Source organism: Gossypium hirsutum, chromosome A08 (genome assembly GCF_007990345.1).
Source record: "Gossypium hirsutum isolate 1008001.06 chromosome A08, Gossypium_hirsutum_v2.1, whole genome shotgun sequence".
Taxonomy (NCBI): Eukaryota; Viridiplantae; Streptophyta; class Magnoliopsida; order Malvales; family Malvaceae; genus Gossypium; species Gossypium hirsutum.
Window position 1 is genome coordinate 122826249 of NC_053431.1, and position 69879 is coordinate 122896127.

The 69879-nt window shown below is 33.5% G+C and overlaps 8 protein-coding genes across 19 annotated transcripts in view; all 8 read right to left on the reverse strand.

Moving 5' to 3' along the window:
- Positions 1-7782: 7782 nt before the first annotated feature.
- LOC107894650 (probable nucleolar protein 5-2) lies at positions 7783-11099 on the reverse strand. The gene is made up of 9 exons (XM_016819915.2): positions 10878-11099; positions 10501-10602; positions 10326-10367; positions 10063-10242; positions 9801-9965; positions 9238-9438; positions 8603-9100; positions 8397-8528; positions 7783-8316 (listed from the first exon to the last, which is right to left on the reverse strand). The coding sequence occupies exons 2-9, from the start codon at positions 10576-10578 to the stop codon at positions 7963-7965; spliced, it is 1650 nt and encodes a 549-aa protein (XP_016675404.1). The 5' UTR covers positions 10579-10602; positions 10878-11099; the 3' UTR covers positions 7783-7962.
- Positions 11100-13922: 2823 nt separating this feature from the next.
- On the reverse strand, positions 13923-19923 carry LOC107894667 (acyltransferase-like protein At1g54570, chloroplastic). The gene is made up of 13 exons (XM_016819922.2): positions 19357-19923; positions 18745-18796; positions 18338-18393; positions 17914-18072; positions 17670-17777; positions 17034-17140; positions 16828-16949; positions 16285-16393; positions 15584-15717; positions 14957-15326; positions 14689-14802; positions 14501-14589; positions 13923-14308 (listed from the first exon to the last, which is right to left on the reverse strand). The coding sequence occupies exons 1-13, from the start codon at positions 19748-19750 to the stop codon at positions 14008-14010; spliced, it is 2115 nt and encodes a 704-aa protein (XP_016675411.1). The 5' UTR covers positions 19751-19923; the 3' UTR covers positions 13923-14007.
- A 2813-nt stretch (positions 19924-22736) lies between these two features.
- On the reverse strand, positions 22737-37947 carry LOC107894674 (WD repeat-containing protein 48). Of its 9 annotated transcripts, none has more exons than XM_016819933.2 (20): positions 37718-37922; positions 37258-37316; positions 36976-37085; positions 36159-36320; positions 35790-35855; positions 35605-35694; positions 35126-35431; positions 34921-35018; positions 34376-34411; positions 34155-34275; positions 32988-33224; positions 32545-32640; positions 32410-32475; positions 32211-32249; positions 31982-32116; positions 31522-31883; positions 24697-24790; positions 24258-24446; positions 23956-24046; positions 22737-23552 (listed from the first exon to the last, which is right to left on the reverse strand). In XM_016819933.2, the coding sequence occupies exons 3-20, from the start codon at positions 37072-37074 to the stop codon at positions 23503-23505; spliced, it is 2337 nt and encodes a 778-aa protein (XP_016675422.2). In that variant the 5' UTR covers positions 37075-37085; positions 37258-37316; positions 37718-37922; the 3' UTR covers positions 22737-23502. The 9 variants fall into 9 exon arrangements, with proteins under 9 accessions (XP_016675422.2, XP_016675429.2, XP_016675424.2 ...); XM_016819940.2 differs by having other exon boundaries at positions 36159-36317; positions 37718-37921; XM_016819935.2 differs by lacking the exon at positions 37258-37316 and having other exon boundaries at positions 36159-36317; positions 37718-37947.
- A 3369-nt stretch (positions 37948-41316) lies between these two features.
- On the reverse strand, positions 41317-48100 carry LOC107894708 (serine/threonine-protein kinase EDR1). Of its 2 annotated transcripts, XM_016819959.2 has the most exons (13): positions 47565-48100; positions 46063-46485; positions 45568-45671; positions 44242-45491; positions 43896-43936; positions 43560-43628; positions 43290-43390; positions 43075-43153; positions 42894-42992; positions 42685-42753; positions 42514-42563; positions 41744-41920; positions 41317-41650 (listed from the first exon to the last, which is right to left on the reverse strand). In XM_016819959.2, exons 1-13 carry the CDS (start codon positions 48003-48005, stop codon positions 41515-41517), a joined length of 3039 nt encoding a protein of 1012 aa, XP_016675448.2. In that variant the 5' UTR covers positions 48006-48100; the 3' UTR covers positions 41317-41514. The 2 variants fall into 2 exon arrangements, with proteins under 2 accessions (XP_016675448.2, XP_040931067.1); XM_041075133.1 differs by lacking the exon at positions 46063-46485.
- Positions 48101-49255: 1155 nt separating this feature from the next.
- On the reverse strand, positions 49256-53094 carry LOC107894720 (cysteine synthase). Of its 3 annotated transcripts, none has more exons than XM_016819966.2 (11): positions 52915-53094; positions 52445-52498; positions 52225-52334; positions 52038-52095; positions 51412-51675; positions 51189-51326; positions 51037-51088; positions 50655-50734; positions 50236-50295; positions 50004-50084; positions 49256-49562 (listed from the first exon to the last, which is right to left on the reverse strand). In XM_016819966.2, exons 2-11 carry the CDS (start codon positions 52481-52483, stop codon positions 49470-49472), a joined length of 975 nt encoding a protein of 324 aa, XP_016675455.2. In that variant the 5' UTR covers positions 52484-52498; positions 52915-53094; the 3' UTR covers positions 49256-49469. The 3 variants fall into 3 exon arrangements, with proteins under 3 accessions (XP_016675455.2, XP_040931068.1, XP_016675460.2); XM_041075134.1 differs by lacking the exon at positions 52915-53094 and adding an exon at positions 52740-52874; XM_016819971.2 differs by lacking the exon at positions 52915-53094 and adding an exon at positions 52680-52865.
- Positions 53095-55489: 2395 nt separating this feature from the next.
- On the reverse strand, positions 55490-57451 carry LOC107894739 (40S ribosomal protein S24-1). Its single transcript, XM_016819979.2, has 5 exons — positions 57204-57451; positions 56820-56861; positions 56469-56639; positions 55868-55954; positions 55490-55757 (listed from the first exon to the last, which is right to left on the reverse strand). Exons 1-5 carry the CDS (start codon positions 57273-57275, stop codon positions 55725-55727), a joined length of 405 nt encoding a protein of 134 aa, XP_016675468.1. The 5' UTR covers positions 57276-57451; the 3' UTR covers positions 55490-55724.
- A 1004-nt stretch (positions 57452-58455) lies between these two features.
- LOC107894751 (uncharacterized) lies at positions 58456-64100 on the reverse strand. Its single transcript, XM_016819985.2, has 6 exons — positions 63728-64100; positions 63345-63446; positions 62990-63054; positions 58947-59002; positions 58822-58854; positions 58456-58742 (listed from the first exon to the last, which is right to left on the reverse strand). The coding sequence occupies exons 1-6, from the start codon at positions 63949-63951 to the stop codon at positions 58620-58622; spliced, it is 603 nt and encodes a 200-aa protein (XP_016675474.1). The 5' UTR covers positions 63952-64100; the 3' UTR covers positions 58456-58619.
- A 1841-nt stretch (positions 64101-65941) lies between these two features.
- The window catches only part of LOC107894762 (ER membrane protein complex subunit 2), a 4109-nt gene continuing 171 nt past the window's right edge, over positions 65942-69879 (reverse strand). Inside the window, exons 1-9 of the mRNA XM_016819987.2 lie at positions 69695-69879; positions 68885-68949; positions 68348-68396; positions 67902-67996; positions 67657-67742; positions 67478-67537; positions 67294-67375; positions 66453-66566; positions 65942-66302 (exon numbers count right to left, since the gene is read on the reverse strand). The exon at positions 69695-69879 is cut by the window's right edge and continues 171 nt beyond it. Of these exons, the coding sequence (XP_016675476.1) occupies positions 66138-66302; positions 66453-66566; positions 67294-67375; positions 67478-67537; positions 67657-67742; positions 67902-67996; positions 68348-68396; positions 68885-68949; positions 69695-69879 (901 nt within the window). The 3' untranslated portion in view covers positions 65942-66137. The remainder of the gene's footprint in view (positions 66303-66452; positions 66567-67293; positions 67376-67477; positions 67538-67656; positions 67743-67901; positions 67997-68347; positions 68397-68884; positions 68950-69694) is intronic.

A 69879-nucleotide genomic window follows, 5' to 3' on the forward strand; every position in this document is an offset into this window, starting at 1 on the left:
TCGAGTAGACCACCCATATACGTTTCTACTCATAAAGAGGTAAATTTTATATTAGATTTTACAAATTATTACGTAAATTTAGAATAAAATAGTATGCTAAAAATTTATTTAATTAGGTGGAACCATTTGGCGAGTTATGTCAGAATACCTACCTCTCTCGAAGATATACGGCTTGTATTAGACCAACGATCGGAAGCACAAGTAAGTATTAAATAAAATATATATACATAATAAAATAGTCATTTCGTATTTAGTATTTAATATTATGTATTATGTATATAAATAATATTTTTATCATGTTCATATAGTTTCAATGGACACCATATGAGGATTCGGCAATTCGGGCAGTAATTCCGAATGAATTTTTTCAAAATCCAAACGCTTCGTATGTGAAGGTCGCATTGGTGAACTATGCTAACCGTGGAGATGCACTAGTCAGATAGAGTATTGAGGCAATTTGGATTCAGACAACCGATTCCCGTGGCACTTGAGGTGTTTGATGATGAGCACAAAGTCGACTTACGGTAACTGCATACAGATTGCCCGAGATTCTGGTCACACTATATCGAAATGTTGGAAAATCAGTATGATTATATACCAACTCGGGAACCGATTATCGTTCTAGAGTTAGCGTGTGTACCGGAATACATGCCATGGTTTGGGATCCATGGCAAGCCATATTTATTGTCGGAAGAGGAGAGGCGACGATAAATTCGTGCCCAAAGAAAACGACGAGGGCCTTTAAATCCAAAAAGAATGGACGACGACGCAGGCCCATCAACAGCGCCCACACAATTACTAGGCCTAACAGTTCAACCGTCAACACCCACATCACAGCCTTTTCAAATTACGCGAGGTGCGTATCCTAGCCCTTATATGTATCCTAACCTTTATATGTTTCCTTTTTCTAGTCCTATGACAGGTTGGAATGTATGGCCCGGTTCATCTCCGTTCTCGATTACTCTGAGTCAACTATCGATCTATAGGCCGCCGTTGCATGAGGGATTGTATGAGGCGCCATTGGGGAGCTCTTCTTTCTACCAATCCCCATCATCTTACGGGATTCAAACACCTTCACCTTTTGTGATGCAAACACAGCTACAGTCATTATTCTATCAAGGTGGGTCACCCTCCCAACACCCACAACTAGATCCCCTACCGGAGGAACTACAACCCCCGCCGGAAGCTGGTCAAAGGAAGAATCCAGTACGGACCCGTCGATAACCCCCATGTGGTACGGATTCTGACCGCCACAGATATTTATTTTTTTAATATATTTGTACAAATTTTTTTATATTGTTTCATTTAATAAAATAAAAGTTCTTTTGAATAGAACAATTGTAATACAACATAGTTTCATTTAATAAAATATAAATAATACAAAATAGTTTTTTACGACAACTATCAACTATTTCGATTTGGACATGATCTACTTGTATGACCTGGGTTCCTACACCATTCGCACAACTTCTATTGATTGGTTGTTTCTCGGATATCCATATTGGTACATATTCTAGTCGAGCAAGGCCGACTCTTTGGTTTGCGACGCAATTCTCTATCCGTTAACAACTTAAAATGAGCAAACGATACATGTGGCCAGTTACGTTCATCTAGGACAGGTGGGAATACGTGTCTCCATACATTGTACATGGTTTCTAGTTTGTACACTTCGTCGACATAGCTCATGGAATCTAGACGGAGACTCTGACAAGCAGCAGTTACATGAGCGCATGAATAACGAAGTGCGTCAAACCTCCCACAGTCGTAAGTCCTATTTCTCAAGTGTCCACGATATTGCCCGCCAATAATACCTTCATGGGGTCTGTCAAACTCCGTCACACGAAACTATAGGTTGTCTCGATCATGACAGACTGTGTGCATGATGTTCGCCCACGCCTTCGCCTTGTTAATTTCTTGCAATACCTTTGCGCACCATATATGGCCTCTCTGCATTTGGCCTTGATAAGTTGCTGCTCGCTTTGGAAATAGTCCCACTAAACAAAAATATGTCTCTCACAGAACCGATGTTATCGGTAAATGACACGTTCCTTTTAGAACAGAATTTATGCATTCAGCCAAGTTCGAGGTCATTTGACCATATCGTAGGCCGCCGTCGTATGCTTGTGTCCACTGTTCGAAAGGTATGTTACAGAGGTAGTTTACGCCTTCTTCGTTAACTGAACGCAAAACCGTCAACATCTCATGAAAACGGTCCTTACTTATCTCATACCCTGCCAATATAAAATGATTGCGAAAATTACAAACCACTCTTCCATTCAGAATAAAAAGGAATTATATTAGTAGAGATTAAATACCCATGTTGGTCACTTGCCGTTGTTCACTTTTAGATCGATATTGCCTGTAATAGTTGGATGCAACATGCCTTAGGAAATACCGATGGTGTGTGTGATGCCACAGGCTTTCCTATCGCTTAACTGCGGATAGTATTCCGGTGCCCCGATCCGATATGATGCAGATATTAGGTTGGGGGCAGACATGCCTCCTTAACCTAGAAGGAAAGAATTCTCAATCATCAGTTGACTCCCCCGGTGTTATTGGAAACGTAATTGGAAGAATTATCCCACTGCCATCCTATGTCACAGCTAACAATAGCCGATGGGTATATCTACCATACATAAAGGTACTGTCAATTTGTACCAATGGCTTGTAATATAGAAATGCGTCTCGGCATTGGTTAAAGCTCCAGAACAGACGCTTAAATACTTGGCATCCATGGAGCAATCGGTCGTTGTAGTACGCAGGTTTCGTTTCAAAGTCTGTTACGCAACCTGAGACATATCTCTCCAACACCTCACACCACTGCCACACTTCATTATATGAAGCGTCCCATCCACCATGTATCTTTTCTAACGCCTTCTGCTTAGCTATCCAAGCCTTGCGATAAGAGGGCATGTACCTCAACTGGCTATGAAAATTGGCAATTAAGACTGGCACTGAAGTTCTGGGATCCGCCTTCATCGTCGGTAGTATTAAGGTAGCTAACATATCTGAATCCATCTTGGGATGATATTGTGAAATACCTGTCAATGAAGTACATTAAATAATGCAACATTACGTAATAACAATATTATTCAAAAACCCTAGAAGTTTATTGATACTGTATCGGCAACACATGTATGTGGACCTTTGTACTTTTTTATCTCCCACAAGCCTGTCTTTTTCCTCAATGAGGCCATGATTTTCCATGAACATGTTCTATCTTGCACTGCACACTTGGCCTCAAACTTATCGAATTTGGATTTAACTACTTTGTAGTTAACCCTGTTCATGATGCTATGTTGTTTTAATGCACCAAGAAAACTATCTTTATTGGAAAACTCCTTACCAACTTCCAATTCACCCAAATCTAATGAGGAACTTGTACGGTCACACCTTCTGTATGGTAGATCTTGAAACTCCAATGCATCATCTTGAGATAGATCAACATTATGCATGTGGGCTGGAGGTAAGTACACCCTGAATCGTGGATCTTCTTCTTCTTCATTTGAACCCCTTTCAACATCTTCAAGTATGATTGAAACAGGCTCCGGTTTAGAAAAGAATGTAACTTCTGCACCATCAGGCCCGGGCTCTCGAGGTGGATCCACATCGGACTCATCATCTGACCCACCATCATCTGCAACGAAAGATGTTCCCTCGCCGGTGGACGTCGTAGGGAGTACATCATCCATTCTTGTGGATGTTTCACAACATCTCCAATCAGATGTGGGTTGCCAGCCACTAGAAGTTGATATCATTTCCCATTACGTATTTCCAGAATCAAACATCGACCCACTGAGGTACATATCCCATCCACTAACGGAGTGTCGTGCAGGGGTTGGGTATTCCATACTCCTACTAAACACGGGCACTTCCGTGTTTTGCCATCCACTGACGGAGTGTCATGTAGGGGTTGGGTATTCCATAATGCTACTAAACATGGGAACTTTGGTGTTTTGCCATCCACTAACGGAGTGTCGGGCAGGGGTCGTGTACTCCTCTCGACCGCAGTAAATGTTGAAGCTGCAAATGCATCATTTGGCGATGAAAATTGTACATATAACTCAACATAGGGTGATCCACTAGTGAGATGAGTCTGCACCATTGCCTCCAAGCTACGAGCTCCTTTGATGTCGAATGAGTCATATGTCACAGTATCAACTGATACACAAAATCAATACTTAATAGACAAAACTTTCATTGGCGTCGTTCTAAAGATTTTACGCCCAATTCTTTTACGAAGTTCTGTCAAATCTATGTTCTGGTTAAAAACCAGTCTCGCTGTGTTTTCCGATAAAAAAATAACACCATTTTCGGTGTTACAGACCTCACCATCATAGTAATTAACAGCATTAATACGTTTACTCATCTTTAATTTCTTTTTTTCTTAGCCTCTCTAATTTTTTTTGCTGTAAGTTATGCAACCTAGGAATAAAATTTGGCTCATTTGTAGGCTCATTTTTCTGCGAACTACTGTAGCAAAAGAGCGTCCACGTGAGAGCTTTTTTCAGAACTTTTTGCTGACAGTGCATCTTGCTTGAAGCATTTTCGATACTATTTGTTCAGAAACGTCTACTCAGGCTCATTTTCCTGCAAATTACTGTAGCAAAAGAGCGTCCACGTGGAAGCTTTTTTCAGAACTTTTGTTGACAGTGCATCCTACTTGAAGCGTTTTCGACACTATTTGTTCAGAAACGTCTACTCAGATTTATTTTTCTACGAACTACTGTAGCAAAAGAGTGTCCACGTGGGAGTTTTTTCCAGAAATTTTCTGACACTGCATCTTGCTTGAAGTGTTTTCGACACTATTTGTTCAGAAATGTCTACTCAAAATTATTCTTGCAGAAACCCTAAACCTTAAACCCTAAGAAAAAAATTATATTGCTTATATGTTTTTTTTTCTAATACCCTAAACACAAATTTATTTAAAAATACTAAACCCTAATTTAATCAATTAACCCTAATATCCTAAATTCTAATTTAGTATTTAAAATTAATATTTAATTTAATGAATTAACCCTAAAACCCTAAACTTTAATTCAATTATTTTTTCTCGAAACCCTAAACTTAGCATAGCGTCAGTATGTATGTATGCTGCAATCATGTTATCTTTGAAAATTTATTTTTCACGTATGTATATTGGAAATTAATAATTAAAAAAATCAGAAATGAACTTGTTACAAGGTAAAAGAAACTTAGCCGATGGATCAAAAATAAAATGATCTAAGCTATTGATAAGGAAAAAAACCTAAACGATGAAGTAATCGAATTACCAAGTTGTTGTTTACACTTTAAGAGTTATTTAAGGGTTTTTTACAAAAAATATTATAAGAAATAAAATATTAAAATAGTATGTTTAAACGATTATGTATCAATTAACCCTAATTTAATCAATTAACCCTAATTTAATCAATTAACCCTAAACCCTTAAACTCTAATTTAGTATTTAGTATTTAAAATTACTAGTTAATTTAAACCCCAAATCAATTAATTTTTTTATAAACCCTAAAAACCTTTAAACCTTAAAACATAAAAAATCTTAACCTTAAAAACCATAAAAACCCTAACGTAAAAACGGGCAAAATGCTTCCCTTGGGGAGCGTTTTTGTCCACATCAGCAAAGCGCGCCCTCCAGGAAGCGTTTTCTGCTGATGTGGACAAAAGCGCTCCCCCAGGGAAGCGTTTTGCTGACACGTACTTTGAAAGCGCGCTGACGTGAACGCATTTTCGGGAAAAATGGCCTAATCCTGTAAATAACCAAAAAATTGACCCATTTCCGTAATTAACTTTAAAAAAAGGTATTTTTCAGTAAAACGCCCCAAAAATAATAACTTATTATTAGTTTTAAAACACTAAAAAATTTACAGTCAAGAATTTGATAAATACAATAATAATATTATATTAGCCAAAAAAATTAATAACAATTTTCATACTATTAATTCATTAATCATGGAAAATAAATACTTAAATGATTAATTGACAGGGTTTTTTTAAATGATTTAAAAAAAAAACTACAAAATTTATCATAAAGGGGAAAGGGATTGATCATTTTAAATTTATTTGAAGTCAATACTTATGAGAGTAGGCTTTCATAGCTTTCAAAATGCCTGAATCGTCAAGAGTTTAATATTTATAAATGTCGGTATCAAAATATTATCTTTTATTAATTATTAAATGATCAGACAATACATTTTATATTATGGGCATCGAATTTTATATTTTAAATAAACATATGTTAAAAAATAAAAAAATTACCAAAAATAAAAAGCAATTGGAGTATAAAAAATCAAGATTCAAGTCAATCTAGTACAAATTGTGCAAATTAGACTTGTTGGTCAATCAAATAACGCAATTTTCTTTAGTTATTGGTATTTATTTAGGATTAAAATAAGTTGAATAAATGTTGATTGAGTTTTAACTTGATTGGTATGTGTATTGTTACTAATGCAGAAGAATATGAGTTCAACTGCGCTGAAGTATATTATCTTCCTATTTATAAGTTGAAAAAATTCTAAAATTTAAATTTATTTTGAAGGGATTATTTTTTTTAAACAAAAAAAGATAGATTTAAATCGAGAAACAATTATGAATTTCGAGAAAAAAATATTTTTATTAATCATAAAATAGATATAACAAATACATTGATTTTGCTAAAGAATATAATATGTATAATTCATGTACTCAAAAGCTTGTATTATTTGTTTTTATTTGTTAATATTTAATTTTTTTTAATTATAACGTTACTTATTGTTAGTGCGGGAGAATATAAATTATTGAAAAATATTTATCTTTTTATTTAAAGGTTGAGAGGGATTATGGGTAATTTAGGGATTGTATAAAAAATTTTGACATCATTCTTTTTATTTGTATTTTGCATGACAAGATATATTTATAATTTATTTTAAAAAATTTCATATATTTATATTATCGTATTTTTATATTAACTAAATATTTCATTAAAGACATTATGTTGGGCATTCAAAATAAAAAAATTATAATTTAGACACTTATGTTACATAGTTTATTCTTTTTAGACACTCCCATTAAACATGCTAACAGAAATTTGCCATGACATTTTTTTTAACATGCGGACCAATCATTAAATGCTACGTAGCACAATTTATCATGTCATAAGTGTTGCGTATTATGTAAATGATTAAAATGTAATTTATCCAATAATAATTATTAACCAAAATAAAAGAAAATTAATAATTAAATAGTTGAAAAACCCAGAAAATCTAATCCTCATCTTCTTCCTCAAAATTTTTAGCTTAAAATTTGAAAAAAAAACATTTTTATTAACATTTAAATTTCTGGAGTTTTTTCAACTATTTAAATTTTCATTCTTTTGTTAATAATTAGTATTCGGCAAATTATATGTCAATAAGTGTATGGAAAATAGTTTTTAACGAGAGTAATCAAAATAAATGAACTCTATAACATAAGTACTTAAATTACATATTTTTTATTTTAAATACTTAAAATGAAAGTTTTTTATAGTTAATTGACTATATGTATAGTTTACCCTAATATTTATATTATTTCTTCTTCCCCACTTAAAGGAGAGCTTCCATTGTTGATTCCTTTTTTTGGGATTTTTCCATCAATGGAATATGTTGTTTTCGTATCAATACCCGAATATATCATGAATAGGAACATTTAAAAGAAATGAAAATGTAATGAATAATATAAGAACGGTTATATAAATCAATTAAACTATAACTAGTGGTTGAGTGAATATCTTTAATATGCACTAAAGAGGTAAGTTTCCTTAAATTCAGATGAAAAAATGTTCTAATATATCATTGCAATTGCACCCATAAGGAAGTTGATAATACATCAGAATTAGGGTTTAAAGAAACACTGGCACATAATTAACAACTCAGCAAAATACTACATTTTACAAGGATATTACTCAAAAAACTTGTTTACCTAACATTCAACAAAAATTTTCTTGTTTTCTCAATCACCACTTTTCTTCTTCTTCTTCTTCTTCTTCTCCTCCTCCTCTCCTTCAACATTCTCCCCACTGTCCTCGGCTTGACGTTTCTTCTTTTTCTTCTTTTCCTTTTCCTTTGGCACAGGCTCTTCATTTTCTGGTTCGTTTCCACTACTTGGCAAACTTGCTTCCTGATCAGCTTTCTTCTTTTTCTTCTTCTTCTCTTTTTTATCTTCAATAGCAGCCACTTCTGCTGCTTCCTCCTCCTGAGGTTCGACATCGACCTTTTTCTTCTTCCTTGGGGCTGTGTCTTGCTCATCAAGAGCACCCGAGTTTGTTGTTTGCCCGCGAACTGAATCTGCTGCAGGATTGTAACTCTACATACAACAAAAGAATAAAAATGAATACCTAAATGACAAATCATATAGTAAATGATGAAAATTTGAGATGCAAGGACCTTGGCAGGAGTTATCAACCCGGCCCCCTTCTTTCGATCCTTGTCATAGACTTCAATTTTAGGCTTGCCTTTAGCTGACCCAGCAGACCGTCCCAATTCTTTGCCTTCAAGAGCCCTTAATCTTGCTTCCAGCTACAAAGGGTAATGTGTAAGAAATACCTTACATTTCTCCGGAGAAATACACTAAACACAGAGTTATGATTTACCTTGGCTCGGTTCTCAAGTCCCATAGAGTTATCTTGGTCATCTCCAAGAGCATCGCATCGGATTGCCAATGCAGCCTTTGCAGCAAGTGACCTTGAAATCTTCCCCTTGTGCTTTGGTGCTGCCTGCCCAACCAAGGATGCATGGTAGATAAGCCCGTATTTGGGAGTTGAATGCTTTGTCTTAAGAGCTCGGAAGAGAGCCTTTTCAGCACCAAGAATCTGAACGGTACTTCCAGGCTGCTTTGCAAGATTCAACAAGCTGCCACCATGAGCGATGAGGCGAGCACCAACAAGTTCACCAACAAGAGCAGTCAAGTTCGGTGCAACAGTGTTCATCCGGCTCTTTAGATAATCATACAGTTGAGCCCTGTATTCAGAAAGTGACAGAACCTGATCACATAGTTCTTTGATATTCATAAGATCAAGGTCATTAACTTCGGTTCCCATGGATATCACCGCTGCCTCCTTCAATTCTGTCTCAACTTCTTCCGGTAATATCTGAGAAAGTTCAAGCAAGATAACTCTAAGAATATGGAAAGGTTTCCTTCAAGCACTTTATTTCACATCTTTATATCACACACTTGGTTGACAAGCTTAAGGTATTAATTTTCTGATTTGTTAATCAAGAATCATACCTCTGAGAAATCGAGCTTAGCAGCATTAGCTCGGTCACCCATTAGCTTCACTGTCTTGGCATAATGGATATTGTCCTGCACAATCCTAGTAAGCTCCGGAAAATGCCAACCATACCATTCACGAATCCTCATCGCATATGTGTTGAGCTCTTTATCAAGATCATCAAGCAAACCAATGGCTTGAACAATCATCGTATCCACCTAAAGCAATACACGGTATACTGTCACCATAGCTCCAGAGAATCATGTGCCAAGGAAGTTCTTTAAAACCAAGTAACTATTGGATAACAAGCAAATTGCACCATTTATTGGCACATCACCAACCCATATCAAAGCCTCTCCCCAATGATTTCGAACCCAGAAAAGACTACATGAACAGGAAATTCTGTATTAATGAGAATTCCCAATTAACCTCATACTATAACTCACTGAACTCTTCCATGCAATCTTGAATTTAATACTGATTTATTTACACATTTCTACAATTGGAAATTATTCAACAAAACCTTCCCAGTAAAACACCCCCCAATTCAAAAGGAAATAGATAATGCTCTTCTAAGTACCTTATCCGCACTGAACTTCAGCTTGTACCGAGACAAGCTATGGGACAAACCCAAACTCATGGGAGCCAGATCTTGCGCACCAAGGCCGGATATTAGTTCTGTCAACTGGGTTCTTACGCCTCTCAGCAATTCCATGACATAGGTATTGTGAACGCAATCAATTTTCTGCAGACCAAGTAGTTACTTCAATTTAAACACAATTCAACTAAACAAAACAGAAGAATATCACCATAGAATCTGCATATGAAGAATATTAACAGACCAGTTTTTCCTTAATTGCATTTCCAAGCTTTGAATCAGCCACTCCTAATGTTTCACCATCACAATGAGCACGCAAGAATTTGCGCAGACCCTTGCTTGGTGTGCTTTCAAGTAATTTCGTCGCGGCTTCCAGAGCCTCTGCAGTGTTTTCGAACTTGGAAAAGGCTTTCAACGACACAACCTTAAACAACATAGTAAAGAATAGATCAGATTCTTTACTCGAGGAACAACAAATGTGCTAAAAAAATTCTAAAATTTGATTACCTTTCTTGCTGAGTCAGCAGCCAAGAATTCCTTTGACAAGTCCTAAAAACAACAATACCCCAAATTTCAATCCAAACTTGGAACTAAAATATTTCATAAACTAGATCATAATGCCAATAAATTCATTAAAAAAATGACTTCCACTTGATCTAACAAGATTTGAAGATGAAAATACCACAACGTTATTTAGCTTCCCTTCATCCAATACTTTGAAAAGGGCAAAGCCCGCCGGAATCTCGAACAGTACAAGCATCTTTAAATCTTCCAACCAACAAACCTAAAAACACCATCACCATGAAATTACTGTTAACAATATAATCAAGCATCAAACTACTAAATTTAAACATGTCAAAAAGCACCCTTTTTTTTTTCTCAATTACCATTTCAATTCATAATCACAAACAAAACAGATAAAACTTAAAAGAACCAATAGTTAGGTGTTTCTTAAAGGAACCCATTAGTGTCGAAGTTACAGCAAACAAAACCAAGAATCCCAATTAAAAAAAAAAATCACACAGACAACATAATGAAAGGGTCAGGAAAAATGTAAACCTTTTGACGAAAAAACCCTTATTTTGTTTAACCTAAGCTCCGTGATGGGGTGCCGCGTTATTTGCAGAGAGAGAAATGGAGGGGTTTAGGGTTTTTGTAGTCACCGCTTATATTGCCGTATTGTTCATAAGGGGTATTTTAGATCATTATGTTCATTTTTAGTAGGGTTTCTTATATTTTTTTAGTTTATTATTATTTTTGCGTTTGATTGAGGTAAATAACTAAATTTTAGGGTTCACCGCATCTACATGCATATAAAAGATAGAGGAATGCACTAATCTCAAGATAATGCAATCTAACATGCTATTAAAAATTTCAATGTTTGCAAACTAATTTTTCAATATTTCTTAGCATTACAAGAATTTAGGGTGTAGTTAGGGGTTGAAAACGGCCTCGTTCTTCTCTAAAATAAATTTTTTTATTTAAGGTATTTTTTAAATTATTAAAAGTAAAATTACACTTTATCTCTCATAGAATGATAAAAATTAATTTAATCTTTTAAAAAATAATAAAATTATATTTTTATTATTATAAAAATTATAATTTAATTTCAACCCTAAAAAAAAATTTTAATTTCACTCCTAATCTTCTTTAATAAGATTAAATTCTTCTAAAAATTAATTTTCAAGATAAATCTAGTTGAATTAATAAGTCAGATAGGGTTCCACCCACCCCTACCTCGTTTTCATCCATAATCATCGTCCATCATATTATTCATCACTAGTTTGTATACTTATGCATCGTATTTATAAACTAAAATATACCAAATAAATATTTATGTTTAATTTAAACTATAATAATTTAGTCAATTAAAATCTATTGAAAAATTGTATACTTAGAGAAGTTTAGTTTCATAAAATTATTTGACAATCAACAATAAATAGTACGAATTAAAAATAAATGCTAAAAATATGAAGTTATTAATATTTTTTAGTATTAATGAGCTGAAATTGTAATTTTATAAAAACATTTTTATATGGATTTAATTAAAAGTGATGAAACACGTAAACCAATATTTGTCTATATTTTATTTATAATAATAATAATAATAATAATAATAATAATTTCTTTAAATAATACTAAAACACTTGCATATTTCTAAAACATAATTCTACTTAATTAACTTAAAATATTACTACTAATTTCACTCTGTTTATCCATTCCTTATATTACAATACTCTCTATTTAATTTCTTTTGCAACTTTAATTTATGATTTTTTTTAATAATAATATAAAGAATTTTAAAAATTATATTTTAATCACAACTTTCATAAAAAAGTTACCAATTTTTCTATTTTGGAATGAAATATCTTAAAACTCAAATGATAAAATAAAGAAAAATAATGCAATTAAAAAGAAAGAACCTAACATTAATGATGGAGGCGAAGCCATGAAATTTTTTGAGGGGAGACAGAATTAAGTGGTATATTTTTATAATCTCAAAAGTTAAATTTCATTATTTTTAAAAGATTAAATTAATTTTTTTTATTTTTAAGGAGTCAAAGTATAATTTTATCATATATTAATTTAAAATTTTTAAAATTATACAAAGAGTAAAAGTGAATTTTTACATTTTAGAAGGGGCGAAGACCCTTGCTAACCCCCTTTGTTCCTCCCCTAATTGATGATATTTGTTGGAAGATTTTTACTTGAAAGATTATAATAATTATTAATTTGATACTAATAAAATACCCAGAATTAGGTGTCAAATAGCAGTATCGCGACCACAATTTAAGGGCGACGGCAATGAGTAATTAACATACCTCAATATTGGTCTTTTAGCTTGAAGACTGACATAATATTTGGTTGTGTCTCCATTGTTTTGTTTTATTTTATTTTTTTTGAAAATATGAAGCATTTATATATTTTCTAAATTTAAAATAAATTTAAGATTTTCTCATCAATTATTGTTTTGTTTTATTTTATTTTTTTTGAAAATATGAAGCATTTATATATTTTCTAAATTTAAGATTTTCTCATCAATTATTTTAAATTTAATTTTTATTACAAGATGAATATTAAGTTATAGTTTTAATTCGGTACTCAAAAGATAAATATTTATTTTGATAAACATAAAATTAAAATTTTATAAATATTTAAACTTAAACCTACATTCATAATAAATCAACCTTATTATGTTTTGCAATTTAATAACATTTTACCCAAAAAAAAAAGACATTTTTTAATGAATAGTTAAAATATTTATTTTGGTGGCCATGTTAAAATAAAATTTTAAATCATAATTTTAACAAATATCCAATTAAATAATTAGATTTTCATTCTAAAATAATTTTTATCTAATCTAGATAATTGTAAAAATAATTAACATTAGAAGTAAGTTTTGATCAACCCTAAAAAATAATAATTTTTAACTTTTTTTAAATATTAATACAATTGAAATATATATATAATTGTTTATTTCTTAAAATTTAATTATTATTTCAATTGTATAAGCAAAAATTCATATTAACTAAATCTAACTTAATTTCAATACAATTGAAATATTCCAATAATAATTATTCAATATTACATTGAATTTAATTTTATTTAACTATTCTAAATTAAAAACTATAGATATAAATTTAATTTTAGTATTTTCACCCCTATATCGTATCAGTATATAAATTACTATCAATATCAGGGGCAAAACTAGGAAAAAAAATTTAGGGGCAAAGCTAGGAAAAAAAATTTAAGGGGAGTCGAAATTAAATTGTTCATTTTTTTATAATATTTAAAGGATTAAATTATTTTTTTTTACTTTTAGAGGGCCAAAGTATAATTTTATATTTACTAATTTAAAATTTTATAAAATTTAAAAGGCTAAATGAAACTATTTCCATTTTAGGTAGGGTCGGGCCCTATCAACCCCTTAAATCCGCCTTTGATCAATATATATATATATTAAAACAAGTGTACTTAATTTGAAAAATTATTTCTCTTCATCAATGTTTCGAATTGTATTCAATATAAATATATAAAAAGAAAACCTCCAAGTAACATAAGATATACTAAAACAACTCATGAACTAATAATAAAAAAAGGAAATCGAGAAAACCGAAAAACCGGAACGACAATAACAATTATAGAATCAAAGATGGATATATTCCAGTGCCATTTTTTATTTTTGTTATCAGGGCTTGAAAGAAGGAACTTGGTGTAAAGGAGCATAGAAAGTTCTATAGATTAGTCTATTAATGATACTTCTAAAAGGGTCTTCTTCTCGCTTCTTTAACAAGTAACCAATACAGCGTTCAACTTCAGCTTTTGCCTGCAAATATACTTCATTTGCAGATTCTCTATTCTCCACCAAATCTTCCCTTCCTTTCAGCTTTATCGGTTTCCCAAACAGATAGTAAAATCGACCCGGAATTTTCGGTATCATTCCCGGTATGAATATCTCTTGGCTAGCCACCTCTCCCTTTGCTTTATCCCTGCATTTACACCATATTCAACTGTAAATTGCACATAAATGCAGCTTTTTATTGTTGTTTTTCATAGGGTCGTTTAGTATTGCTTCATGTTTTGCATTGTCGGGTTCATATGTGAAGATAATAGTCATTTTAAATCAAAATCGAGCTCCGAAATAAATAAAAGAAAAGATTGATTAGAGGGAGAATAGTGACCTTATTTGTACACCACCGTTCCGAATGACTTCTTTGATTCTATCATTAAGCATAGGGATTTTCATATAGTCATAGTAATCAAAGACAACCTGTTAAGAAATAATATGAACACTATATAAATATATAATCGAGAAGGATATTATATTTTTGTATGTACATTTACATGGTTAAAAGACACAGCAACTTACTTTTGCCATATCATCTTCTCCTACAGCCCCGAATGGTACAATGGTTGCCCCAAATTGTGCTGCGAATCTCACAAATTCTGGTTGATTAGGCCAAAATAATTTGTATGCTTCGCCCTGCAATAAAGAAAACATTTATAATAGAAAAAATCTTTGCAAGAATTCGACTATTTTTGATATCCACAGTGGAAACACAATCGAAAACGTGTTTGCAACCGGATTGCAGGTTCAAACTTGGTTCCATTGGATAAAGCCTGAACCTTAGTCTCACCTTACGATGGAGGGCCTCACGAGCACCCCCAGGATAAAGAAGAACATGGGAATTTGTAGATAAAGCTTTCAAAAGTGATTTTGGTGAGACAGGCATTGCTCCCATCACTTTCATTAAATCAAAATAATTAAAAACATTGGATGATGTGTGAAAATTTCCCCAAAACAACTCCGGATGGGCCACTCCACGGACCAGGATCTTCTTTTCTCTTAAGAATGCTTCACACAGAGAGCTAAGGTCCATCCCCAGTAACATATGGTTACCTACTAATAACACTGGACCCTCATCTGGAACCCCTGCAAGTCCTTTGACTATCTTCCCGTTTTCCATGGTCGAAAACAATGAAGAACATGAAGCAAAATTTAAGAATCTGCAATTCCAGGGGCAGAAAATATCAACCTGCATAGTCTCAAATGAAGAGAAATCGAAGAAATGATGCAACTTAAACAGTTTTCTTATAAATATATATGTGTGTGAGAGAGAAATATCAGTACAGAGTCTCAAATGAAGAGAAATCGGTGAAATGATGCAACTTCAATAGGTTTCTCATATATATATACATGTGTATATGTGTATATATATTTATATATCTATATACGGATATATATATGTGGTTGGTAGAATTACCCAAATACATTATTGAATGTATATCTGTATTCAGACATGCTGGGAGGCAGAAAATCTTTGGTAAAATCATGACTTTTGGAGCGCCGATATTTGCAGGTACCTTTAATGACAGTCAATAAATTCATGCTGTCTTCCTACACCATCACACAAAAACATGTTAGTCAAAGTCGAGGTTACTCGGACTAGGGTGACGGTGATAGGTATATGTCCAATATAAGCATTTTTAATTTTCTCTGAATCGTTTCAGTGTATTTGGGAGTTTTAAAAGAGCCATCATATCCCCATACTTGGTATCCGACTGTGTCTTGGACATGAACATTTCAAGAGAACAACAACAACAAAATGTTTTCCTTTTTAAACCATGTTATGTGTGCTATACAAAAGCCATCGAGAAGGGAAAATAAGCAAAACAGTTTATTCCTATTATTCTTTTAAGGTCTGAAGGTTCCCTCTCAAGGGACTTCGTTACCCTTTCCACCATAGGTTCATCTCAGAAGGGATAAATGCCAACGAGGGTAAATCCACCCTCTTAGAGGAGGATTTTCTGGTTCACTGTCGTACGACTCAGTCCTAGTATTGTGCATACAGCACAAAAAGATTGAATCACTAACTACAGAGATTCTAAACTTGAAGAACATAAACCTAGTAATGAAAGCTTGATTACAGAATCCGAATCATAAGATCTAACAGCAGTAACTTACCATTAAAAGGGTATGGCCATTGTCCTTGAAGATACGAATCATGCAATTTGGTAATAATTTCTTAAGACGAAGTGCTTCTTCTCCACTAGGAAATAGATGATCCTTGTCACTAAAATGCAAAAACCCATCAATCATAATGAAGTTGCCATGAAGTTCAAAGGCAAAGCACATAAATTTTCAGAAACAATTCACCAGAAATATAGAAAGACAGAAAGCACCTATGCTACTTATGATTTTTCATTTTCCTTTAAGTACTCATATCCAACACATATTCAGAAGGGGAATATAAGTCGTGTTGAGTCACTAATTTGTTCAGACTTGGGTGTGAATGTTGAATTCCGGTATTTGTTTATGTTCTTTCTTTCTTTTTTCTTTTTTTTTGTAAAGTTTTCCATGTATTTGGAGAGTTTGAGTTACGTGTCGGATATGAGTGTCCAGCATGGATATTTCAAGCAAAACGAAGAGTCAAAGCAACATAGTCAAGCCATATCCGACTCTATCCCCGAATCTGAGTAGCATCAGCACAGATAAGTGAATAAAGACCTCGCAAGCACTAGTACTTCAGCTTTAACAGCATGGAGACGTGAATTAGTATAAGCAGAAGCTGATTTAATCAACTTCAACTTCCAAATGAGAGTCTCCGTTGGTAAAATATCAGCCAAACCCTGAAAATAAAGCAAGGAAAAGTAGCATTACATGCAATGCAACAAATGTCAGGAAAAATAAATGATAAATCCAATAATTCTTACAGAATAAAACGGAAGCAAAGCAGTGAGGTTGCTAGAAATTCGCTCAATTTTCTGTGTGGGAAGAAGCCTACCTTCAACACCTACTTCTGCCATTTTCAATGGTTCCCCTGATCTCATTAAAACAAAAGCTGTAATCTGAATCAAGTGATTTCAAACTAGCTAAAATTGCCAATGTTGGTGATACATTCAGACTTTGTGTAACAGTCGAACCTGAATGGAACAAAACTGAGCTTTTTGTAATAGGACAGTGGTTATATATGATGTCAGTAGGGAGTCATGGTCTTAGGGCCATGGATTTCCTATTGCCTATGTATTAGTGTTCTACTCGATATAAGTATCCACTCCATTTATAAAGCTTTTGTAGAACACTGGAACCTAAATTGAACAAATCTAAGCGTGCTGTAACTGACCAATGGTTATCTTACATATGATGCGTGCAGGGAGCCGTGGTCTTGGAGCCATGAATTTCACATCTGCTATGTATTAGAGTTCGACTCGATATATAAGTATCCATTCTATTTTTAATATGTGAGACATCTTTTCTATACAAAATCATGAGGTCTAATGGGTCCAAATGGAACCTTACAGGTTGTTATAGATGGTGATTTAATATAGCATGCCACTGCAAGCACTTACCAATCACAAGGCTCAAAAGAAAGGGGATAGTTCTAACGTGTAGTCCATCAGGGAAAGCTTCCAGTATAGGGAGAAATGGTTGCAGCCGAGACCTGCCTAGTGATGTAGCTAAAATGAAATGAAAAACAAAAGAATCCATCAGGTTCACCTCGGCATTTCAGCAACAGAGTTCAGTTCACAACGATTTTAAGAATACTTGATGAAAAAAGAGCAGAAAAAAGGACACTTCTGTATGAAAACTGACCTGGATTTACTAATATTATCACCAAGTCAATACTGGGATTACGAGCAGCAACAGCAAGGGCTAAGCATCCTCCAATGGAATCTCCCACTAAATAGATTGGACAATTCAGACGTGAAGCATGCTCAAGTCTAACGGTTTCTTCAACTAGTTTCACCAGTCCTTCATATTCAAAAGAATAATGTTGATTTTTTGTTTACAAAAGATGCATAGCGATTAAAAATAATGCACTAAATATGGGGATTTGCCAACACGGGTATATTTAAATTTTTTAAGAAAAATGAACCGGACCAACATAGTTATAAACAAAGTGAATAAGCACTCATGCAACTCAAAAAAACCTTCAAGCTTAGGGCATCATTCAAATGCACCTTCAACTTGGATAAAACTTATAAATAAGTCAAGAAAGATCTTGAAAGACAAGAACCTTCAAATGGTGTTCGATCATGGACTGGAATATGAAGGCATTGAACTTCAAAAACCCTGCAGTACTCAACCAAAATCTTCAGTAGAAATTGTTACATTTCCAATAGAACAACTATTAACATAATGCCAGAGGTGAATATGAGTCAGTATAATGTGACAGGAAAGAACTGAAAACAATGAAAACAATTTCAAGACAGTATTTTTTCAGGAAAATGAGTAAGTTAACCCCATTTAAATTAAATTTTCAGCAAGGAAGCTATGAACTGATTTGCCTCTGCTGTAATTCCTGAAAAATTAGTTTGAACTAACCTTGATTGCTACCATTGGAAGGAAATATATAGAATTTGTCAGCCAAAAAAATTAAGGGAAAATTGGTCATAAGTATTTAAGGGAGATAAAACAACTTACTTTCCAAGAGGTTTATGGTGCAAAATGAGGCCCATCCCAACACCATCAAGCCCTACATGCATCAGAATTCAGAAACAAAAGAAGGAAAAATACTAGTTTAAATCAGTAAACTTAAAGTATTCATGGATCTTGGTATAAAATTTTGAAGGGCCAATTATAAGTCGTAAATCTATATATTTTAATTAAAATATTTTATTATGTTTTTATCAATGTGAAAACATATATGTTAGTACTATACTAAGAAATCATAAAACTTTAGGAATCTAACTTGTGATTTTGAAAACCAAATTATCCAAAAAAAAAAATTCATATTTAAAATTTGTTGCACATTTTTTAACAATAATTTAATAAATATCAATTTCATAATAGTAGCAAAAGCATCTTAACTTGCAGAAGCATAAACTATAAAAAGCATACAGGGACATCAAAGGTATTAAAATTCATTTATGACAAACCAAACCAAGTAATTTGAAGAGTTTATAAATAATGATTGGTGATAAAATGAAAAGGTAAATAATTAATCTTTTCTAATTAGTCAACTCCATTCACCCATCAACCGGGAAATATTAAATTTTTGAAAAACTAAGAAAAAGTAATAAACACTGAACTTACCAGGTAAAAACAGAAGAAGAGGAGAATCTTTAATAGGACGGCCACATTCAACAGGGCAAAACCACCTTGGTGGTCCACCATCAGGCTTGATCATGTCCTTTGCAGCATCCACATAATCTTTCACAGTATTAGTTCCATAACCATCATCCCACAATAGTTCCAACTCTTCACAACCCATTCTTTTCTCAGTTCTAGACTTTAAACTCCCATTCCCACCATCAACCAAATACCCTTTTCCCACTACTACAGGAACTGTTGTTTCCTTGACGGAGACCCCATCAGTTGACACTACTGACAACTCGTTACCATCTAATCTCTCAGCTCTCACTCTAAAACGAGGCTTCTTATTTATCCCAAAACAGTGCCATACCGGGCAAGTAACAGCACCAGCCATCACTCTCCTACTAAAACTGCAATATACTTTATAACCTTTAAACACAAATATCTACAGTTCTACACTTGATAAACTTATTGCAGCCTTTCTTCAAACACCAAAAATGCCAGGTTGTCCATAAAATCGAGCAACTTCAAACTCAATGGGAACAACTTGCCAAAAGAACTTGTTGGAACCCTTTTTCAAGCAGAAGAAACAACAACTATAATGTTGCCTAAAACCCTCTAACTGAAACATGTCACACTTTTTATACCAAATATGTATTTTAATATAAATATAAGAAGAAAGTAGAGTACAAGAATGAAATTTGGTGCAAACACCCATATAACAAAACATGGTTAATTTTACACTTTACTGTTTCATATATTTCTATAGTTTATTGTCAAAAAATCATGGAATGACAGCAAAAATGTTTTAAGTTCATAGAATTTTTATCTTCTTTTTACAGGATGTAAAGATATTGTTCTTTTTTTAATAAAAAAATCCCCCAAATTTCCATTAACTTCCACTGGTTTAGCCATGAATAATTACTGTATCAATACACTCATTTGGATGGTGTGTTTAACAGTTATATTTTCATAAAGATGTACAAAAGAAAAAGGGAAGAAATGGCGGGTTTTGGTAGTTGTTGGTAACGGTAAATTAAGATGGGAGTTTCTAGACAAAATCTATAGGAATCAAATCTTTAAATTTGTATATTGATAATCAACATGATTTACATTATTACTGCTCAAGAAATTAATTCCGAAACATATTATGTGAATTATCAGTATCTATTAAAATATTAATAATAAAAATTATACTTTTTATGAATAACAAGAAAATTTTCTAATATTTTTATTCCTAACAAATATTACTCATTCGATTTGTTTTTTGGTAAATTCCAAGAAGACGGAAAAATCATAACAGTAATGCCTTTAACAAATTATATATGAACTCTAACAAATTTTTTAATTCTTAGATTCGAGTTCTCCATTTACTTGTGCCTAAATTAGCGTGATATATTTGATTGCTAACAGTTTTTCTTAAAATTATTTTACAAATATTTCTTAATTATTAATGCTAAATGCTAAATTTTAAGCACATATTTTTTAATTTATATTTAATTTAATTATTCTCATAACATAATTATAAATTAATAATCAATGTTAACTTGGTTACATAGATATAATATTTTTTTTTGATAGAAGATATAATAAACTTAAATATCTTTAATATATACAATTATTATCATTATTTTATAAATAATACAACTAAAATAAAAAATTAATCGTATCGTATGGCTTTCTATATTTATTAAATATTTTCAATTAAAAGATGAAAATGATTATAATATTTTCTTTTAAATATTCTTGTGCTTAATGAATGAATAGTTTATACTATAAATGCTTCTACAAATAATCCTTCACCAAATATGCACAATAATTAAAAAAATTAATATAAGTAAGAAATATACACATTCCCACATGTTTTTAAATCTCATAATAATGAGAAAACAAAAAAAAAATTCTTCTCTCACACTATTAATTTTTTTTTCCATCTTTATATACATTTATAGAAACAACACCATGAATTTCATTTTTTTCTCCGGCTTGCATACATTTGAAAATTTAATTTTTTTTATAAATAGATTATTTTAGTTTATTAAACTTTCAAAGCACAAATATAAATTGATAAAAAATTGTAGTCCATAATCTAAGCGCTTCAAAATATCTTAATTCTCTCATGCTAGAAAAGACCATTACTTTCTCACTAATGAAAATTAAAGGATAACATGGTAATAAACATTTTGTAGATTTTTTGCTACCAATAAATTTTTTTATAAGTTTTAGGTATTTAAAAAGATGAAAGTTAAAAAGATTTTATTTTAAAAAATTATGATTTTTAGCAACTTAAAAGTGGAGGTTTAAGCTTAATAATAATAAGTGTTATGTAATAACTGATTTTAAAAAAATGTTTTATGGTTAAAAATTAGTTTTCACATGAATCTTAATATATTTTATTTATACAAATTATATCGAATTTTTAATATAAAATATTACATGTACACAATCAACTTATGCATCGCATGAAAATACAAATTAATTAATATCTATTCATCCGATTCCCTTCTATTATTTTGTTAATTATTTTTAAACATCAATCTTAATTTTTCATTTAATCAATTTATATAATAACTTTTTAAATAAGATATTTAATCGTCTTAAATCCTCGAAACTTATTCCATTGTTCCATGCTCAGACTTTGATCAATATGACTTTTTTCAACTCATAGATAAAGTACGTGGACATGCATACACGGATATATTATACATGAATATTTATACTAGATATAAACTTGCAAACTTGATCCCATATTCAAAATGCTTTGCGCTGCTTCACTCGTGAACCATCAGAGAGAGTGGTGTTGCACACCAAACACCAGTTTCCAGCTACACTAACACTTCGTTAAATGGGAAGAATTTTTTTTTGTGATTCAAGCCGGTAAAAGTATTATAGAAGTCCGGATTGCATTTTGAATCTACTCAAAATATAGGTAAATTAATTCATTTGCATTAAATCAAAAAGTAAATTGATGAAACATTCCCACAGTTAAAAACTGATCTTTGTATGCCAGTATGAGATACCCGTACTATACCACACGTCACTGTCTGATTATTCTGTCAACCACTTCATTTTTTAACAATAAAAAATAATGTATTTTTTTTATAGAAGTTACCAATTTACTTTTATTTATTTATTTAACATATAAGGACTAATTTGACGAATTTTTTAGTGAAAGAGACAAAATACAATCTTACTTCTAATACAGAGACCTCCATGATATTTTTGCCCATTCAAACTCAAACTCCCAAGTGAATATTAGATATGGGTATATGTAAGCAAAGAGTATAATATTTCTTTTTCAAGTCGTTTCTTGTATTTGAATATACAAAAGTGAAGTGCTGGAAATGAATACTTCCGCCTTGGTCCATAAGAAAAACATCAGCTCCAAAACTTCATCTAAATTTCACAATTAAACACAAGGACCCAGAATTTATAAACAATGCAAAAACCAGAAAGTACAGACCAAATCATAGATGGCACCTCCTAAAGGCAACATAATGAACAAACTAAACTAAGATGTGAGTTCAGAATACTCTTAAAATCACTTAAAAGCAGCAAACAACTCCTTAAATAAACATAGTATCAATTTCCCAAAGTATCAACTCGTAGATAAGCATGAAATACGACTCAAAAATCTAACCGGCTACTGTAACTAACCCGGTGCAGCAATTATGATTTCGTTTCTTGCCTCCGGAAATTACTGAAAGATTAACAAGGTGTTAAAGCGATATTTTCCAGAAACAAGACTGATTATGCAATTTGTCTTATTTCTGGGAATTAAAAAGTAAAAGATAAAAAACTTCATAATAGTTTCTATGGATAAAAAACTTCATAATAGGTGCCTGATCTTTTGTCCTAGAAAGCACCTTTTTTTTGGCTAATTGTCCCCGGAGTTATGAACACTTCTGCCGCTTGCATTTCAACCCTAGAGCTTCTTTCTCTCTTTCACCTGATGAATGGCAAGAACATCTTGACTAGACAAAGACGAAAGGTTTATGTACCTCGATCCACTTGACTATGTATGGAGAAATGCTCCAATATAAGAAAAAAAATCATCTTTCGATATATACATGTGTATAAATAAGGATCCCATACACTTCTGGCCATGATAGGCAACCTCAGATGAATAATATGATTCTCAACACTTTACAAAAGGCATGAGCTTTCCACTTGAAATACTGAGACCAACCTGCAGCCTGATAGATATACGATAGAATACAGTTCAAACACTAGTTAAACAGAGAGCCTGCCATGGATAATGGGCAAATATTCTCAAAGAGAAACTATATGATGTTAATCCACGGATCAAAATGAAGATACGATGATTCCATTTTAAATTGACAGAATTAACAGGGAAGAATTGAATTATCAGCAGGCTTCCTCTCAAAAAATCGAATTACCCTCCCCCTTTTTCTTTCCAAAACCAAAATGAAATAAAACATAAAACAAAGTGATACAAGTTTCCCGCTTTTATCATATGACAAATAGTGTTCCCTGAAGAATATACATCAATGTATGTTATTCTGTAAAGAGTAATATAGGTCACTTAACTAACATGTATAAGTCGCAGCTGACTCTCAGAATCAACAAATCACCTGCCTTGAATAACTCTATAATTAAGTACCAAATCCTCGGGTTTCTTCCATATGTAAGCCCGTACAGTAGCTAAGCTCATATCAGGAGATAATACCTGGAACAGATAGTAAACAGATAAAAAAAAGGGGCCAGCATACTGTGATTGAACTTGAACTAACAAGTTGGTCTAAAATTATTTTTCTATGTTTATTTCAAATTCCACAGATTGAAATATTGGTAAGAGAAAATGAGGAAAAAGTCACACAACTTTGACAGATATGCTCTTAGCCAATGGCATTTTAGCATTCAACAAGCAATTGACTTGCCTGATTATTGCATAAAATCTCAACAGAAGGCCGAAGCTTTTGCCGTGGCTTCAATCCAGACCGAAAAGATCCATCTCCAACTGCCGAATGCTGCAATTGTCCTCCAATTCCAGGAGCAAATGTTCCGACGGTATTTAAATTATCAATTGGTTTGTCAAGCACCATCTTTTCTTTGACATAATTAATAACCTACAAAACCACAACAGAGTGAATGTAGTCTCATCAATATACTGTATATGCGCCCTAAAATAACATTTTTAATAACCTAACAGTGTTCGGACCCTTATTCCTTCTGTGCTCCGAAATATGAATTTATTCTAGAGTATTTACCCGAGTGATCTAAATCAGTATAATAACGGCATTTGCTACCTTGCACAATCAATTTCCATGCAAAAGAAATTGTCTTTTGCAAGTACTACAGAAAACCAAATAGACCTACCTTTTGTGTTCTCAATATACGCGGTGCACTCAACTTCCCCTGTGTGAGGATCTGAACAGCTGAACCTTCACATGGATGAAGGTAGAAGCTGCACCTGAAAAAATGAAAAGGGAATTCATCAAGAGAGAGAAAGGACTGAAAGACACCCTAGTGAACACCGGAAAAATAAAATATGGGGAAACGAAGGGATATTGACTTGTATTTAGTAAAAATACTATCAATAATGCTCATTATTAGGGTCTGATATCATGCTTTGTGATAGTTTCTTGTTTTTACGATTTTAGCAAGATTAAATAGAGGCTATTATAACTAATAAAAAGTATGGAAAAGAATAAAGTTTTTTTCTCAAAAATTCTCTCCCTTCCTTGGCAAATTCTTTTTCTCCCAAAATTTCTCTTTCTCTGCAAAGCATAAGATCTTATTCTAAACCATTCCTAAAAAAGAGGGGGGGGGGATGAAGCCTCTCAAATCAGCCATGGCAAGTAGAAGAGGTACCATCCTACTTGAGAACCTCCACAACATAAAAATATACTTATATGAGTGCTCCCAATGCTTGACACGAGAAAACCAGTGTGTGGATTCTGGATTCAGGGGCATCAGATCATGTGAGATGTGACAGTGTTTCATAAATATAATCCATGTCGTGATAATGGTGGAAAGTGCTGATGGGTCTCTTTAAGGTGGCTGGTACAAGTTCAGTTATTAACTCAAGGATATAACCCTTGATTCAATAGCATTTGGGCCAAATTTTGATTGCATTATGCTAGCCATACATAAGATTACAAGAGACCCTAATTGTGTTGCTAAATTACTCCCAAAATGTGTGAATTTCGAGTCTTGGACTCGAGGAAGACAATAGGCTATGCTAGGATGTGGATGGGCCTCTACCTTCTCAAAGTTGATGTGCCAAAAAGGCAATCTCAAAAACCAACTTGTGCGGCTTCATCAGCTTATACCAACAAGGGATGGAGCAATAATTTTGTGGCATTACCGATTAGGTTATTTGAATTTCAAGTATCTAGAAAAAAGGTATCTCAATCACTCAACAAAAATATGCTCCAGATCTATTGAAAGAAACATGGAGGCTTAGGTGCAAACCAACAGACACCTTCATGGATCTTGCTAACAAGATGGAAATAGAGTATGGATCATATTTGATCCAATTGAGAAGCTTCTAGAACCTATGGATCATATCCTTAAATATCTAAATGGAAGTCCTAGCAAAAGAACATACTCAAGAAAATATCAAACAGAGATGTCAAACATACACAGATGCTGATTGGGCTAGTTCCATGATAGACTGAAGATCAACCACCTATTGTGACACTTTTTCTATAGGGAGCCTGACTACATAAAAAAACCAAGAAGCAATCTGTCACAGCCACAAACAATAGAAAAGCTGAATTTAAAACATTGTCACATGGCATTTGTGAGTGAATGTGGTTAGAACAAATGTTGAATGTATTAAATATATCTACAGGAAATTCCATGAAACTTTAAAATGATAATAAGCCAATAATAAGCATTGCCAAAAACCCCATTCACCATGATCGAACTGAACACGTGAAGATCGAACGCCACTTCATCAAAGAGAAGATTAAAAAAAAAAAAGAAGAATTCTTAGACTAGTTGATATTGAACCTTTTGAGAATCACACCCCAAAAGCTAGCTATTAAGGTTGGAGAGCGTACATACATATAAACCCCATAAGGAATTCTCATACATCCCTATGTGGGATCCAAATTCAAACCTTACAATTCCGTACATATCAATCCACCAAGCTCCGCAATTCCAATCCCTACATGGATTAGCTTTGTGCTAGCTTATTCTAGCCTCAGGCCTACACTACACTACCAATGTCACCATCTATCACATTATTGCAATTAAAAGGCGTGAGGACTAGCTAAGTCTCATACCAATTAGTATGAGCCTTTGGAGAACCACACCCAAAAGCTAGTGATTGAAATTAGAGAGCCTATGTCCATTTAAACCCTACTAGAAAATCCCACACTTTGCCCCACAGCTTGCAGTTGAGTACATATCACTAGTCTATATATTTCCGTGCCACCAAACTGGAAATGGCATTATGTTGAAATATTTTTGAGAACTTTAAGTCCAAGCTGGACGTGATAAATATTTTTGAGAACAGGCTTTTTCTATTCCGTCTTATTCATAAGAAATTACATAAATATTTATACACATAGTAAGCCTAACTTAGGAAACTCTATACTAGGAAATAGACTAACTCTAGGGATGCTGTCTAAAAAATACAGCCTTAAAGTTAGGGATAGTAATCAGTAAAATATTTACAGAATCCTATCTGATATACTTAAATATTCCTTAATTAGTAAACTGTAATCTGACACTCCCCCTCAAGCTGGGAAGTGGATATCATCCATTCTCAGCTTGCTTACTAGTTTTTGAAACAACTTTCCAGACAACCCCTTGGTAAGTATGTCTGCTAGTTGACCATCAGTGGACACAAATAGAGTGCAAATTAAGCCACTGTCCAGTTTTTCCTTTATAAAATGTCTGTCAACCTCAACGTGCTTCGTACGATCATGTTGAACTGGATTATGTGCAATATCGATAGCAGACTTATTATCACAATACAACTTCATTGGACCTTCCCACTTGAACTTCAAATCTTCCAAAATAATTTTTAGCCATAATAGCTCACAAATTCCAAGAGCCATCGCCCTAAATTCAGCTTCTGCACTAGATCTAGCCACAACATTCTGTTTTTTACTCCTCCAAGTCACAAGATTGCCTCCTAGGAAAGTGCAATAGCCCGAGGTTGATCTTCTATCAACCATAGACCTTGCATAATCTGCATCAGTATAGGCTTCAAGGGTTAAATTCTCCCCCTTTTTAAATAGGATTCCTTTACCTGGCGTGCCCTTTAAGTACTGTAGAATTTGATACACAGCTCTAAGATGTGATTCTTTGGGGTTGTGCATAAACTGACTTACAACACCGACTGCATAGGCAATATCCGGTCTGGTATGAGACAAGTAAATGAGCTTCCCCACAAGTCTTTGATATGAACTTTTATCAACTGCTGCATCTTCTAGTGCATCTCCAAGTCTGTGATTCACCTTTATGGGTGTGTCTGCTGGTTTACATCCCAACTTGCCTGTCTTTGTCAACAAATCAACTATGTATTTTTGCTGAGATATGAAGATTCCTTCCAGAGAGTGTGCCACTTCAATACCAAGGAAATATTTTAACTTTCCGAGTTCTTTGACTTCAAATTCTTTTACTAGGCATTTCTTTAAATTCTCCATTCCTTCCAGGTCATCACCGGTCACTATAATGTCATCTACATAGACTAATAAAGCAGTCACTCCCCCTGAAGATGAGTGTTTTACAAACAGAGTGTGATCTCCTTAACTCTGTTTATACCCCAACTTGAGCATTACTTTGGTAAATCTTCCAAACCAAGCCCTCGGGGACTGTTTTAGTCCATACAAAGCCTTTTTTAGTCTGCAAACTACCTGTCCTGTATTTGGACCGAATCCTGGTGGAACATCCATATATACTTCCTCCTCAAGATCACCATGTAAAAAGGCGTTTATGTCAAATTGCTGTAATTTCCAGCCTCGGTTGGCAGCTAGTGACAACAACACTCTCACAGTGTTCATCTTTGCAACAGGGGCAAATGTCTCAAGGTAGTCTACTCCATACATTTGAGTGTACCCTTTAGCAACCAATCTTGCTTTGTACCTCTCCAAAGAACCATCTGATTTATACTTCACTGTGTACACCCAGCGACATCCCACTGGTTTCTTTCCTCTCGGTAATTTCACCAAGTCCCATGTCTTATTTTTTTCAAGAGCTTCCATTTCAACCTTCATGGCATTTTCCCAATTCTCATCTTCTAATGACTCGGATACTGTTTTGGGAATGGAGATAGAATTTAGGCTAGTAAGAAACGCTTTGTGGTTATGGGACAAATTTTTGTAAGACAAAAATAAGTACAAGGGATGTTTTGTACAGGCTCTAATCCCTTTTCTAATAGCAATGGGAAATTCATCTAAATTTTCAGTAGTTTCAGTAGTAGGTTCAGCAATTACCTCAAGTTGTATAGGAGGAGACGATGATTGAACTTGCACCGGTGCCTTCTTCCTTGAGTAAACCAGTAAAGGACTAGTGTCCTGAATCCCTCTTTGTGATTTGGGTGTATTAGGCTCTGTTTCAGGTTGCTGGACAGGAGCTGGAATGTGAGTGTTTGGTTGCTGGACGCTGGAATGTGAGTGTTTGGTTGCTGGACGGGAGCTGGAATGTGAGTGTTTGGTTGCTGGACAGGAGCTGGAATGCAAGTGTTTGGTTGCTAGACAGTAGCTGGAATGTCAAGAAGAAAGAATTCTCTGTCCTTATCTTCTGTGAATAAGATCTCCCCCTGAAGATAAGGACGAGTAAAGAAATTCTCTTGTTCTGCAAAAGTAACATCCGCTGATACATAAAATTTTTTGTGGCTGGATGATAGCATTTGTACCCCTTTTGAGTGGAAGAATAACCGAGAAAGACACACTTGACAGCTCGTGGATCAAATTTTCCTCTATTTTGAGAATGTACATGTACAAAGGCAACACAACCAAATATTTTGGGAGGAAGGCTACTTGAAGTACTAAAATCAGGAAAGAATTTTGCTAGAACTTGCATAGGAATGAGATTCAAGGACTTTTGTAGGCAATCTATTTATCATATGAGTAGCAGTTAAAACAGCCTCCCCAGTATTGTTTAGGGACATTTTTTTGGAACAAGAGGGCTCTTGTAATAGCTAAAATGTGACCATTTTTTCTTTCGGCAACACCATTTTGTTGGGGTGTGCTAACACAAGATGACTCATGTATAATGCCTCTTTCTTGGAAATATGGTGAGAGAAACTGATTGAAATAGTCCTTGGCATTGTCTGACCTAAACCTTTTTATTTCAGCTCCAAATTGTGTTTTGATCATGTTGTAAAAGGTTGGAAAGACAGACCTTACATCAGATTTCTGTTTTAAAAGAAATATCCAAGACACACGGGTACAATGATCAATAAAGGATACAAACCACCGAGCCCCAGAAATATTTGAAATAGTGGATGATCCCCAAACATCACTACGAATAAGAGTAAAAGGAGCGGATGTTCTTTTATTGCTTACCGGAAAATAGGTACGTTTATGTTTTGCAAGTTCACAGACATCACAATGGAATTTTTCAACAGTTAATCCTTTGAACAATGAAGGAAACATAATTTTAAGGACTCTAAACGATGGATGACCAAGGCGGAGGTGATGGAGCCAAATTTGGTTTTTATTGGTTTTAATAGATTCGGATATGAAAGATAATGGTGAGGAATTCAGAGCACTAACTTCTCCACTGGATTCCTCAAGATAGTATAGGCCATTTACTTCCTTAGCATGTCCAATCATCCTCCTCGTATTCTGTTCCTGAAAAAGACATCGATTGTGATAGAAAACCACACTACAGTTAGAGTCTTTGGTAATTCTTTGGATGGATAGAAGATTGGTAAATAGTTTTGGAACGTGAAGGACATTTTTAAGAGTAAGGGTTTTGTTTATAACAATATCACCCTGACCAGCCACTGTGATCACAGAACCATCGGCTACTGTTATCTTTCTACTACTAGGACAAGGTGTATATGAAACAAATTTTTGTGAGGAGTGGGTCATGTGGTCTGTAGCTCCTGAGTCAATGACCCAAGAACTTTTTGTGGGTATATCCGAGATTTTAGAATTTTGAGAAGAGAATATACCTAAAAAAACCAAACCACTAGTAGATTCTTCAACTTCTCAATTTCTTCTTTACTGAACTCAACAGATGATTCTTGAGAATTCCCTTCTCCAGTGTTGCTGGTTTTGACAGTTTCAGCCATGTTTCTTTTGAACAAATTCTACAGGCTTGAGGGTTGATCGGGAATGAGAAGAAGTTGCCAGACAAAGAAAAAAATCCCAGAATTTGAGCTAAAAAAACGGCTCTAATACCATGTTAAGAACAGGCTTTTTCTATTCCGTCTTATTCATAAGAAATTACATAAATATTTATACACATAGTAAGCCTAACTTAGGAAACTCTATACTAGGAAACAGACTAACTCTAGGGATGCTGTTTAAAAAAAACAGCCTTAAAGTTAAGGGATAGTAATCAGTAAAATATTTACAGAATCCTATCTGATACACTTAAATATTCCTTAATTTGTAAACTGTAATCTGACAATAACCCAACGTGAGGGGAAGCGTGGGAATCAAGGGACATTGACTAGTATTTATAAAAATCTTTTAGGAGCACTTATGTTGATTGAGGTTTGGTAAAGATGTTTTTGTAATAATTTATTTACTAGTGGTTGGTAAAGATAATTTAAGAGTAATTGCTGCATTTTATAATAATCCCCATTATTAGAGCCATATCAAGCTTTGGAATAGTTTTGGGTTTTTAGGGTTCAATCAAATATAAATATAGGCTATTGTAACTAAGAAAAAGTAAAAATAAAAATAAAAATAAAGATATTTCTCTCTCATAATTTTTCATTCTCTCCCTCGAGAAACTCTTTTTCTCCAAAATTTCTCTTTCTCAACAAAATTCATATTATCCACATGGTTCTTGATGTCGAGCGACAATGTATGGGAAGCACATTTCCTTTTTCTAAATCAAGAGAAAAGCAAATGTCCACAAGAAAAGTATCAATAAAGGCTATAACAAAACAAAAACATAGAAAGCTAACACTTCCAATTAAGTTCATCTCTGTGTAGCAAGCCTATTGACAAAAAGAAGTCGACCAATAAGCAAAGGAAAGTTTAATGAGGTTACAGAAGTTACTTGGTGTTCTCTCGTGATGGGAGCTGATTATTCAATACACAGTCCAAAACCCACCATGGGAAGTCCTTCTCATCCTCAATACCATCCAATTCAGTAATTTTCTTTCTCCAAGGACCTCCTTGAGAACCTTCAGTGATAATTGAAGGAGGGGAAACTGTAGACAACTCAAAAGGAGGATAGACTGTGGAGTCATTAAGAGCATTTCCATCCACCTCAATTCTTGAATGAGCAAGACTTCTTGGAGTAGTATCTTTTCTTGATAAAGCATTTCCATTAGCTGGAGTCTGCAAGCCAAGTCTTTGCCTTCTTTTGGTCATCCAATGAGCCAACAGACCTTTAAGGGTTTCCCGGCCTAGATTAACCTGCCAAAGACAGTCAAAACCAGATGAATGCAATAATCACAGATTTCTCACATATACTACATCAAAAGATTGCCACAATCAATGGAAAAACCTAATACCTTATCATCCTCAGACTTGCCAGTTATATTCAGATCAGCAGAATACATCTCTGCAGAAAAACATTGGGGTGTGTCCAAATGAACAGAGAAGCTTCCAAGTCGGGCATCCAGAGTGAACCATGAAGGGATGCTTACCTAGAATGGTTTTAAACAAAAATCAAGAGTAAATTCCAAAAATAAAATTGAATTATATTGAAATGACTTAACTTCAAATAAATAGTTACCGCACCATCTCAAACAACTGCTCCTTTTTCTCATCAAATGAGACCTGGGCATTGAAATTAAAGAAATATATAAATGCATACAACTAAAAACATAACGGTGCATGTACAAGTGCGTTTATGTGCACCCAACCTGAAAGTGAAAGCAAAGGGCAATCCACTTCTCTCAAGAAAGAAAGATGGAAAATGAGGAAGAATCTAGTTCACCTGTCCATAGTCCTCGATCACAATACCCTTGATTATATCCCAGAGCTTTACTGAACCAGCAGTATCCTGTTAAGGAAGCATAAATATAAAAAAATGGAACTAAAACCCAACAAATATAGGTACTGCTAAATTTACCTTAGTCAACACATCCCTTCTGTTATTTAAAATTTCATGCTGAACTATTGCTGGAGTTCCAGGAATAGTAAAGATTGGCTCTTTATAAACAGGAGCCTGCCAATACCCAATAATGTCTGAACATCAGTAAAGGGAAAGGGATAGACAATCACTGCTACAACAAATTCCACAGACAGCCAAACTTCAAAGAGATATCCATTAAAAAAATTAATAATAAACCAAAACATTTCATGGTTCATGAAAGAAAGTCTATTACTTGTTCTGTGTTTTCTAGAGGTTGGTTGAACAAGAAACATATGAAACAGAACCATTAACAGCTCAGTGAGAAGCATCAAATTCACTAAAATGCAAGTGTATAAGCAGAGATTTTTTATGATAAGTGAAGTGATTTGCTGTAATTTCAAACACATAAACATGAGTACATACACAGACACTACACTTACTGGGGCTGTCCCTTCTAAACAAACTCTTGCCCTCGAGAAAGACAAGTTTCCAGCCAAGAATGAACCACCTCTTTGAAAGACCTTCTGAGGATTTTGTCCTTCAGCAGGCCATCTATGAAATGAAGAATCTGTTGTTGCAACCCATATACTATCATCATCCAATGCCAACTGCAAAATTGGGTGTTCCTTTTTGCAAAGCAATATACTTTCTCTTGTTGTCAAGTCTGTCAAATATAACTGATGTACGTAGAAAAGTAAGCACAAGTCGTGAGTTGAAGCTAAATGTTAGAGGTAGAAGACACGGATGAGAGGAATTGTCAAGATCAATAACCAAAAAGATTTAGATGTTTGGCCATTATTTGACATCATAATGATTTAGAAGTTATTTAAGCTAAAACAGACATTATCAAGTCTTAACATTAAATTTCATCCAGTTAAAGTTAAAAAGTTTTATTTCGTTTGTTGGTTCATTAATTTGGTAATTTTAACTTTTACAGGAATTGAAAATTTTGATGGTAGGAATCATATTTACTTGAGTTTTCCTTATTAGGTTTTTATTCATTGTTTACATGATGTAATTTTACCAAGTCAAACTTGAAAGTCTCCTACTTTGCATCACATGTCTTTGTATGAATATTATTACTTGAACTCCATAAATTAGCATGAGTAACTTCATTCACTAAAAAACAATTGTATGAGAACTGCAGCAGCTGTTGTGCCAATCCTTGCCCTAGTGCAAAGCTTAAGAAATTCTAGATGCGAAACCTATACCTTAATTCTTCTTCTTACTATATTACTTCAGGCAATGGCTTCAATCTTACACCAACCTTAAATCCTTCTAACTCCACTCACGCAAATTCATTATCAAATTAAACCCTTAACCATTAAATTAACACCTGTGAGTACTGTTAACAGTAGCAGCATATCCCAATCTAAATCCCATTACCAAAACTCGAAAGCAGCATATCCCAATCTAAATCCCATTACCAAAACTCGAAACCCCTAATTATTATTGTAATTTCCAATCCTTTAGTCTAAATCAAGCCTGAAATAGTAATCAGCCATAACCCTACATCAGCACAAAGTACTAGTCAATTTTCATATCAAAACATTAGCAAAAAAGATATAAATGTCCATCAAATAGGTTTGGCATGAATATGTACTTACAGAAAGATCTCTACCACCACTGTAAACATGACCAAATGTTGGGGTGCTTGCAAGTGCCCAAACAGAATCTGTATGCACCGCATAAGAGTGCACGCAACGTTGCTGACCAAGATCCCATAGCCTACAAAATAGAATTAGCCATTTAAAAGGCAATGCCTTAGATTCTATATGGTCAAAAATGGCATGTGGTTATATAACAGCTAAACCAACAAATTGTGTACCTGATCATAGAATCAGAGGACCCAGATAAACAATATCTGAAAGAAAACAAAATATCTGTCAAAAACATCACTGGTTAAATAAATAGAGCAGAAGAGCATGCAATCAAATAACAGAATTCACCAGAAGAAAATCAAGGGAATGACCCATCATACAACAATAAACTTCTAGATATGTCCAAAGAAAATTATTCATTCCAATTTCACTAGAAAGCCATATTGCAGTTGAAAACAAATGCAGACAAGTACATCTGATCTGCATAGAGGCATAAGCCCATAACAAGGTTCAGTTTCCTCAGTTCACCCACCCTCATTGTTCTCGAAATAGCATCCAGGGACAATTGGAAATGCACCAAAATTTTCCAATCAACCAACCAGTTTAGGCCAGTACTAACTGTTCCGCAGTTGCAAGATGAATTATCAGACAAAAAAAATGCTTCTTGTAATGCATAATAAAGCTCCAAAACTGTAAGGCCTCCAACTAACATCAAGCAATTTCTACTTCAAATCATAACTAAGGGCTGCAGAGCTGAATGTATTGCACCCACCTGCCAGTAGAATCCAGAAGGAGAGCCCTGGTGTTATCTATATGCCCTCTTAGCTTCATAGTCTTTGAACCAGTTCTTGGATCCCAAACTCGCAAAACCTATATGTAAGTGAGGTAAAGATAAGACAATCTCTTCCAAAATGTCATAGGTGGAGAGAAACATGATATTGTCAGAAAACTTGAATTCAGTAAGAAGCGCAAACTACCTTCTCAGTTCCACCAGACACAAGAAGGGTTCCATTATCATTCATTGCCAATGCATAGACCGACTCTTTGTGGCCTTTGGCAGTGATGGGGACATATCCATGACACTGCGTTGTGCTTGCATTAATGCTGTTATTCGAGCTAACTGTTCGCAAACTTGATATTGTTAATGGATTAGCAGAACCATTGATACCAATGGAACAATCATCTTCCATTACATCACTTGACTTTGAAAGTGGAGTAACCGCAGCTTCAATATCCCATATGAAAACCTCCCCACCAAGACCACCAGAAGCAACCCAATTGGTCTAAAAAGTATGACACTAAAAGAGAATCAGAATGTGACTTCTATAATCATAAACACCATACCTTGAGCACAACCTATGCTGCCAAATTAAACACAGAACACTAACAATATAGCACTCAGAACCTTTCATCCATGCAACTAACAAATTCAAAGAAAATATTGCATAGAAATTACATTTTTTTCAGCTGCAGCTAAACATGTAACATAGTCAGAGTGTTGGCGGAGAGTCCTGGTACAAGTTCCATCAGACAAGCAGTTCCATGTCTGGGTATAACCCAAGGACAGAGCATATCAGTACTTGATGCTTAGTCAAAAAAAAAAAAAAACAGCCAGAGGTACAGCATTAATTAATAGAAAACCTTCAGTGTGGTGTCTGAAGAGCAGGAAACAAGTGTATTGCCACCAGCTATTACAGTATCGTTTACCTGTATAACAAGAAAATTGTTTTATGCTCATTCATAACTTAGGCAGTAACAGAGATATGTTATATATGTGTAAGATGATTGGATGGTACTGAAGGAAACAAAAGATAAAAGAGCACTCAACATTTAAATTGACTATTGATGTAAGTGAAGTGCAATTTGATTATAAATCAAGATATAGTTCTACTAGATCAAAAATTGAACATAAATTAAATCTTTACAACTTCTAACAGAAAGTTATCAGCTAAAGTATGTTGGTCATGCACAAATCCAAAAGTAAACTGTCATAGGCAAAATAGAAGGTACCCAATCAACATGTGACTCAAATGTGGCAGAGCAAGTGGCAGCATCTTTACCCAGTGCCCATCTCTTAAGTGTGCCATCACGGCTTCCAGTGAAGAGATAGTTACATCCATCAGAGGCAGACGACTGTAGGACAGCTAAACAATTTAAGCCAGCACAATGCTGCTAGACAACATACCAAAGTGCAGAAACATCAGTACCAAGCGACTATACCCAATATAAACCAATAAAATGGTTGAATACAATCCAGATAATGGCTTTTTGCTGAGAATATAAACTGAATTAATAGCAGAATAATTTGATTTGATTGTACAAAAGATCCTAAGTTAATTATGGACATTTAATTAATATAAATAATTAATAACTGAGAACACAGGCATCATTTTCATTTAATATAACATGCTTCCCAAGTGTAAAAAGCATCCAATTTTGACACTGGGCAGTACTAACTCAGAGAAGGAAGTTGTCAAGTTTGACCCAAATAGATTTTAAAATTAAAAGTTTATAGGCATAGCAAATATACAATAAGCATTGCTTACTCAATACACAAGCTTTCTAGAATTTTATATATTCATTTATAGTTAAAGTTACCAGGAAACAAACTAAAAATGCAGACTAAGAATCCTGATAAAATCTAAAAAATGCAGACAGCGTTATAGTGAAATATAAAGATAAACAAACTAGAAACATAATAAAATCTAAATAAGCAAGTTCCTTGAGATTTCCAAAAACACATCAAGCAAGACTACTTGTCTACTTCAAAAGAAGGGGGGGGGGAGGAAAAATATGAAGGGATTTTTAAACCATAAAAAGAAATAACCTTTCTGTCATTGGCATCGCTCAATACATAGGTCAGTCGCTTTTCCTTACGCGGGCGGTTAGAATTGCCATTGTTCGCTGCACTGCCTACTCGATGCATTGCAGTGAACTCTACATAATCAGTCAAGTGAAAATTTAAAACTTTACCACCTTCAATGTGGCTAAATACTAGAATCTTTGAATACAATAGATTAAGTAGATAACCTATCTTGTACAACCCTAAACTCAATTAAACAAGGACAAAAGTACCTCAAATTTACCAAAATAGACCACAGTTATCTACCTTTAACTGGTAATTAATATTTCTTTAAAATAAAATAGTAGCAACCCTTCCACATGATTCTGCCAAAAAAGATTCGATCATTCAATGAACACACAATTAAACTCTAAATTAAAGCCAAATTTCGTCTCAAAATGCCAATTAAATATACTAAATATCGTAGCAGCTTAAAAGTTACTACAACCTTAACCATTTCAACTAAGAACTAACATTTAGATTCTCATCGAAAATTCAAACAAAATAGACCTACATGATCAAACTAACCAATTAACGCCAAAAAATGATCAAAGAAATACTACAGATTCAACAATCTTCCCTTAAAACTAAAAATTAAAAAAAAGTCAACTAAAATAAATTCATAAAGAAACAAACTAAAAAAGATCGGTGAGAACGTGAGAAATCAATGATCGGAGAGAGATTATTAAAAAATAAAATGAGAAAAGAAGTGAAGCTTTGAACTTACCGAAGGAAAAAGAAATCAAACACGTCGATGAAAATCAAATGGTCAACAGAAAGATATTAAATTAAACCCTAAAAGGAAAAGAATTGATACGTAATTCGACAGCGTTTTCTTGATATTAATTTTGATCTTTTTTCCTTTATTGCTAAAAAATGAGGGAAGAAATCTTTATAGAAAAACTAAACGGGAAAACTGCAGACTTAAAAAGAAGTCTAAAAGGAGTAGAAGTCTACAAGAGGAGTGGGACTGTGGGCTGTAGGTTTTTTTATAAAAAGATCCAAAACTTTTAATTATTTATGAAAATGAACCATGCTGAGTAAATAACCTGTTTTGAACATAAAACTGCGGTGTTGCTGTTGCCATTGGCGGCACCATCTATCACAATGACCCAATAATTGGCCCATACAATTATGATTTCTTTGGATGTCGTCAAGAGCAGCGATGACACCAAAAGAAATCAAATTTTAATTTCACGAGCCAATCATTGAGTGATTGTGATACGTGGTGTCGCCAATGGTAATAGCGGCACCAAGATTTACTATTCAAAACGGGTTATTTAGGTATATGATTTTCAGGGCGAGTTATTTTTGTAAATAATTAAAAGTTTTAGGTCATTTTTATAAAAAAACCTATAAGCTGTAGGGACCATGAAAAATCTAAGTAATTCAAACAATTTTTTTAGAAAAAGTGATTATCCAATCTAATTTATTTATTTTTATTTAATTCATAGTTACTTCTAATCTATATCTATTTTTCTATTTAAATTTTTTATTTAATTGTTAAATTAACAAAAGCTTAGTATTTTTATTAAAAACTCTATCACATGTCGGTGAATCCATAACTTTTTTAGGGACTGTAATTTAATTATTGTTTTTTGTAGATTAAAATATAAGTTTATATGTATTAATGTATATTATTTTTGAAGAGATTAAATAAAAAAATCAATTTTAGGCGACTAAAAGTGCAGTTTTACTATACATTGATTTATAATTTCTTTATTTATAAGGGGATTGAATTGGAAATTTTTCATTTGGGGGAAAAATGCAATTTCACTATGTACTAATTTATAGTTTCTCCATTTATAAGACGACTAAATTAAATTTTTTTCTTTTTTGGGAGAGCCAAGGCCTCTACAGACCCCTTTAGATTCGCCCTTTAAAAACTAAATATTTAAAGCACAAATGTTAATTTAAAAATAACATACAATAAATAATAGAACGTAGTGTTTGAAATCAATTAATAATAATATATAAAATATGTACGATATTAAAATAAAAAAATAGATTAAATCGTGAATAAAATAAAATTTAAACACGTAAATATATCATATTAAAAATACAAAGTAAATATAATTATTTATCATGGTGTTGCCATCAATCTTGAGTTAGTATTAAGTTGACTAATGATGCCAACTCAATGAACAACATTATCAATACGTGTGTGGAAATTACGTGTTTAGAATATAGAAGTGTGTTTAAGAATAACATACAATAAATAATAAATTATTTGGTCTGAAACTAATTAATAATAAAAACACATGAAATATCTCTACTATTATTTAAGTCTATAACTAAGTTGGTATCACGAGTCAATCAGGCACCAACTCGATTAAGGAAATTACAAAAATATATTTTTATATTTAAAATAAATTATATTATTTGATGGTGCTTATAGAATAATTTGAACTCATGCCAATTATATTTCTGACTCCCCAAAAAAATATATAATTTAATTTTGACCCCTAAAATTCTGATTTCGCCCCTGCTCCCTAAGTCTTATTTTTGGATCTGCCACAGAAAAAGATCCTTTGACCGTTCAAGTTTGTCGCCCCTACTTTTTTTTAGTTAAAGTTACCACGTGTCACAACCACGGCGTGATATGTGACAAAAAAATAATAAAAATAAAAATAAATAAAAGTTATAAAAATTATTAGATTTTAATAAAAAATATTAAAAATTAGAAAAAAATTAGAAAAAATTGTAAAATTTTATAAAATTCATAATTTTTTTTATAAAACATATAGAATTATAGAAAAAAATTATAAAATTTTATAAAGTCGTAAGAAAATTATAAAAAATGTAAAGAAATATAAAATTCGTAAAAAAAACTATAAAAATTATCGTACCAATAGAATCATTTTATAACTTTTTTATAACTTTAATAGTCAACTGTTAAAGAGCCTTTTTCAGTGGCGAATCTAGAAATACGGCTAAGGGTAGGCAAGGGCGAAGTGAAAAAAAAATTTGGCGGAATTAAATTATATATTTTTATGATAGTAAAAAAATTCAATTTCGTCATTTTAATATTCTATATTTTTATAATTTTTAGAGGATTAAATCAAAATTTTATCATTTTTGGTGGGCTAAAATATAATTTTAGCATTACTAATTTAAAATTTTAAATAAATTATAAATGATCTAAATGAAAATTTTCCATTTTAGGGGGTTGGGCCCTTGCCAGCCTCCCTAGATCCATCCCTGACTTTTTTTATGCATTTTAATAATTTAAGTACCGAATTGAGTGTAAAAAAAATGCAGGGGCTTAATTGCTTCTTCTTTTTTTAATTATTTAAGTTTGAGAACCTTTTTAATGCATTTTGGTAGTTCAAGTATCTAATTGAGTGAAAAAAAAGTCGGGACTTAATTTCTTTTTTTGAAAAAGTTCGAAGGTCTTTTTTATACATTTTAAAAATTCAAGTATCCAATTGAGTACAAAAAAAAGTACAAATTTAATTACTTACTTTAAAAAATTTTGAAGACTTTTTACATTCTTAAGTTAAATAAAAACTAAAAAGATCCAACCCAAGTTAATCAAATGCTATCGAAGATTACATAAATTTCTATATAAGTACGCTTTTATTTTGCAATGTTTACTTAACTTAAATTCATTGTTTAAAGTAAATATAAATAGAAGATTATAAAAATTAAATATTGAAAATTTTAACATGAAAACAAATTAATTTAACAAACCTATAGAAATTATTAATAAGATTATTTAAAATATAATAAATTAATATTAATATTTAAACACTTTTTTAAATAACATTCATATAATTAATTCTAAATTCATTATACGTTTTTAAATTATTTTGAATTAATTACTTATTTGATTTTTTAGAAAATTCATCTAATATACATAATTGATTCGTGCATCACAGTTGAATAGAAACCAATTATATACCACAAGGTTAATATTCAATTCAGTTATATACTATAAGGTTAGTTTTTAATGCGTTACACAATAAAAATTTATCACGTGGAAAGGAAAAAGAAAAAAAACATTTGTAGAGGAAAAATTTGCAACATAAGCCCCTCTACTTTTTTTATATAAATTTACATAAACCCCTCTACTTTTTTATATAAATTTAAGTGGTTTTTTGCAAGTTAAAAATTCTTTTTATGTTTATCCTATTTTTATAGACACTATTGAATTACATATTTAGAAATATAAATAATGTTAAAATAAATGTTTATTTATTTATAATATTATTTATTTAAATTAATCTAATATCAATTATCATGTTTTAAAAATTAGACTTATATATTATTATGTTTTAGTTTTTTAAACATATTATTAATGAAATGTTACAAAATTCAAGAAAATTTTTAAGAAATAATTAAATGTAATTTGATTTAGATACAATTATCGCAGAGATGTCCGACATATTCTGTATCTAACATTTACACTCGAATTCACACTCGAATTCAAGTAACATGTATATATATATTCACGAAATATAAACAGAATACCCTCGTTGAGAACATTTCTTATTCACAATTGAAGAACCGAGACATTTGATTTCAGGGTGTAGAATTTACCGGAATCTGTTGTGACATAGGCAAGTTTGATTGGTCTTGATGGGAAGGGATAACAAGCCGCTGCAACGATCTTAAAGCTACAGTTAGCTCTGCGAACGAAGGTCGCAAACTTGGATCACTAAAAACAATGGGGGCAATATATTAGACTGGATTTTAGTATTGTAATAGAAATATAGTTGTTAGTTTAAAGTTCAAGTTCCGGGCTACTTACGTTTGCCAGCATTGCCAGATTATCCTTGCAACTAAAGGATCAAGTTCCTTGGGAATGTCGAGGCGACGATTCTGGAAACCAACAGCACCCACAACTTGCATTGGATTCATTCCGCTCCAAGGTAGTCTCAAAGTCGCAATCTCCCAAAGAATGACTCCAAAGCTATAAACATCACATCTATACATCCAAAAAAACACAAAAGAATGCATGTTAGTTTTAAGCTTGCAGAGTTTACTAATTTCACAGCTTTAAAATCCATGAGTTTCTGCGAGAAAATAGCAGTCACTTTTTAACTTTGATCACTAATATTGAGTCATAGTAAAAAAACAATTAACGCAATTATATGTTATGTTACTTGGACTCAAGTGAGTTTATGATACGGTAGGTAACTTGCATGCATATGTTCAAATTTTCTCTGAAATTTCTCTTTCATTTAGAAGACCCTTGGAGGGTCATATCTTCATACTCATGTCGAACACAAGTGTAGGACTCGTGTAATTTAGAAAAAAAATGAAAGTTCGGAACATTGATTATATGTAACCAAAAGGTGACACTGACAGCTTAGCATGGTGAATTTTGAACTGCTATGGAGATATGAAACTTTAAATTTTATGATCTTCACTATATTTTCAGAAATCCAACAGATAATTGAGGAACCAGAGGGAAATGTTCGTGGATTGATCAATCCTAGAATGAAGGGATTGAGCAATCCTAGAACGAAGGAAGGAAGATCAGGATTAAACAATATCGATGGAAGAGAAACAACTCACTTCTCATTGGAGGGCTCATTGCGAAGTACTTCTGGTGCCATCCATTCGGGCTAAAACATAGAAGGCAACTCTCAGTCAGAGAAATGAAGAAAGAACATAAATATAACAGAAGTTACTTGTTCTATCTATTTAACTTTATAATATATTGCACAGTAGGCCAAAGATACCAACCGTTCCTGCAGTTGATTTGGATGATAGGAAGGTATTATGCTTCAAGCGTGACAATCCAAAATCACAGACCTGAATTGTTCAGTTTAGCAATCAGAGGGTGCAGAGCAAGAATTCCACAGCAGCCATACTTAATTTCCTAATTCTTTTCCTTGAAAAGAATAAGAAACTTTAAGAAGCACAAAAGGCTTAAACATACAAACATCATTTACCTTAACAGTCCAGTTTTTATCAACTAAAAGATTAGGAGACTTCAAATCACGGTGAACAATGGTAGGTATGCTGGCATGTAGGCAATTCATGCCCCTAGCCTGAAAAATAAAAACAGATTTGAAATTTTACAGGGATGTGACATACTAAATAAAACAATTGCAGAAGCAATCAATTCCATACCACATCAAGAGCCATCTTAATTCTTTGCTTCTCATCAATTCGAGAATGAGGACGATGAAGAATCTTATATAAGCTTCCTCTGGAAAACCAAATAGCATTTGAAAATTTTAGATCTCAAAGTTTATCGACATGTCTGTCACATAAATGCATATGTATACTGGTAGTTGTAGACTGCCAACCTTGTATGTACTTTGCATATGCAGGCATAGACTTACCTTGGAAGAAACTCAGTAATGATAGACAGGTTTGGAGGGCGAGTAACAGCACCCATAAAAAGAACGACGTTTGGATGGCGCAGTCTACGCATTATTCGCACCTTAATTAGAGAGAAACAGAAACCAGGATCAGTGACTTGGACCTATTTAACTGCCATGACCTTAGGCATGATGTTTGTCTTAAAATAAACTAAAAAAACTAAAATATCTGAAAACTTATTTAACTAACTATCCTTTTAAGAGAGAGACAAATGCTCAAAAGTTGCTTACTTCTCTTTTGAACTCAGCCAAAGCATCACCTGAAAAATCCTGGTCTAGGAACTTCTTCACAGCAACCTCCTTTAGTTCAATAACCATTAGTCATACCAGCCCAAAATTATAAACTAATTGATCTTTTAATTTGTAGTGCATAACATCATTTAGATAAAGTATATTTATGGTTCAGTACTGAGTTCAAAACAAGGAAAATAGACCTCGTTACTATGCTTTACGCAAATAATTGTTAGACAGCTTGAAACCTGAATCCTCTAAAATACTAATCGGAGACAGCACAGAGTGAAATACAAGATGAAAACTGCGTTAGAGTGCAGCAGAGTATATACTAACCGTGCCATTCCAATCCGCATGGTAGACCTCTCCATAAGAACCTATTCACACGAAAACAAAATTTAGAATACCTCCCAAAAATGGTAAAAGTTCTTGCAAAGCAAGCATCAGAATTACTCAATTTAAACTCTCAAGATTTTCATAGGGAATAACAATAGCTCTGTTCTTTTTGTTGAAAGCTAATAACAATAGTTCTTAAATATAAAACAAGGGGAATAAATCTTACATGGCAGACACAATATGCAAGTATGACTGAATCAACATTTAGTTTATATGCAAAAATTGACCTATGCATAATGAGAGAAATTTCCACATGTAATGGACCTCAATAAGCCACATCCATTACCTAATCCAATTCTTTCACCAATATCCAAGTCTTCCCAAGGAATTTCGCATTCACCTACATCCACATCATCAAATAGTTGTTCAACCTTGCCTTTGCCAGAATCAAGTGATGAGCTAGGACTTTCCGGATCCTTCAATTTAAGGTTATTCTCCACATATCTCTCCTGGGTGTACTTTCTATGATTATAGAAACCAATCTCATTATCTTGCTCTTTAGCTAAATCCCCTGTTTTATTCTGTAAATCATGTCCATTCCTGAAATTCTCTTCCCTAAAATTATTGTTTGCGTCCTCAACCAGTTGTGAGCTATTAAACTGACTGGTAGTGGATGCCACAGATGAGCTAGTAACAGACAAAGAATTCTGGATTTTATTCTCTCTATTCAACATATCAAAGCGCCCAGGGGAGTTAAATCCGTGAGAGTAGACCTTTTCTGGTTTGGTAGAGCTAGTGGAAGCTGATGATGACTGATTAAAATCATTAGGTTTGCAACTGATTTTTGGAAAGAGGCCCTCCATATAATTGTACTCCTTTTTCTGAGGAACCTCATTATATACGGGTCGGTTCTTCCACATCAATGGTACTGGGGGTCGCGCCACAGCTACATTATTTCTCAGCCTCTGAAACTCGTCAACTTTGGTCTCTGTAGGTTTGTTTTGCTGGTAAGTTTTGCTAGTCCCTTTTCTCTGGAATGGATTAAGATCTGCAAAAGGATCTTTTGGGTCCTCTTGACTACTCTGACCATATGGCACTACATTAACGTTCATTCTCAGGCTATCAACTACATTGGCACCACGACTCCCTTTATTGGCAGAAGTTCTAATGGCAGTCGAAGGAAGATGGTCCAACTGATTAGGGGTCACTCTATTAGATAATCCAGAGGAAATAACACCAGAATCAGCTCTTGGACCTGATAATGAAGGTAACACTTCTGCAGTTCCAGGGGTCACTCTATATAATCCTGAAGAACTAACAGTAGAATCACCACTTGGACCTGATAATGAAGGCAACACTTCTGCAGTTCCAGTACTTGACCCCCAATTGATGGGCAGACTACCATTGACCACAGGGTGCTGACTACTACCCTCAATGCTAGATGGCTTTGCTCTTGAATAACCATTATCAGACGACTGAAGAGTTGGGATATTGCTAATAATTGGATTGTATGGCTTAAAAGTAGCATCGTTCGCACTTAAAATATCAGCAGGTATAAGTGTACCAGGAGCTGCCATTAGATCAACCAAAAATTCCCTGGAGATTCAAAAACACAAGATTAGACCTAAATAGAAGTAAAAGATTAAGTTAAGAAAGAAGCACAAGCTATAACCTTTGATCCTCAAGCTTTATTATATTTACAGCATCATCCTCAACACCAGTATAGTGGCTGCCTTTTACCAGTATACAAGGTAACCTTATGCTATCTGCCAACACCTACATTAGGACAGATAGAAAATAAATATAAACTTTGCACATAGCCCTATTACAAAATTATGAGCATAAGAGTGGCAACTAAAAGAACAAAGATAAATCAAGGCAATTTTGTTTCCAGAACTTAATAGCTAAATATTAGAACCTGAGGCAAAGGCATAGCCCTGTTTATTATCATGACCCCTTCAGAGGGTCAGTCCTGCAAAGAATGAGTTTTAATCCCAGCCCATGAAAAAATTTCAAGGGTTTATCCTTAGAAATTGCATAGAGAAACAGCCATAAGTCAACAGAATAGATATGATTATTTTGAACTCATTTTTTTTATACTAGGCATAACTGGAATAACCATATTAGAACAGGCACTGAAGTAATTCTCAAAACTTCAAAAATTAACCTTGAAGAGTAAAGCACGGTGCCGAGACAGGCCTATATTTATGGAGCCAATGGGGAACACACTTGTATGAAGAGATGTTCTAAGCTTTGTGCTTCTTTTCATCCATCTAGCCAATACTATATTAGCATCTTTAACAGGTCCACCCATATGTCCCGTTACAAGTTCAGCAAGCCGTTGAACTAACACATCAATATTGGTAGCAGGGCAATCTAAAGTAATACAATGTGCAATTTGCAACAACTCTTCTAGGGCTGGGTCAATCGTTCGATTGACAATTACAACTTCAAAGCCAGAATTCCCGAGATTCTTTTCAAGATCAACAAGAGATGGCATTTTTTCTTGAAGTTTTGAATCTGGGGAGAGCCCATATACATCATAAAAACCATCCACCACTCTTTCCTCATAATCAAGCACATTGTATTCCTGGTGAATAAAAGCAATCCAACCAGTCAATTCAAATTGAATAACTCAAGAAATAGCAAGACATGCAAGAACTCTATGTAATAGAGAGTTATTGCATCACTTCTTCTACACTGAAAGTAGCTAAGTCCTTTTATTTTTTATTTAATTATAAACCAACGAGAACATGACAGGAAGAAAAGACTCATTCAGTCCAAATTATCATAATATAATTCCAAACAGTAAATTGCTAAAATTCCCTAGGCAAGTGTCAATGGAATACTAGTTATAGAAGCTGCCAATGTTTCTGGATTAAACAAATTTCAGTGGTCAAAAGATTGAAAGAAATAGCAAGACAACCTGTGTAAAGACCAAAACACCAAACATCAACTAAAGCAAAACAAGCCAGACAAAAAGGTCATGACTAAGAGCACTAGAAACATATTCTCAAATACACTTCAAATTTATTCCCTTCATCTTATAAAACGGTTCCTATTAACATTATTATCCTCAATCTCCAAGCTAGGTAATAACTGCTGGAGCTTCATTCATAGAGGCCAGAGCTTCATTCAAAATTTTCCCACCAGAATTCACCATATATAAAAATCTAAAATTCAAATTCAAACCATAGTTTGGCCTAACCAATCACTAGCAGCAACTAAACATCCCAAATTCAAGCATATTCACTTTACTAGATTCAACACATACATTTTCAACTCTCAAAATGGCAAAGCAAACGAAGACAAATAAAATCCCTTACTCAAAACCAAAAATTCCTAAGAAACTATCAACACCGAAGTGGTAGATGCCATTTCCAGCTTCTCCACCTGAAGCTAAGTAATGTAGCACATCACTTTTAACTCAACTAACCAAAAAAGAAGCACATACCCCTCCCCCCCCCAAAAAAAAAAAAATTGAAGCTAATTCAAAACAATTCCCTCTAGTTCAGTATTGTAACTTGCCCAAACCAAACAGTCCAAAAATACAATCACGAGAGCCAACTAAAACACTCACAACTCAAGCTCAATCAATCCATTCAATTCACTAAATTTCCAATTTAAACTTAGAAAAATGATTAAAAACGAAAACGTAAAAATGCTTACCCAATACTTCCTGGCCAAAACCTCAGCTGCCACGTCATCCTTAACCCTCCCGAACCCTAAATCCATTCCATGATGATTCCCTAAGCTCAAAAGCGTCGCCGCTCGGATCTGATCTTTCTCCGGATCCTCGGAATTAGAAGCACTGATCGCCAATGCTAACTGTACCTGAAACTCTTCCTCTGACAACATATAGTCCGACGCTCGATTGTTCGGAGCTGATGGCGTACTCAAACCAATGCTCGACAGTACCGGCATCGGCGTCGTGTTCACCGGAGATGATGACGTAGTGGTTGTAGAAGTACTCATCAGAGCATTTCCGGACATCGAGTGTTGATGATCGGTGGCGCATGACGGCGATGGCGACGGAGACGTGTCGGCTGTCGAAGCTCGATTATGTTCGTGATTGCTTCCTATGTGTAACTTCTTAAAAATGTGCTTCATTTTTCCCCCTTTTTTTCTTTTGTTATTTTTCAGTTTCCTACACTTTCTCGAATTTTCTCTCAGTTTCTTTTATTTTTAATTTATTTATTTTTTATTTTTGGAAAGGGTCATGTAATAAAAGGTGGTGTTAAAAGGAGGGAAAACTTAGCAAATGGTATAATAAGCCTTGGCGGGTAATTAATAATAATAAGGCTTGACTTTCGGAAATATCTACGAAACTGCCATTCGCAATCATCACCACACGCGCTTTCGGTTGACGATGTCCGAATTAAGCATCCAATGCAGCTGGACACGTGGATATTAGGTACCACGTCACTTGTGGGCTCCACTGATTTTTAAGATTGTGTTTGACTAATCATTTTATAATAATAACAAAAATTTCCTCTAAAAAAAGAACAATCTATATAACATATATATCCATATATATCAATCTATAATATGTATATATATATCTATACATGTCCTTGTAAATCACGAATTTAACTCATCCTATTTTAATTTAGTTAATTTTAGTCTTTATATTTTTTAAAATTTAAATTTTTAATTTTAACCTAAATATTAGTTATTAAGTTCGTTAAATCAATTTTATTAGATGATAGTTATTAATAATATAATTTTTTATATTACATAAAAATAAAAAATTAATATGATATTACAAATGTTGTAATATATTTATAGTATAAAATTTTAAAAATAATAAAAATTAATTTAAAATTGATCGTACGATAAACATGAATTATAAAATAAATTAATTATACAAAAAGAATGAAAATTAAAATATAGAAGCTAAATTTGCAATTTATGCATAATATAAATACTAATAAAAATATTAACAAAAAAATAATTAAATACATAATCTCTTACTCAAAAACTCAATTCAAGATTTAATTATTTATTTTGAAAACAAAACTTAATTTGAAATAAAAATTGTATTATTAAACTTGTTCAATCGGATGCATTTATTAAATAAATAGATAAGGTCGATTTATTCTTAACTACGACCTTGAATATTTATACTTAAATTCAATTTTTTTATTCAAAAAAATTTTCAATACTAATTTAATTTTATAAAAAAAAGAATTACCGAATTAAAAAAAAAAAACTGTGCTCCCTTCCTACTCAAAGAAGACAGGAAGGCTTGAACTAAACTTGCTCAAAAACACAAGCTTGAGCTTGAACTAATCTTATTTATTATTTCAAACAATCCCACATTTATCTGGAATCAAATTCAAACATTGAGCGACTGCACCTCCATAAACACGATCAATATTTATTCCAACGTAAATATTTATTAATATGTGTTAAAACTTTGAAAAGAAATACAGTGAACTGCAACAAACAGGGTTCAACACCATGTCCAAACACCAATTTTTTTTTTTATAACCCTAGAAGAAAACAAGAACCATCAATGGCGAAAGTTGATAATGTTGCTTGATCAATAGGTTACCTTCTCCATGTTTCATCTCAAGGCTCAAACACCATACTCTCTGCTTCCCGTTTCACGGACTCAAACAGCACGGAAGACAAGTATCGCTCTCCAAAGCTGGGGAAGACCACCTGGATTAGATCAAATTTAAAAAAGGGGAAAATATTAACCAGTGCTTAGTAACATTGTAAAACTAAATGCAAAAGTTATCATAAAAATACGAATCAATTAGTACTTAACTAGTGCTTATAAAGACCCATTAACTAGTTTGGAGTTCGGACCCTTAAAAGATACATAGAATTCCAAATAAGTATATTACATCAGAATCCGAGTAACATATGCAAGACTCAAGGCGAAAAACACCATAGATGACCTAATATAATTTTGTTCAACAAGAATGCAGGCGTATAGAATCTAGAATCCATGTGTATGCCAATAGTATTATCAGTGTAATTTCACAGAAATGTCTGAACTCTCAATAACCCTTTTCAATGGCGGCATTTATCTTCAAACATATTACTTCAATCACATGTTCAGAAAGAATGATGTAGGACTGAATAAAAAAAACTTACAACAATGAGTTTCCTGGCATTTTCTGGCCTCTTGGCTATCTCAATCGCGGCGGCGGCGGCAGCACCGGATGATATACCTACCTGTAATATATGTTCCAAACAATTACAACTAAAGGAAACTGCAGAAAGAATCCAACAGAAGCTTGAGTGTCAATTTTCGGTTTAGTTGTGAACAAGCACCAAGGTATGGATTTCCATATTGAATTATATCAAGAAAACTGAAGAACCTTACCAACAATCCTTCTTTCAGAGCAAGTTGTTTTGCAGTTTCAATAGCTACTTCACTTGATATCTGCAGCCATACAGGTAATCGATCATTACAAGGAACAAGAATAGCAATACATGCATGAAGAAAAAAGCTGCAATTGAAGAAAGTGTGCTCATATGTCGAATACCACCGAGTTGCCTTCCCTATAAGCATCTATAACATATATTGATCATAGGATATGAAATAATGAAAACCAGCAATGAATTATGAGATAAAAGCTGTGTGGCTTAAAAAAACATAGAAAAATTTGAACATTACAGTATTAGGCACATACTCCTATTTGACACTTATGCTCAATTCTGAGTAAATATAGGATAATAGCATATAGATCCGAAGTTGAAGAAAACATTGGTCTTAATAAATTAAATATCATCAAGACTTACTTGAACGACTTCATCGATTAAATTGACGTCTAAAACCCCAGGGATGAAGCCAGCACCAATTCCTTGGATCTTATGTGGACCTTGAACATTAAAAAATGCAACCATCCATCAATAGATAAAACATTAATCTTATTTTAGCATGAGGAGTACCGGAAAAGAATTTTCAGATGATAATGGCAAAAATATTTAATAATCTTCCTAAGATTTAAGAGACTAAAGCCATGCTGTTTGCCTGTTGTCAGGGACAATGTACAAAAGCTTTGTAGGGAAAATTTTCAAATTTGATGTGAATAAAATATTATGATTGGAATTATAAACCAGAGGTCTGAGTGGTTTGACTTTGACCACCTGTTTGGATATAGTTTGTAAAAGAACAACTTACCAGGTTTCCCTCCAGAAAGCACTGCACTCTCAACTGGTTCCACGCCAACGAGCTGAATCGAAAAAAGCAAGGAGCAATGGAAACATAAGAAACACAAAAGCACAATGACAGACAAACAAAATTAGTAATAGTTAGGGATCAGAAAGTCTAACCTTAATGCCAGGATTCTGCTCTTTCAGATACTTCCCGGCTCCTGTTACAGTACCTCCAGTCCCGATACCAGAGACAAGGACATCTACCTTTCCTCCACTGCCTTTCCATATCTCCGGTCCGGTTGTCAGATAATGGATCTAAAACAGGAACAAAGAATCAAATCACAACACCCTCAACGGCTCGAACTACTAACATATGCGTGAAAAGAGTTCTGAATGATACCTTTGGGTTGGCAGGGTTTTCAAATTGCTGAAGAATGTAAGAATTAGGAGTCTTTGACATAATTTCCTCAGCTTTTTGAACAGCCCCCTTCATGCCCCGGGCTGGATCCGTAAGAACTAGCTCAGCTCCAAAAGCTCGGAGGACCATTCTTCTTTCTAAACTCATTGAAGAAGGCATTGTAATTATGAGTCTGTAACCCTTAGCAGCTGCCATGAATGCCAACCCTATTCCGGTATTACCACTAGTTGGCTCGATCAGCACACTCTTCATCATATAGGAAAAACAGAAACTTTGTCAAGTTAAAACTTCTCTCCTTGAGTTTATACTTTCAACATTAAAGCAACAAGATCGTGACATGAGCTCAAGGAAAGCTATACTTTTGCATATAAAAATGAAAGGAGTTTGAATATCGAATTTAAAAGGAACAAAAACTTGAAAGCCAACAAGCTTCTACATAAAGCTTTCTCTATGTAAGTTCAAATGGTTAACTAGAGATGCTTTACAAGTTGACAACAACACACAATTTCAGCCTATGGCATAGCTAGAATAGTATAACTACAATCCACTTAAAACCCTAAACCTAGCATAAACTTGAATTTTAAGAGAGAAATATAGCGAGTACCAACCTCGCCTGGTACAATGAGACCCTTCTCCTCTGCATCTGCAATCATACTATATCCAATCCTGCATGCAAAGAAGGTTTTCAAAACAAAGATTATAGAACTTCAGTCCTACCATAAGTTAATGCAGCGTAATAGAGTTGATTACAATAAAATATTCTGATACAACCGGCAAAAGACGTTTAATAAATACCTGTCCTTGACACTGGAGCAGGGTTCCATTGCCTCCAACTTGGCAGCAATTTTAGCCACACATCCATCTACAACATTGTTGAGATATACCAGTGGCGTGTTACCGATCAACTGTTCATATCCAAAACAAACGATATTAACAAGGTTGGCAATACTTTTATTGAATTAAAACACATAAAAAGATCCTTTAATATTGTTAATGAAGATGAACAACTGCTTACTTCGGTGACATCCTTGGCAATTAAACTCTTTTCCCCCATTTCTTCTTTAAGTTACTGCACAAACATTCCAAAGATTAAATCATTTAGCAAAACAAGCCAAACAAATTGAATATGATTAAGTAGTCATGATTGAAACAAAACAAAAAGGAGCGCGAAGACATTTTGGGCGCTTGAAGAACAATAACAGTAATTTAAAATAACAATTAGTTTGTCTAAAAAAAAAAAGATTCATTACGAAAGAGAAATTAGTTCCCTAAGAGTTGAGACACTAAAGTGACTAGAAATGACTCTGAACTTGATCAATCCAAAAGCAAAATCGGATCCCATGAAAGTTACAGTAATGAAGAGGAGGAAAAACCCAGAATCAATAAAATAAAGAAGAACATAAACAGCCTACGAAAAAAACCCATAAATCCAATCTTAAAAACACAAACAAAACTATAATCTGACAGATATTTAAAGTACCCAACCTCCAAAAGTTGCAGAATTCACAAGAAAGATGGTGTTTTTCAGTACAATCTGTGAAGCAAAAATGATATATAAGCCAAAGACCAAAGAGTTCAAAGGCTTAAGTAACCTCGAGAAAGCTGATAGACAGGAAAGCTACTTTATAGCTGTTTGTATATTATCAAAATTTCCTCTCTTTTTTATTTCCAATTTTTTTCTTTTGTACTTAAAAGAAAAAGCCAATTTGGCCAACAAGGCAACTAACGGGGTAAAATAAAATAAAGTAAACTACAACAAAAGTCCCTAAATTATTAGCATATTTACGTTTTGATCATTTAGTTTTAAAAAGTTACAAAATGGTCATTAAACTATTTGAAAGTTTTTATTTAAATCACTAAACTATTCGGAAGTTTTCATTTAAATTATAAGTTTTTCTCTTAAGGTCCAGCTAGCGAGCTCCAAGCGACGATTTGACGATTGGTACGATGGATCCATCGACGAGTAGAAAAACATGCTTTAGATCCAAGTTGATCTAATGGTCAATGTTGGAGATCGCAGAAAAAAGTTGTTTGGATTTTGGTTTGCAATTTCTTGACGTTCAAAGACGTTTCATGAAAAAAAATGAACTATAAAAGAGAAGGATAAAAAGAAATTTCGGTTAGTGCACGCTGTGAGAACATAAAAGGCCATATAACAACGATTTGAAAAGCTCAATGACTTAAATTAAAACTTTTGAATAGTTCAATGATCATTTTATCATTTTTTGAAGTTAAATGACAAAAACGTAAATTTATTAATAGTTTAATGACTTGGGTAGAAATTATCTACCATGTAATTTAAAAAATATACATAAAAAAGACGAAATCCATTCAACCTGGTCCCTCTTAAAAAAATTTTATTTTCTCATTTTAATTTCCGAACAAAATTAAAAATGATAATAACAAAGACAAAAGGGTAAACTATCAAAAAGAAAAAAATTAAATTGCTCAAAACTAAAAAATATGGGGACCAATTGTAAAATTTAATCTAAAATTTTTAATTTTGCCCAAATTCTTTTTTATTATCATTTTACCCTCAACCTCTCTAGTTTAGTCAAATTAGTGTTTTTAGACGAAAAAAATTTGACTCAACTGTTAAATTTTTAAGGGCACTTACCATAATATCCCTTATCCAAGTAAACTTAAGCAATGAGTGTTACATTTAACACTGAACATTCACTTGCAAATTCAAATACTTTAAAATTGGAATTTTACGAATAATTTCAAGTCCTTATTATGCTTTTAAGAACATAATTTGACTAATAAAAAAAATCAATTGCATGTAAAATTTGTTTCAGGTCTCACATAAAATTTAAATTTATTATATGTTTTTGAAATATCTATGTGCTTTTTTTATATCTTTTTAACTTTTTTAAATTAGGATCAAATTAAGATCATTTATAAATTTTAAGAGTTATTTTTAAAAAAATTATGAATAAATTAATATAATATGTCATCCATGCAATTAATGGAAATGTACCAAAAAAAAAACAATACTGATTTAGTAGGTGATTAATTTAAAAAATTTCATAGTTGATGACAAAAAAAATAAATTTATAATTAAATAGAAATTTAATAAAATTCATAGTTAAATGACAAAAATAAAATAACCCATAATTGGGTGATGTGTGTTGTACTTTACCCTTAGTCATATCTCCCTTTGAAAAAGAAAGTTTGTCTTCAGCGTAAACAAGGAAAGGAGAGAGAGAGCTGATGTCAACTGGCACTTGGTGACATGGAAAAGTCCAAACGAATATAATCACAGGTTGAGAAAGAAAAAATGATTTATGGGTTTTTTTTCTTTAAATAAAATATATTTTATTTTCTGTTTTGTAACTTTGGTTTGGATTTGTTGATATTCGGCCTTTTGTTCTGTCATGCCCCATCCGTCCATAAATTGATTTTTGCAATGACTGGACATCTCTATTAAAGCAATATGGTAACATTTTACTGAATTTAAATCAGGTTAAATTGAATTTTATATTTTTAATAGCATATCATTAGGTATATACAAAAGTTTCTAAAAAATATACCAATAATTTTAAGAATATTTGTTAAAATTTTGGTATTTATAATAAAAATTTTAATATACCAAAATTGTGTTACATAAAGATATATTCCTAATGAAATATCAAAATATCTAGAAGCTATTGAGTCAAGTGAACCGCCTGCCAATTAACAGTTTTAATACAAACAATCCGTGTATACTTTGCATATATTCCTAACATATGGTTATTTTATTTGATTAAACAATTATTCCAAAATTATCTTTATAGGGGCAATTCTGTACAAAATTTAGTATAATAAATTGAATAATACTTAAATTAAAAAAGTAATAAATTTAATTAATTAGTTTTTTATTATTTATTTGTTTTGATTTAAGTAGGATGAATCAAAGTCATTAATGTTATAAAAAATATCAAAAGTAATGTTTAAAATCCAATCATGAAAATCTCATTTTACCCCGAAAATGTTACATTCCTTGAACCAAAAGTAACCTAAAAGCCTAGTATTTCAATGTCTTTTTCTAATATTTTAGAAGGAAAAAAAAGAAGCTAAATGGCAAAATAAAGGAAGGGAACATTAATGGAAATAACAAAGTATTACACTCAATAAATATATCAAAATCTGCTGCAAAAATAAGATTAAACATCAGTTGAACACCAAAATCCAGTTTTTTCTTTTTTAAAAAAACAAACAAAACAGATTGAAGAACACCTAAACACTTGTGTTGGAAAACATTGGCTCTAAGTTACAGCATCAACTTCACCTCTTCTTTTTCAAATCCTTGTATCTCACTTCTTCTTTGCTGCTTCACTGGCCTTGGTCTGTTCAACAAAGCAAAAACATTCATATAATCAGCCTCAACAACCATCAATCGTAGATTGATAGCAGTTTGAGTAGAGTTATATGGTGAAAATCATCGAGTGATATTTACCTTTTTTACTCCTCGGATCTTCTTAGCCCGATTCTTCCTTTCCTTCATTTGCTTTCTCGATTTCTCTACCTTGGAATCGAGTCCGTTCTGAAAAAGTCATGCAAAAAATAATCAGCATCTAGAATCATATCTAGTCAATTCAAAGAAACGGTGAAAGAAATGCAACTCATGACTAATGATGGAAAGACGAGGAATATGCAATGGCAAGCCAGAAGATTTAGAACCCATTTTCGATATCAAATATCAAATAACTTAAATTCACGGAAACTTATAAACTATGGATCAATGCATTACATATTTACATTCTATCTCAAGTTTTCTTCAAAACAAGGCATTTATAAAGCACAAAATAGATGTAAACTCTAGTTCCATATCCAACTTGTCATTTTTTACAATGAAAGCTGATTTCAGATTCTATAACATCACCATTACGAGTTGTTTTCAGTAAACAGATCGAATGCAGTGTTTAGAGTATGAAAAGAGAATTCCACAAATAAACTACATAGAGAAATAAACATCAACATACTAGACATGAAGCAAAAGCAGTTTAAAATACAAACAAATTCCAGAGAAAAAGTACAGAAAAGACATCAGAAATTACCCTGATTAGCCTATACTTGGGCTCATACTTCTTTGCGTTCTCAACAGAATCATATATCAAACCAAATCCGGTAGATTTACCACCTCCAAAATGGGTTCTGAACTTGAACACAAAAATTGAATTGGGGTCCTTAACCTCGTACATTCTAGCAAGCTTCTCCTTTAGTTCAGCCTAAAAACCCAAACCAACATCTCAAAAACAGGATAACACAACCATGAAACCAATCCAAATTTTCGAACATTTATGATTGGTGTAGTTCCGAATCTTCATTTTATTTGAAGCTGACATGTCCGACACATATTCGGGTATATGATAAGACTATAATATTATTAGGAAATGTCAAAGATTTACCTTGGAAACATTGGGCCTCCCAGGATGCAAAACATCAATGATCTAAACAAAAAAGAAGCAGCAAATAACAAGCTTTAGCTACCAACAATGAACTCAAACAGATACAAGCTAATATTTCATTTCTCAGTTCCCCCACCCCCAAGAAAACAAATTAAGCAAAGTCCTAAATTAAGCATCTTATTATCAAAGTAATAAAATCAGCATTAAATTTTTTCACTTAAGTTCTTATATTCCTTTAATGAGATCTCTCAAAGAATGTAATAGAAAAAATAATGGAAGTCAAGTGAAAAACCCCAAGACTAAAATTTAACAATGACCCATGTTTGACTATCAACAAAGTAGATGGAAAATGAGAGTGAGAAAGAAAAAGAAAAGCTTACTCACAAATTGTTTCCTGGAAAGTAGCCTGTTGGTCATGAACTTCCTGGTCCTAATAGTCACTGCCTTGTCCGCCATGGTTAAGCAAGAATCTTTCTCTTTTTTTTTCTTTTTTTTTTCGGAGCAGTTATACAGTGAAAGCTTTCACCAGCAGCACCAACTCTCAAGGAAAAGGATTGTATATGGCAAAAAAAAAAAAACTATCTTATATGATTAGGGTTTCAGTTGATTCTCGAAAATAGAGAGTTAGGGTTTCAGTGGAGAGGGTTTTAGCCTTGAATTGGGCTGTAAATTTGGGGATTTTGGTTTTCCAGGCCTGCTATGTAAAGCCCAGTATTTTTTAATGCTGGTTAGAGGCATAATAATAAAATAATTTATTTTTTGAAAATATAAAATTACATAGATTTGACAAATATATAAAATTGACTTTACGTGGATGACCATCTGTAAATTTATCACCATAACCATAGATTTTCATTATTAAAATAAATAAATAATTCAATTATTATTTTAAAAATCAATAGTGGAAAATTCTTTATATTCTTATTTATTTTGCCCTTTAATTTTATAAAAAAATTATTTTAACAATAATTTAATTTTTTGTTTTTTAGTCCTTAAACTTATATTATTTATCAAATTATCTCAAAATAGATGAAAAAATTAACATATGTTAACTTTATTGATGTGGCATCCATGTGTATGCTTTTAAAAATTAAAAATATTAAATAAATATATTTTTTAATTTTTATACTTTTTTGAATGTTTTATATTTTAAAAAATAATTAATTGTTAATATGGTATTACATGGCAATTCATTTTGTATCAAAAATTAAATAAAGACTAAAATGAATTTTTTGTACAGTTGAAAGGTCAAATAAATCATTATGCCTTATTATTATTATTATTATCCAAACATGGCAATAGAGAAACATTATTATGCCATTAGAGCAGCTAGGAAAATTCTTATGAAATGTCAAACTGAAATTTTCATCTTCGAATATATATCAATCAACGTACACAATACCAGAGTTTCTTATATTTATAATGACAATATTTATTGATTTAATTCTTCAGAAAAAAAAAAGTAACTTTCAACATTTTCTCAGGAAAATCCTCTGCAATTTATGCCTAGAGTGCTCACTAGGAGGCTCTGGAAGTAGCATTCAAGAACAGCTCAACATTGCAGTAGATTATAAAAGTATTGTAGTAACTGCGTTGAGGATTGTCCAACAAATTATTTATCAATGATAGAAGAATATGAATTTTCTACTTACGACCGTTATGAATTGAATTATAATCAAATTGTTTTGAGTCGTTCATCAATGTCAGTAATTGTCGATTATATAATTCGACCGTACTCTAAAAATCTGTATGTAGCTATGTGAGCCTTCCTGTGTTGGAACAGCTCGGATAAGTATTAGATTATATGACTGCACAGATAAGAATTAAGATAAATGTAAGTGCAGCTAATCCGAGTATTGCACCGAAGAACCAGCAAATCTTCTGGAGAAAACTCAGTGGAGTCGAAGTACTGCCTTGTTTCGTCTGCAACGCAAAAAGAGATCAACAAAGCGATTTGGAGCTTAATTTGTGAACAAATCTGTTTGAAATAAGAAACGAATACCTGCACTTGGCTCGTCATCGATACATCGTTAGCCTGCACGAACATAGCAACAAACAAGGCCTTTTCAGAATACAGAAGCTCAGGGAACAATGATTTTAAATCTCATGGAAATACTATGAACATACAATAAGTGGTCGGAAAAGCTCTCGATCCTCTTCGGACAAGAATGATTTTGTTCGATCTGCAATCACAAGATGATTAACTCAAACAAAGTTGGTGAACGTTTGTTTGAAGGCATTGAAAAGAGACCTTCCTAAGCATCAGTTTCCATGATACGTGTATGGCAATGGCATGCAATGTAACGATAGGAGAGAACTAGTTAATTCCGGAGAGCAAACCGGTCCATCCATTCATGCAGATTACGACGTAACGCAGAGAAATCGAAATCATAATTGGAAATCATATGCATACTAAGATGGTGATGATAGTGTTGCGGAAGCGACGATAATATTAATAACAATATTATCAGAAATATTTAGATAATTATTATGCCAACAATTATACTAAGAAAATTCCCAGTTAAATTGGAGGGGTCACAATGGTCCCGCTTAAAACCCAACAACTAGACAGAACTCACTTAGATATTTATAGCAATAATAACTAAATAAATATAACCAACATAAAGCTATTAAATAAAAGCAAACAAATAAGAAATAAAATACCAGAGTTTTAACGAGGTTCGGCCAATTTAGCTTACGTCCTCGGACACTACCAAATTAATATTTCCTCTAGAAATATTACAAAGGAGAAGATTTTGGGATGATACAACCAAAGGGGGAGGAGTTCTATATATAACAAACTAAACCCCCTCCATTTCTATCTTTTCCTAATGTGGGATATTGCCAATATTCAACAAATCTCCACCTTGGCGATATTCCACATCTTCGAACATCTTCTCATAACACAAACTTCAATAGTGTCTTCAAATTTGCAACCAATCGCCTTCTTCCCTTTTGGTAGTTGTGCCAGCTTCCACGTCTTGTTTTTCTCTAGAGATTGCATTTCCTCTTCCATTGCACCTAACCATCTATTATTCTCTAAACTCTGAATGGCTTCGGTGTAAGTGGATGGAATATTATCAACAACTGGAAGTGCATAAGCTACCATGTCAGTGAAACGAGCTGGTTTCTGAATTTCTCGTCTCTGCCTTCTGACTGCAATTGGCTCTGATTGCTGTTGAGGTTCTTGGGTAGAAACCTCTTCCTCATCTGACTCTGTATCTGCCAATGAAGAATCACTAGTGGTACCTTCTGCTGGAATTACCACACTCTGCTCAAACTCCACCTGCTGCGGAGTACACTCCACCTGCTGCGAAGTACTACTCACTCCTTCTGGATTTACCTTATTCAACATGGCAGATTCATGAAAGGTAACATCCCTACTAATTATCGTCTTCTTTGCCTCTAGACACCACAAACGATATCCCTTAACACCAGCATTGAAGCCCATGAATAGAGCCTTCTTTGCTCTTGGATCTAACTTTGATTCTTTCACATGATAATATGCAATAGAACCAAAAATGCGCAAGGTGTCATAATCAGTAGCAGGTTTTCCATACCATTTCTCCAAAGGAGTCTCGCCATTTATAGCAGATGATGGCAAATGATTGATGAGATGTTGAGCGTACGTCACAGCCTCAGTCCAAAACTTTCTATCTAATCCAGCATTAGATAACATACATCGAACTTTCTCCACAAGCGTTCGATTCATACGCTCTGCCACCCCATTCTGTTGCGGTGTTCCACCTACGGTGAAGTGCCTTACTATGCCACAATCTTGGCATATCTTCAGGAAAGGATCGCTTTTATATTCTCCACCGTTGTCTGATCGGAGAACCTTAATCTTCCTTCCTGTCTGATTTTCAACTTTAGTTTTCCACTTAAGGAAAACTTCAAGCACCTCATCTTTGTTCTTCATAGGAAACACCCAAACTCGTCTGGAAAAATCATCAATAAAGGTGACAAAATAACGTCTTCCTCCAAGTGATGGAGTCTTGGACGGTCCCCATACATCAGAATGCACATAATCTAGAATACCTTTAGTATTGTGAATCCCAGTGCCAAATTTCACCCTTCGTTGTTTTCCCAGAACACAATGCTCGCAAAATTCAAGTTTGCAAGTCTTTGTACCTTTCAATAATCCTTGCTTGGCTAGAGTTTGCAAGGATTTTTCACCAGCATGGCCCAAACGCATATGCCACAGCTGTGTTGCCTCAGCGTCCTTCTTGGTACTCGTAATTGCTGCTGCTGTTGTCCCGACCACTGTACTACCTTGGTAGTAATACAGATTGTTCTTTCTTATGCCTTTCAACATCACCAATGCTCCTGAAGTTGCTTTAAGAACTCCATCTCGTATTGTCACAACTAGGCCTTTAGATTCTAACGACCCCAAAGAGATGAGATTCTTCTTCAACTTTGGGACATATCGTACATCCCGCAAAATTCTAGTAGATCCATCATGACTCTTCAGTTTAATTGAACCTATCCCGGCTATTTTACATGTGTTATCATTACCCATGTAAACAACCCCTTCATCTAGTTTTTGAAATTCAAAGAACCATTCCCGAATGGGACACATATGATAGGAACAACCAGAATCCATGATCCACTCATCTGCATATAATGTTGAAGATGTCATACTAAGAGAAAAGTCTGACTCTGCTTCACTATTGCATTCTGCAACATTTGCATCTTGCGGAGTCTTCCCTTTTTTCTTCAATTTTGGACAATCTTTCTTCCAATGTCCTTTTTCTTTGCAAAAAGAACATTCATCTTTGGCAACAGCTCGACCTTTGGACTTTCTTCTCTTCCCCTTAGACTGACTTTGCTGACGACCTCTTGTTACCAATGCTTCCACTGCTGCTTCACCTGAACCTTTCAACTTATCCTTTCGGCGTAGTTCATAGCTATACAATGCAGCAGTTACTTCATTGAAAGTTACTTCCGATTTTCCATGAAGTAGAGTAGTTTCAAGGTACTCAAACTCCTCAGGAAGCGATCCCAACAACATTAACGCCAAGTCTTCGTCTTCAAAAGTCACATCCAAATTCAACAAATCAGCCACCAGCTGATTAAAATTGGTAATGTGCTCGTTCATCGTGGTACCAGGAACATAATTGAAACGAAACAGTCTTTTCTTCATATGCAACTTATTTTGACTGTTCTTCTTCAAGAATTTCTCCTCCAATGCTTTCCACAATTTACTTGCAGAAGTCTCTTTACTGAATGTATACTTTTGCTCTCTGGAAAGACATGATCGAATTGTACCACATGCCAATCGGTTGATGGTCTTCCATTCTTTATCATCAACCCCTTCTGGTTTTTCTTCCTCAATGGCAATATCTAGACCCTGTTGAAAGAGGGCATCTAGAAGCTCACTTTGCCACATGCCGAAATGACCTGTTCCATAAAAAATTTCCACTACAAATCTCGTATTTGTAGTTCCAATCCTCGGCAAAATGTACGAAGTGGAAGTTGTTGATATGGATGGTTTTTCTTCTGTCATTTTTGCCATAGCTTCTATTTAATAGCCACCAAATGCGGAATACCCACAAGCTTTCGGAAATGTTTCTGATGTGTAAGATCAGACTAAGCTGCAAACACAGAGCATACTACAAAACCTTGGCTCTGATACCAATTGTTGCGGAAGCGACGATAATATTAATAACAATATTATCAGAAATATTTAGATAATTATTATGCCAACAATTATACTAAGAAAATTCCCAGTTAAATTGGAGGGGTCACAATGGTCCCGCTTAAAACCCAACAACTAGACAGAACTCACTTAGATATTTATAGCAATAATAACTAAATAAATATAACCAACATAAAGCTATTAAATAAAAGCAAACAAATAAGAAATAAAATACCAGAGTTTTAACGAGGTTCGGCCAATTTAGCTTACGTCCTCGGACACTACCAAATTAATATTTCCTCTAGAAATATTACAAAGGAGAAGATTTTGGGATGATACAACCAAAGGGGGAGGGGTTCTATATATAACAAACCAAACCCCCTCCATTTCTATCTTTTCCTAATGTGGGATATTGCCAATATTCAACAGATAGGATCTTCTAGATCACTATATTAGCTCATTTTGTTCTATTAGAAGTTGCAAATCCTATCCTTTACCCACTCCAAGCATTTGGAATATAGATCCGTTCTACCTTGTATGTTGTCGGTGATGATTTTGTTCATGTCGTTGTGATTTCCATGAATCGAGTTTCCAGGCCTGCAAAGAAGAAGAAAATTGCAAAGCTAAATAAGTTCAAACCCTGCAGTTTCCATAACAATCTCTGTATGCTCTCCCGTTATCATCATATTGACATTGCTCCTTCTCGACCGGGAAGGTCAGGGGTTCGGGACATGGTAACAGCCAGCCTCTCTGCAAAATGCAGGGGAAAGGCTGCATATGACAAACATCCGACCATGTGCACCGGGAGACCACCCTATTTATCAACTATAGACTTTCCGAAGTCAATGGCCCGAAATGAAAGAACCCCGACATGAGAACCACAATACCTGCTCGAAGTTGGTAATGCATACAGTCTAAGAGCCAAAGCTTTGATTCTTAGCAGCATATCCGATAGCATCTTCCATCTATAGTCGATATCTTCATTCGTTCTGCAAATGTACTGCAGCAACAGGTTACTTATGTAACAGAATAAGAACAAATCTAACACATAGTTCATCACTTCAGTTGAGAGTCTGATACGTATACATAAATACATACATTATATATATACAACATTCAAGCAATCCATTTATAGATTTCGATAAGGGGAGAAACATTCTTCGATGCTTAAGTCAATATATTTCGAGTTAGGTTACCATAAAAACAGATTAAGAGCAGGAAATTAAACAAACAATCTAAGATGCAACTGAGAGAGAAATATCAAACATACAAAATGGGTTTTGAAGGAGGGTTTCTAAGAAGTGATTCAAGTCGATCAATTTTGATCCCAACATCTAAAAGCTTGGAACGAGCGGCAATGTCTATAACGCAATTTCCATGGTTTTGAAGTGATGGGTTCTTGTTGTTTACTCTATTTTCTATGTCTTCCACCAACTTCAATGCTTCTTCAGCTTCCCTTAGCCATGCATCCGCCATTAAAGCTTGGTTGTACATCTTCAAAAAAGTAATTGTTGTGATTCAAAAGGAAAAACAACAGCAATGTCTGGTCTAATGACTCAAAAATATGAACAACTCAACCAATGGTCTTGTGTCAGATCAGAGGAAACTTATATGGAAACTTTGTTGAATTAATTATTTTTCCATTTAAGTTACTTTTTGGGTGTTAAAATGATTGGAGTTTCACCTATTGTGGTTAGCCAGCTAAGATCATCTGCAACGGGCAAGGTTTTTTGTCCATGAAAATCATATGGTCTGCAATTTTTCTCTTTATTTTTTTTATTTTTCACGCGAGGACAATTATTACAAGCAGTTCCATGAAAAGGACATGATTTGACAGATTGTCAATGTTCGATCCAAGACAAAGGTTTGTGAAAACTGAAATGGAATAATTTTTTTTAGTAATTAAATCCGGACATCTGTGTATTTTAGTAATATTAGCTTTAACATGTAAATAATTTATTTAATTATTTATATTTATATTTTTTTGTGTTTTTCATATTTATTGTTTTTTTAATTATTTGTCATTTGTATTATGCGATGTATTATCCTATCTAAATAAAAGTACAGGAAAAAAAATATCAAGGAATTCAAACTGTTTTCTTTTAATTATTTGATACTATGATCTAGATTCCACAATGGTTGTTTGATTATATCAAAAAAAATGAATGAACCAAATTTGATTTGGTATTGGAACAAAACAATGGTTTCTTTTCTTCCAAGTAAAGTTTTCTCAACTCTTACTCAAACCCCTAACCTAGCCAATTCAAGTTTTTCAAACCTCCAATTCTTTTTCCCCATCTTCAAGCTCTTCACAGCTTTGTTTTATGGAATCTTTACTCCAAACTCGGCTTTTCTTACCGGATTTCGAGCTCCACACGATTTTGTTGATGGCTTCTTAAATGAAACAAAGTTTGCTTGGAATTTTTATCAATGGAGTTTTCAACGGAACTATTACGATTTTCCACTTGTCTCAATTGATGGATAAGTATGGATAAGTGATTAAATAGAAACTTGTTTAGGCTCCTATAACCTCAATTTCTCTTCTGCCATTGTCACATCGGCTGGCCTCTCCAACTTCATACCAACATCCTCTGAATGCAGTCCTACTCATGACATCCTAGATTAAAAACCGAATTGCACAACATGATACGATTCTTGAATCAAAGTTTAAAGAGAACCAATATGTACCTCCATCAACTTGCCAAGATCGAACTTGGGAGCCTTTCAGGATCTTGACTTTACGAATGAAAAAATTTAGTAAGGGATAAATACTTTATGCTACTTCTCAATCTCTCTACCAATGACCTCAGGGATGAACCTTGCGAACAAGTTCTTTCAGATCATATGAAGAGGCCTGGTTAATCATAATTTTTCTCATTTTCCGACGAATCTGACAAAAGAACAGTTAGTATGAAACATTGAATATAAGTCAAAATATGTCTTAAGAAATCGAGTCAGGAACAAAATTTTTGAACCAGACAAATCTGGCTGGATAGAGCATAATAGGTTCGCTTAACCTCGTTCGATAGTCTTAACATTGACATAGGATTCCATCAAAATATGTCTTAAGAAACGCATTTTAACCGGCACGGCTCATATTTTAGCTTCAAAATACTTGGTTTAAACATATTGTCTCTCAAATTGACATATGCAATGTGCTCTACAAACTAATTAATTTATCAAAACAAAAAGGATCACAAGGATTAAAGCTATAAGCCTGTAACTATTAATCCATGCTAAGAATCCCCTTAGCATTGTAGCTTCAATTCCTAAACAATAATTGCTTCAATCAGATCGTTTTGAATACAATTTAAGAACATTCGAACTGTGAAATAAAACATAGAAAGGAGCATTAAAAGCATAAAAAAGAAAAGGGTTTTGCCAATGTTCCTTTCATTGAACAATGAAGGTGCCTAAAAAATAAAAAAAAAGAAGATAGTCGAAAATATTCGAATCCATAATATTTGATTAAGAAAAGACAATATGACCTCTAAAAAAGCTCGAATCAACACTATCCATTACGATCTTGATCGAAAACACAGAAATGACAACAATGTAACTTAAAATTTAGCAAAGATTGAAACATTTTTAAGATATTAAAACATTCCTGAAAATTATCTTTGGACCCCTTATGGGGCAATAATCAAAAAGCTTTGATTCAATGTCGTTAGGGTTTAACACTAAATTTTCAAACTTCTTAAAGCAGAAGTAAGCAAGCCTAGTTTATCATCAGCTTTCTGCCTGTATTCTTTCTCCAAGGCTTTTGCTGCCAAAGACTGCAGCTCTGGACTCTCCTTGTCTTCCTTGTTCCTTCCTTTTGAAACCTGTCCGATGGCTGATGTGCACTGAACAAGAGGATTCAAACTTTGGGTCAGAAAGATAAAATACGAGGACATTGAAAAGAGTGAGTGTGAAACCCTTCTTTTTCCAGTAAGATTTCAGTTAGTATAAAGATGAAGGCCAGTGCATGAGTTCTCAAAAGAGAAGGAGCTTACCAAGCAAACTCCAAGAAGTGCTCTGGTATTCTTGCCTCCAGTCAAGTCAATAGTCGATGCATAGTATTTCTTCGAGGTCTGAAGGTTTTCCAGTCCACCGAGTGTGTAAAGTACCTGTTGATGAAAAAGCATAGTGCGTAATCAATGAAAACAAGAATTCAGAGGAGAATCAGAAGAGTTCGAGCTAGAAATCTTTTGCTGAACCAATGCAAGGTGAAAAGCATTATCCTGTGAAACTGTAAAGACTCGAAACTCGTGCTTGTGAATTTCCTTTTGTGGGACAAAACAGTAAGGTTTTCGAGTAAAAACAAACAGTATCTCCACACAATGGTATCAATGCCAGTTTGGGTGCAGGGCTCCACAGAGGAAGACAGATCCAACGTCTACCTGGGAGTTTCCTTCTTGGTTGGGAATCATTGGTCATTTGCATTTTTGCATAACCACAATCACTAAGGAATTGGTTCTTTGTTTTAGGATCATCCTAGCAGAATCATAATTACTACCGAACCATTTCTTTGTTCATTGAGCTCATTAAGAGCCGAGAATATACTTAAAGATGAGCGTTTACAAAGGGAATGCTATTCTCTAGGAAAATTGGAATGTGAGAAACTGCTAATGAAATTGCATACCAGTTTCTAACTATGATAGTTTGAGTTTTCATTTTCCTTGAAGTATCCTTATCCAACATATACTGGACATGGGTAAGGAGGTACGTTCCTCTTAAAAAAACTGAGCATACACATGCCAGACACATACTCATATTTCGATAATCAACCCCCCCCCCCCAAAAAAAAAATTCCGAGTAAAAGAAGTTTTTAACTACAATAAAGAAGAAACTTACATCAGCATAGGCCAGATGATACAAGGGAACTGTTGGTTGAGATAAAATAAGCTCCTCATAGCAGAAAGCGGCTTGTTTGTACCTGATTTATCAACCAAAAAAACAAAAAAAAAAAAGAAGAAGCTTAAATCACTGCTATTTTATGATTGGCAACATAGTTAAGCTGTAATAGATTAAAACTCACATTTGTAGGGAGACATATATCTCTGCAAGTTCTCTCCAAGCATCATGATCTGCCATAAATCTATCAAAAGAAAAATGGGGAAATTGAGTGACATTTGCTCTGTTGTATAGTATCGGATTAGGAAAATGTGTGACAGCAGAAAGGGGGAAAGAGAGACAGAGTTTTCTGAGATATCTCACATTTCAAGATATTTATTAAGCGACTCAATAGCCCCTGAAATATTTCCTTGAGCCTTTGCCATGGCTACTTTCCTCTTATGTATTACCTGCCCAAGATAGGGTTTATTGTCATTGGTTTCTTTTTTGTTTTTTATAAAAGAAATAACCAATTATATTTCTCTTTTATCCATTACAACTGATTCTTTTTCAAGAAAGGCAGAGAGAAGGAGGGGAAGCGAGGGTCGGAAAGTGGTCACAGAATTTACTTGATCAAGTGGATTGTCCTCTAAAAGACTAGAGTAAACTTTTTCAGCCTCAGCCCACAATCCCTTTGCTTCAAGCAACATGCCCTCCAGCCTCCCTGTAGACCATGACAAAACAAAACCACTAGGTCATCAAATGTTCGGGGACAATGAATACCTTCGCCAGCATCCTATGGAATCCAAAATTATACAAGAACTGTTTATGTTTATCCATCCTTATTCAAGCCATAATATAGTAACATAAAAGCCCAATAAGGTTTGGAGTAGAATATTGACTGAGATGTTTGGAAGAAGCTTAATTCAAGTGTGTTAATGATGAAAAGGTAAGCCATGAGTTTATGATTCACAAATCACTGAAACTACGGCATAAATTAGTGTCAACATATATATACCCTTTTCGTAACACAAACGGAAAATGTAGAACATATTTAACAGTCATATATACTTACCAACCCTTTTGCTCTCTGGAAATTTTTTCAGTAGAGCCTTTATACAATCCTGCAACAATAAATTGTACCAATTTAAGACAGGTAACTTCACAAATCTACTACCAAAGCATCTATGCTAAACAGCACTGTGATTCAAGAAACAACGTAATATGCAGATAAGCATACAAACTGTTTCACTGGAGCCCAAACCAACAACATTCAATAAGAGTTACACCATTTTGCATATAAAACAGGCAAAAGTCATATCTTCCTAACTAATGGCTTCATAAGTGATGAGAAAACTGTAAGAACAAGCAAGACCTTAAAGAATTCTTTCCATCAAAAAAGAAAAATACTCTTAACATGTTCGAAAGAGAAATCATATAAACAATGAGAGTGGTCAATCCAGAGGCGTGATCAATATTTAAATAGGAAACAGTAGAATTAGTTTTACACATATATGCAAGTCCAAAATGCGAAAATCAATTTAACATAATATGAAAACGGAAAAGCTTAAAAGAAATCTAAAATTGAAAAACTCATAGACAAGATTTGTACCTTTGCAACGTTGAGACATTGGCAATCCATAGCAGCAATAGCTACCTGCTCATACAAAGTCCATTCTGTATCAAGATATAAGTACTTGTTAGTAATTATTACTGTTTACCGCTATAAATCAACTGAAGTAAATCGCAATATAAAATGAGAACTCATAAATCACATTCCTATAGATAAAATAACACTGATTCACTGATGCTTATTGCCCTTCGAGGTGTATAAAACTCAATACAAAGAGAAGCACTGGATGATGTCACGGCACATGAGAAAAATGTACAAAACTAAGATGAGTTCTTGTATCTAAATGCAGGTATAAAATTAACCAAAAGTCTCAGAGGTATAAAGCATTACAAATTGTGCTTCATCAAGCTTACCTAACTATTTTTGTTTACTTCTCAAAACCTCAGCTGGGAAATGAATATAATGAAAACTCAACCCGACTTTCTTACAAAGCTAATTCTTATTTTAATGCCTACCAATTCAAATCAAGCTTATTTCACTTTCAATTTTACACACAAATATAAAATATCTAATTTATATAACTCAAATTAAATCAAAATGTCAATCTTTTTCTTAAAAAAATCATTAAGCTTCAAGTTTTAAATTCAAGCAAATCAACAACAGGGGCAACAATTCATAAAGCTTTGAATTCAAGCAAAACCAATAGAAAGAACTAAAAGACTAAACTCTAAAACCCCAAAAAACCCCAATCACAAAAACTCAAAATTCAAGCGAAACACTTTAGAATCATTGAATTCAAGCAAAACCCAAATCCACAAGTCACCCAAAGAAGCTAAAAGGAAGACTAACCTTCAGGGCCAAGAGCAGATCTTTTCTTGGGATCATTTAAGATGGATAAACCATATTTCAAGACTTTCTCTGAACGCCTAACTTTGAGCTTTCTCACAAGGCAAAGGTACTCCCAAGCACCTCCTCCTCCATTATCTACCTGGTTTTCAAGCCTGTTCAATTGGGTCTCCTCTGTTTTGCTCACC

Bases quoted from the DNA above. Each gene is read 5' to 3' on its own strand.
- LOC107894650 (XM_016819915.2), bottom strand. From the start codon at position 10,578: ATGCTTGTACTGTTCGAGATTCCGGCGGGCTTTGCCCTTTTCAAAGTA. The intron at 10,243-10,325 runs GTAATCAAATTT...ATGTTGTTTAAG, and splicing joins CTGCTGACTCAGCAAGAAAG to GTTGTGTCGTTGAAAGCCTT. The intron at 9,966-10,062 runs GTCTGTTAATAT...CTTGGTCTGCAG, and splicing joins ATGCAATTAAGGAAAAACTG to AAAATTGATTGCGTTCACAA.
- LOC107894667 (XM_016819922.2), bottom strand. From the start codon at position 19,750: ATGGCTGGTGCTGTTACTTGCCCGGTATGGCACTGTTTTGGGATAAAT. The intron at 18,394-18,744 runs GTAAGTTGTTTT...TGAGTACTGCAG, and splicing joins CACCATAAACCTCTTGGAAA to GGTTTTTGAAGTTCAATGCC. The intron at 15,327-15,583 runs GTAATTCTACCA...CTGGAATTGCAG, and splicing joins ACATTCAATAATGTATTTGG to ATTCTTAAATTTTGCTTCAT.
- LOC107894674 (XM_016819928.2), bottom strand. From the start codon at position 37,074: ATGCATCGAGTAGGCAGTGCAGCGAACAATGGCAATTCTAACCGCCCG. The intron at 34,276-34,375 runs GTACACAATTTG...TCTATTTTGTAG, and splicing joins TCCTCTGATTCTATGATCAG to GCTATGGGATCTTGGTCAGC. The intron at 33,225-34,154 runs GTAAGTACATAT...TACGTACATCAG, and splicing joins GTGGTGGTAGAGATCTTTCT to TTATATTTGACAGACTTGAC.
- LOC107894708 (XM_016819959.2), bottom strand. From the start codon at position 48,005: ATGAAGCACATTTTTAAGAAGTTACACATAGGAAGCAATCACGAACAT. The intron at 45,492-45,567 runs GTTATAGCTTGT...TTGAATCTCCAG, and splicing joins ATAAAGCTTGAGGATCAAAG to GGAATTTTTGGTTGATCTAA. The intron at 43,937-44,241 runs GTAATGGATGTG...TCGTGTGAATAG, and splicing joins TGGTGAAAGAATTGGATTAG to GTTCTTATGGAGAGGTCTAC.
- LOC107894720 (XM_016819966.2), bottom strand. From the start codon at position 52,483: ATGGGGGAAAAGAGTTTAATTGCCAAGGATGTCACCGAA. The intron at 52,335-52,444 runs GTAAGCAGTTGT...GGATATGAACAG, and splicing joins TTGCCAAGGATGTCACCGAA to TTGATCGGTAACACGCCACT. The intron at 51,676-52,037 runs GTTGGTACTCGC...TATATGATGAAG, and splicing joins GTCTCATTGTACCAGGCGAG to AGTGTGCTGATCGAGCCAAC.
- LOC107894739 (XM_016819979.2), bottom strand. From the start codon at position 57,275: ATGGCGGACAAGGCAGTGACTATTAGGACCAGGAAGTTCATGACCAAC. The intron at 56,862-57,203 runs GTGAGTAAGCTT...TTTTTTGTTTAG, and splicing joins TACTTTCCAGGAAACAATTT to ATCATTGATGTTTTGCATCC. The intron at 56,640-56,819 runs GTAAATCTTTGA...TTGGGTTTTTAG, and splicing joins GGAGGCCCAATGTTTCCAAG to GCTGAACTAAAGGAGAAGCT.
- LOC107894751 (XM_016819985.2), bottom strand. From the start codon at position 63,951: ATGTACAACCAAGCTTTAATGGCGGATGCATGGCTAAGGGAAGCTGAA. The intron at 63,055-63,344 runs GTATTGTGGTTC...TCTTCTTTGCAG, and splicing joins GCATTACCAACTTCGAGCAG to GCCTGGAAACTCGATTCATG. The intron at 58,855-58,946 runs GTATGTTCATAG...ATGTTCGTGCAG, and splicing joins AGCTTTTCCGACCACTTATT to GCTAACGATGTATCGATGAC.